Source organism: Salvia splendens, chromosome 3 (genome assembly GCF_004379255.2).
Source record: "Salvia splendens isolate huo1 chromosome 3, SspV2, whole genome shotgun sequence".
NCBI lineage: Eukaryota > Viridiplantae > Streptophyta > Magnoliopsida > Lamiales > Lamiaceae > Salvia > Salvia splendens.
Window position 1 is genome coordinate 11,357,766 of NC_056034.1, and position 68,793 is coordinate 11,426,558.

General features: G+C 39.3%; 6 protein-coding genes across 8 annotated transcripts in view; 3 read left to right on the top strand and 3 right to left on the bottom strand.

The window, feature by feature from the left end:
* The window catches only part of LOC121794937 (choline/ethanolaminephosphotransferase 1-like), a 5,196-nt gene extending 5,187 nt beyond the window's left edge, over positions 1-9 (top strand). For all 3 annotated transcript variants that reach the window (XM_042193350.1, XM_042193348.1, XM_042193349.1), the window contains exon 19: positions 1-9. This exon is cut by the window's left edge and continues 313 nt beyond it. The gene's annotated coding sequence lies outside the window, so the exon portion shown is untranslated.
* An 18,739-nt stretch (positions 10-18,748) lies between these two features.
* On the bottom strand, positions 18,749-21,359 carry LOC121797305. The gene is made up of 8 exons (XM_042196057.1): positions 20,914-21,359; positions 20,357-20,437; positions 20,200-20,259; positions 19,852-19,895; positions 19,585-19,627; positions 19,426-19,497; positions 19,239-19,340; positions 18,749-19,154 (listed from the first exon to the last, which is right to left on the bottom strand). Exons 1-8 carry the CDS (start codon positions 21,274-21,276, stop codon positions 19,035-19,037), a joined length of 885 nt encoding a protein of 294 aa, XP_042051991.1. The 5' UTR covers positions 21,277-21,359; the 3' UTR covers positions 18,749-19,034.
* A 969-nt stretch (positions 21,360-22,328) lies between these two features.
* LOC121794939 (THO complex subunit 5B-like) lies at positions 22,329-26,782 on the bottom strand. The gene is made up of 8 exons (XM_042193351.1): positions 26,517-26,782; positions 25,842-26,132; positions 24,853-25,189; positions 24,403-24,740; positions 24,059-24,318; positions 23,132-23,735; positions 22,916-23,050; positions 22,329-22,826 (listed from the first exon to the last, which is right to left on the bottom strand). The coding sequence occupies exons 1-8, from the start codon at positions 26,721-26,723 to the stop codon at positions 22,563-22,565; spliced, it is 2,436 nt and encodes an 811-aa protein (XP_042049285.1). The 5' UTR covers positions 26,724-26,782; the 3' UTR covers positions 22,329-22,562.
* A 4,452-nt stretch (positions 26,783-31,234) lies between these two features.
* LOC121796556 lies at positions 31,235-32,191 on the top strand. Its single transcript, XM_042195380.1, has one exon. The coding sequence runs from the start codon at positions 31,235-31,237 to the stop codon at positions 32,189-32,191; it is 957 nt and encodes a 318-aa protein (XP_042051314.1).
* Positions 32,192-32,864: 673 nt separating this feature from the next.
* On the bottom strand, positions 32,865-33,611 carry LOC121796558 (probable F-box protein At4g22030; the record flags this gene model as incomplete). Its single annotated transcript, XM_042195381.1, has 1 exon — positions 32,865-33,611. A coding segment is annotated over one exon (747 nt), but the record flags the coding sequence as incomplete, so codon positions are not given.
* Positions 33,612-39,568: 5,957 nt separating this feature from the next.
* On the top strand, positions 39,569-49,184 carry LOC121794940 (importin-9-like). Its single transcript, XM_042193352.1, has 33 exons — positions 39,569-39,800; positions 40,758-40,819; positions 40,963-41,055; positions 41,144-41,315; positions 41,389-41,504; positions 42,148-42,234; positions 42,330-42,446; positions 42,696-42,759; positions 42,872-43,014; positions 43,401-43,448; positions 43,561-43,629; positions 44,254-44,329; positions 44,501-44,631; positions 44,834-44,893; positions 44,989-45,049; positions 45,158-45,222; positions 45,318-45,379; positions 45,451-45,574; positions 45,651-45,708; positions 45,977-46,089; positions 46,249-46,326; positions 46,417-46,479; positions 46,572-46,667; positions 46,771-46,880; positions 46,999-47,188; positions 47,631-47,745; positions 47,854-47,966; positions 48,034-48,111; positions 48,261-48,323; positions 48,410-48,553; positions 48,631-48,690; positions 48,765-48,845; positions 48,936-49,184. Exons 1-33 carry the CDS (start codon positions 39,683-39,685, stop codon positions 48,993-48,995), a joined length of 3,090 nt encoding a protein of 1,029 aa, XP_042049286.1. The 5' UTR covers positions 39,569-39,682; the 3' UTR covers positions 48,996-49,184.
* The last annotated feature ends 19,609 nt before the right edge of the window (positions 49,185-68,793 follow it).

Here is a 68,793-nt window from a genome sequence, read left to right on the forward strand (position 1 = left end):
TTTGGTTTACTCTTCATGTTCTATTACGTTATTACATGATTTAACTACTCAGATAAAATATACAGAACTTAATCCAGAACATAGTTGCAACGATTCTGAGCCTCAACGTATGATAAATGAAGCGATCATTGACATGTGATGAAAGTTCATTTTCTCGATTCCACATCATCGATGAGCAAGAAGCTCTCTATCTGTGCCGTGTTAGGCCACCCGCAACGCGTTATGCGGGTAGCTCGAAGCCCGTTCCTCCGTGACGAGACGCGCGCGGGACGCGTTGCAGCGTCTCGTCGCGTCCCCAGCCCGCCGAGACACCCGTCATTATGAGACTGCCCGCGAGACGTCTCGCCATGCGCGCGCGACGTGGCGTGCTCCGGCGCCATGCGTGACGTCCACTTGCCGCCCCGCGAGTGAGTTTCGTCACGCTGACGCAATAAATCATTTTTTTTAAAAATTAGAATTTAATATATAAAAAAAATCAAAAAACGGTAATATTATCGTTTTTCGACCGTTTTCCTATTTTTTTTTATTTTTTTACTCTATAAATACTCCTATTTCATCCTCATTTCACACACATCTATTCTTCTCAAATCATCTCTCTTTCAACTCCAATTTTCATCTCAAATCAACTCTTTTATTCTTCCCCAAAAGTTAATCGATCTAATGGATCCATATGAGCAAATGCGTCGAATAATGGAAGAATCACTTGAAGAAGATCGACGCCGGAAGGCGGAGGAAGCTGCCCCGCCCCAAAGACGCTCCCGGACTTACATCCATCGTAACTGGGAGGAAGCCGCCGCAAGGTTAGTCCGCGGCTACTTCTGCGATAACCCGGTTTGGGGAGATACCTACTTCCGTCGACGTTTCCGCATGCGGAAACTGCTATTTCTCCACATCGCAAATACATTAGCAGCCCGGGAAGAGTTCTTCCAAGAAATGTTCGACGCCGTCGGCCGTCCCAGCCACACGACGCTGCAGAAATGTACTGCAGCAATCCGTCAACTTGCGACTGGACAAACGTCGGATGTGTTCGACGAATACCTCCACATTGGAGAAAGCACTGGGAGAATGTGCTTGATCCAATTCTGCAACGGCGTCCGGGCAGCCTTCACCGACGAATTTCTCCCGAGGCCAAGCACGACAGATTGTCAGTTTCTGCTCCACCTTCACGAAGAAGTGCACGGATTCCCCGGGATGCTTGTCAGCGTCGATTGCATGCACTGGCAATGGAAGAATTGCCCTGTGGCGTGGAGGGGGTCGTACACTAGCGGTCACAAAGGCACCCACCCCACCGTTATACTCGAGGCCGTTGTCGACTACCGGCTATCGATCTGGCATGCGTTCTTCGGGGTCCTCGGATCGAACAACGACATAAACGTGCTCCACCAATCCGACCTCTTCGTCGAAGTTTTGGATGGTAAAGCGTCGGCCATCAACTTCATCGCTAACAACCGGCGGTATAAAATGGGGTACTATCTTGCCGACGGCATCTACCCGAAGTGGCCAACCTTCGTAAAGACGTGCAACAGGCATGTGAACGCATGAAAGAGCAGGTTTCGGTCAGGTGTCGTTAAAGCGAAGGTATATCCTACTGATCAGTATGGAAACCCTGGCTAAGCCTGAACATGGTATCAATAAATCCTCAACCCTCTTCTACTGGGTAGCATAGTGAAGGTAGGGGTCGAATCCCACAGAGATGAATGCGCTTTGGAAATTGTGGTGATATTCTGGAAGGGTTTGGTTAGCTACCACGCTTTGGGTTGAGACTTTATCTAGGCTGGAAGTTAAGATGTTACTCTACTGATTAGGAGGTGTGAGAGATGCTTGATAAGCAGCTGTGTACGTGAGAGTAGGGGACATTATGTCTCTGAAAATATGTGTAAGGTACGGGATTACTATAAAAAGCTAAACGGAATATCAGGGGAAAAGAGGTAGTTAGGTAACTAGACTGACAGATCTGTATGGTAACAGCTGAAAGGTAGAAAAAGTAAAGGACAAAAGCAAAAAGTAACTAAAAAGTAAAAGTGGTCCCAAACTTGGATGTGGATGTTATCTTCTTCAACATGAATAAACTCAGATCAACAATCTCAGATTTCATGAACGAGAAACACAGATTAACAAACTTCACAGCTCAGATCCAAAATTAAAACTCCAAATCAAAAGATTAATCTAGCGAAACTGAAATCATGCTTACTGGGTGACAATGCAAGGTGGCAGAAACAACGTAAACTAAGCTTTCACATTTAACCATTTCAGATCTAAAATCTAACAGCTATCTAGACTTGCAAACTCAGGCAGATTAACTACAGAAATGAAATCATGCGATTCAACACTGGAAATTACCGTAACTACTGGATTTAAGCTACCTAGGCAGAATGAAACAGATTCAACAGAAAACGATGCTCAAAGACAACTTCATTGCATAAAAGGTGTTTGGATCTAAACGAAATTCTTCAAAAGCAAACGGAAATTGAAAGTGCAACAGGTCCAACGTAAGGAAACACGTAAAGATTAACTAAGAAAGTAATTAAAGATTGTTTGCCACTCCGGGCGATGAAACTGCTAACTCTACGAAACACGTTGGCTGGAACGAGATAATGCGGAACTCCGGCGAACTGATGAGCTTCAGGTGACCATGGCTGTCGGCGAGGAACGAAATATGAAGTATAATGCTGAAGGATTGATCTACCGAAGAAAGATTGCTAACTAAGCGTAGGAGTTCATGAACTAATTGATGATGGTGTCTAGATCGATCCTCCATTTATCTCTCCAAGTGGCTTCCTTTTATAGGGAGGCTTGCCCTTGATTTTAGGGTAAAACCTCATTGCGAAATGACTTCTCTGCCCTTAATTGCGGTTGACCAGTCCCAGCTATCCTTCTTCTCCATCTCGAACCTTTGTTTGCATGCATCCTGGCCAGTATTGCACCCTCCTGGCGCCCTTTTCACCTGAAGTATCCGAAGCTTTGCCTACTAGCTAGAACACTCAACCTGCACACTTAAGCAACTGTTTTGCAAATATAATTCAATCATGCACATCATACTGACCAATAACCAAGGCCTAGAATACGACTTATCAAACTGCTCACACTTACCGCATGCTTGTCCTCAAGCGTGAAGAACAAATAAAAAGAAATAAGTAGAATTCTAGCCTGGTTACTCCCCTGACCGACTCAATCCTAAACTAGACTCTAAGCTACGACGCAAGGAAGAAAAGGAAACAAAAACGATCACAAAAACACATAAACAAACACAAGAGAACTAAAACACAATGATCGGGCTATATTTTAACCATCCCTCCCCTCGGGATCAGGTGCAATCCGGCCTTAGACAGCCTTGAACTTCTGCCGCCCCCCTTTTCTCTCCCAGTCAGTATATCCGCTCGTCAAGATCGCCCAAACTTTCGGCCAAACACTAGGTTCACTCAGTCACTCGTACCTCTCCGGGAATGTTAGGATTGTTCTCTCTAAATGCTAGACCACAGATGCTTCGGACTTAGATCTCACGTGCAGCTACTGAAGGGCTTTAAGGTTTGTAACGGGGCTATTGGTTGTAGTGTTTGGGGTGGATGTTCCTAAGACTCTAAGGTTCAAAATTTTCCACTTTATTTGGTGCATGGGAACTGTGTGTACTCGGGCTCTTGGTTGTTGCTTCTTTCGGCCTGTGTTTCTGACATTAACCTCCAACTGGTCAGTAGCTCCTTGTGGATTCGCCACCCTTATTCCCTCTTTTTTGTGGTCAAGTATTTCTGACCATTTTTCTTCATATTCTTTCTTCTTTTTTTCTCTTTTGTGGCTTCGCCACCCTTATTCCTTCTTTGTTTGTGGTCAAGTATTTCTGACCATTTTTTTCTTCTCGAGCTTCCCAATCTTCCCTCCAGTTGAATTCTTCTTTCTTTCACACCTTTCTGGCCAGTTGCTTTCCATGCCTTGCATACACACAGTCCCAGTGGCTAGGGGTGTATATCTGGGTATATATGGTTAGGAAAAGGGGTTCTACTGGTAGTTTTTTTCTCTCTTTTTTTTATTTAAAGGGGGGGGGGGTTTCCTACTGCCTTCAGTGTTTGCCACACGCGGTCACTTCGCCCTAATCATTCTGTGGCAGCCACTCTTTTCGTTTCTGGATATTGTGGAAAGTGGTTCCACTTTAAGTTTATAACCCACATTTTAAGAGGGCTTTCGTGTTTGGCTCTAAGGATGGGCTTTTCTCTCATACTTGCATCGTCTATCCTCACTAGGAGGTAATAACGGAGGTGGTTTCTGTTTTCCAGCATGTAGTATCTCCCTCAATTCCCCTTACCGTCAGCTCAAGATAGTTGAGTTTTAAGCCCAATCAACACATCAAAGAAAAAAAACTAGACCTAACAAAACACTAACACAAACACAACCCACGCATGTACACATACGTCATACTGGCCATTGCGTCTCCCCTCCCACTTCACAAGTGTCTGCCCTCAGATAAGGCTGTGAAGTGGAAAAGGTAATGGCCAGTACGGTGGACACACAAACATGACAAACAAAACGACATGCTAAAAACTAAAACTTCTCACACTTAGACTATAAAATAGGCTAAGTGGAAGAGTTTAAAACCTAAGCAGAATCTAACAATTACAAAACACATATATACATAAACTTCTCACACTTAGACCACGTAGTGGGCTAAGTGTGAGTCAACATGCTTATGAAAACATAAAAACAACAGAACATGCGTCACAGTAGCAAACCCTTTACTTCTCACACTTAGACTATAGAATAGGCTAAGTGTTATGAATGGGGTTTGCGCACATACACAAATTATACTACCTAAACAAACACCAAAACACAAACAAAAATACGGAAAATTAAAAAAAACTTAAAATTAAAATGAAAACTAACTGGTCAGTAGGGGGTTCATCAGTGTCTCCTGCTCCTTCGCGGTGCAGGTGGTGCAGGTGGGTTCTCCGGTGGTTCCTCTACATCCTCGGACCGGTTCTCATCAGACTTCGCAGGCTCCTCGGCTTCCGTCGGCACCTCGGCACTCTTGTTCTCTGATTCTGTTTCCTCTTGCACATTTGGTTCAGTATACTAGCCTTTATGGCCCCTGGCTCCGGTTGCTCCTTCCTGTTTTCCCTTGGTTACTTCCCTTAGTATTTCCTCCATCACGGACGCTATCCTGGTCAACTCCGATCGCATCTATCGGTTTTCCTCTCCCATCTCTGCCACTGTCCTCTCCAAAGTCGCCTGCCTCTGAGCTTGCATTCTCTGTCCTGCAGAAGCTCTACCAGCTGGTATAGCCTCTTGTCCCATTGCGTAGAAATGCGGGACACCTTCCCTCATGTACACGACATTTGTGCGGACGAAGAATGGTATGTCAAACAACCCAGGGGGGCTTACCATAGTCAGATGGGATAAGTCCTCAGCCTTTGTGACGAGGATGTTGTTCCCGACAAATACTCCCAGAATATTGCATAGGGTGAGATTTCGGGTAGGATGGGTGGCGATCAAATGGCATTGGTACGCAGTCCAGAAACCTAGATGCAATCTCCGTCCATGCTTTGCACACCAAAGCAGATATAACTCCGTCATTGAGGTACGGACGACTGAGTTTGACTGGCCCAACAAGTTGAAATCTAGATGGAGTTGCACTAGATGTAAAATGGGGTCATTGAAATGGATTGAGCGAGAGATGGTTGAAACAAACTCCCCAGCACCTGGATGAGTTAACTCTGCCCAAGCCTCCTGTGGGTCTAAATCAACATGTCTACGGGGGATTCCCTGTTCCCGACTTCTCCAATCTGGCCCTATGGCCTCCTCAAGACTGCACATCCCCAGCCGAACCGTCCACTCAATCAGACTCATACTTATGTCTCCTCAAAACAACCTAAAACTTATAGAAACCACATCCAAATCCGTAGTCACCCTAAACCGAAATGTGGTAAAGAATTCCTTTGCGAGCCTAACACAGATATCTGGGTTTCCATTCGGCAACAACCATTCAAATCCTAATGCCTGCAAATAGGCTAGAAACTGCTCTCGGACACCCAACTTATCCAAAGAGGGATAATGCATTACCTTTCCGCATTTGACGTCCTTATTCCCATCATCCATGCTGTCGAAAACATCCTGCAGCTTCTTTGATTCAAAAAGCTTCATCTCCTCCGCTATCTCGTCAGTGAAGTCCACTGCCCACCTCCGGTACCTTAATCTCTCTACCGGTGGGTGGACTAACTCCGACTCATCCTGGGCAGTAGGACTTGACTCAGCTTCTTCGCCTTGGCCACCTTGTGCCTGAGGGGCTTCATCGATTTCCATATCAGCGTCCTCCAGGTCAGTAGCAGGTAGAAGCTCCTCCCCAGGTTTTGTGGGAGTGGGCCGTCCCCCTTCACTTTCAATTTCTACCGGAGTTTCCGCTGTGTTTGCCTCGGCTTTGCTAGCTGCCCATTTTCCCAGGCATCTCTGTGACACCCTTGTTGGTTTAGGCCGGTCTGCCTTTGGATCGCCTTTCAAAATCAACTGCCTCTTAACGGCCTTTGGTTTTACTACTGGAGGCGCTACTGGGACGGGTACTTCTATTTCCGGCTCTGCTTCATTTGCTTCCGTTTCCTGTTCTTCAATAGATGTATCACCCCTCTCTGCTTCTGGCTGGGGTGATTCCGGCATTAACTCTTCTTCCCTAGCTTGGCTTTCGTCTGCTCGGTCTCCAGGCTGGTAGGCTTGGCCTTCTGTTACACGTACTACCCCTGTCTCTTCACTCTCTCCTACTGCCCCCAATGCGAGGTCTAGACCCTCAGCCATCGAGGCCATGCCTTCTTCTCTTTGGTTCACCCTGTTCACAATCGAATCGAACTCCTCGTCAGTCATGAGGTTCCGCTTCTGGGCTGATTCGTTCAGATCTATCTCCCCTCTAGCCACTTCGTGATGGACGGTTTCTGCGACCGGCGTCTCCTCAGCTGCACTTCTTCCCTCTTGGCCTTGCTTCTCCTTCCTCAGCCTTTCTTTCCTTTCTTCTGGATCAGAATCGTAATAGGCCGCAATAGGGTTAACATCCATGTGGTCTGTCTCTTGGTGGCTCGGAGAGGGTTCCGAGGGTTCTGACTGTGCGGCTTCAGTGTGAGATTCCTCTTCTTGTGGAGTCGTTGGGGAAGTCGGCATGGTAGATGGAGGTTGTGCCGTGGGCTGCGCGCTTGTCTCTGATGCGGTTACTGCCGGGCTTGCTCCGGTCACGCTCCTCTGTCCTCCGATTCGACTGAAATTTGCCAACTCCGCCGCCCAATTTCTGGTCGGATCTTGCAGCCTAAGAAACTCCGCCATTGCGTCTAAAGAGATCATCGCTGGTGCTTGCGGAGCCGGCTCTGATGGTTGTGGGTTCGGCGGTGGTTGGGTGGACGGTGGTTCTTCTCGCGGCTGTTGTGTTTCTGGGACATCTTCCCGGCGGTTTGAAGGGGGTTTGATTTTTGTTGCGAATGCTTTCCTTCCCATGGTTGAAAACGGTGATTGGGTGGTGGAAAGTTGGGTTCGATTTCTGGTGGAGATGGAAAGAAAATTTGGAAGAGAGAAAAATGGAAATGAGGGTTTGTGAGGGAGAATGGGAGACGGTATGGTTATTTGGGAGAGAGAGTGCAGTTGTAGGTCACTTCAACCGGCATTTGGCGGTTCCAGGTCGCTCTTATCACGTGTCGGAGACGGTTGAGCGGGCTGCCTTCTGATTGGACAATGCCCGTCCTTTCGCTGCCTCACCTGCAAAGCTGCAAAAGCCATAATTCAAATTTCCCCTATTCTTACCTAATACGGAAAATAGTTAAAATAGGCACTTAAATAAAATTGGAGTTGCACCAGATAAGTAATCTTGTGGTCAATGCATACTCCAAAATAAATAAGGCCCGAAAATATTTTTTTTGGATTTTTAGAAATTATATTACATGCGAAAATTAACTACGTATTTACAATATTTACATATCTCTTAGGCAATTTGGAACTCTACTTGGCCAGTATATGGAGACTTTCAAAAGAATTGGCCCAGTGGAATTCCAAATTCCTATCCTACTGGTCAGTATGCAGCCAAAGTACGTGGTTGTAGTGGAATCTCATCCACTACACCCACCTCACTATTCTCCCTAAATATTTTCAGCCTATGTCCATTCACGATAAAAGGTTCAGAGTTAGGAAGACTCCCTGAAATTTCCACTGCTCCATTAGAACGGAGTGCAGTTATGATATAAGGCCTTGTCCATTTCGACTTGAGTTTCCCAGGCATAAGCTTCAGTCTCGACTGGAAGAGTAGTACTTTCTGCCCAACATGGAGATCCTTGGTCCTCAGATTCCTGTCGTGCCACAATTTGGTTCGCTCCTTGTACCACATGGCTGAGTCGAACGATTCCAATCTGAGTTCCTCCAACTCCTGCAACTGCAGCTTCCTTTCCTCTTCACAGGCTGCAGCATCCACATTTACTTGCTGTACTGCCCAGTATGCTAGGTGCTCAATCCCAACGGGTAAGTGGCACATCTTTCCGAAAACAATTCGGTACGGGGACATTCCTATGGGAGTCTTGTAGGCTGTACGATAGGCCCATAGAGCATCCTCTAACCTTGCACTCCAGTCCTTTCTCGAAGGGTTGACAGTCTTCTCCAAAATCTTCTTTATCTCGCGGTTAGAAATCTCCGCTTGACCGTTTGCTTGTGGATGGTAGGGGCTTGATAGTCTGTGGTGCACACCGTATTTATTCATTAAGGCTTCAATTGTGTGATTACAGAAGTGTGTACCTTGGTCCGATATGATCGCCCTAGGCACTCCGAACCGGCTGAAAATATGACTCTTCAGAAACTTGGCCACCTCCCTTGCTTCACACGTGCTTGTGGCCTTGGCTTCTACCCACTTGGAGACGTAATCCACTGCAACTAGGATATACAAATTGCCATTGGACGAAGGAAAAGGACCCATGAAGTCCATTCCACATATGTCGAATAACTCACAGACAATTACCGGAACTTGGGGCATCTCATCTTTTGCAGATATCCCACCGGTCAGTTGACAGCGCTCACAACTTCTGCAGAACTAGTACGCGTCCTTGTTGAGCGTTGGCCAATAAAAGCCGCTATCCAGAATCTTCCTTGCCGTCTTCTTAGGACCGAAGTGTTCTCCACATGCCAAGGAGTGGCAATGTATCAATACGTCCCTTTGTTCCCAGTCAGGAACGCATCTCCTTATCACTTGATCGGATCCCACTCTCCACAGATAGGGGTCGTCCCAAATGTAGTATTTTGCTTCACTCTTGATCTTCATTCTGTGGGCCTTGGTAATACTCGGTACTTCTGGCAGCTCTCCAGTCACTAGGTAGTTGGCTAGGTCTGCATACCATGGTTCTTGCCCTACATTTTCTTTTCCTTTTGCTGTATCGTACTGGCCAGTAAGCTTCATCACTTCTTCCCAGTCAATTTTCCTGACCTCAAAAATTACCTCACATAAATGCTCCTCTGGAAACTTGTCGTGCACCTCTTCGCTGTTTCCATCTTGCACTATTCTACTTAAATGGTCTGCCACCTTGTTCTCGACTCCTTTCTTATCTTCCACCTCCCAATCAAATTCTTGTAACAAGAGTACCCATCGGATCAAACGGGGTTTGGATTCTTTCTTGACAATCAGATACTTAATCGCTGCATGGTCAGTATATACGATGACCTTGGATCCCAACAAGTATGGCCGGAACTTCTCGAAAGAATACAGAGTCTCCTTTTCAGTGGTATCGTAATTCCGCTGGGCTTGATTCAGAGTCTTAGATGCATAAAAAATTACGTACCTCTTCCCATCGATCTTCTAACCCAGTACGGTTCCCACTGCATAGTCGCTGGCGTCAAACATTACTTCGAAAGGATAGTCCCAATCAGGAGCCCGTATGATAGGTGCGGATATCAGCTTTTCCTTGAGAAGGTTGAAAGTAGTCTTGCATTGCTCATCAAAAATGAACTCCACTTTATTCTGAAGAAGTCGGGTAAGGGGTTGGGCGATCTTGGAGAAATCCTTGACAAATCTTCGATAAAATCCGGAGTGCCCCAGAAAACCCCTTATCCCCTTCTGATCAGTAGGGAATGGCAATTTGGATATAACATCCACCTTGGCTCGATCCACCTGGATTCCTCTCTCTGAGACCACGTGTCCTAGAACAATCCCCTCGGTGACCATAAAATGACACTTCTCAAAATTCAAAACCAGACTTTTTGCTTGACACCGCTCTAGAACTATGTCCAAATGATGAAGGCATGAGTCGAAAGAGTCTCCGTAGACCGTGAAGTCATCCATGAATATCTCTATACAGTCCTTAATCAAATCGGAGAATATGCTCATCATACATCGTTGAAACGTACCTGGAGCGTTGCATAGGCCGAAAGGCATGAGTCTGTATGCATAGGTTCCGAATGGGCAAGTGAAGGTGGTCTTGTCCTGGTCCTCAGGATCCACGTAAATTTGGAAATATCCGCTGTACCCATCTAGAAAACAAAAGTACTTCTTTCCAGCTAGTCGCTCCAACATTTGGTCGATGAAAGGCAAAGGGAAATGGTCCTTTCTGGTTGCGTTGTTTAACTTGCGGTAGTCTATGCACATTCGTCAACCCGTGACTAGCCTCGTTGGTATCAGCTCATTCCTCTCATTTTGAACGACTTGGATCCCCGACTTCTTTGGGACCATGTGAATGGGGCTGACCCACTCGCTGTCCGGCACTGAATAGATAATCCCTAGCGACAACAACTTTAGGATTTCCTTCAATATTTCCTCCCGCATGTTAGGGTTTACTTTCCTCTGCGCGTCTCGGTGTGCCTTTGCTCCTTCCTCCAGCCTAATGTGGTGCATGCAGACGTCGGGCCTTATTTCCACTAAATCTGTAAGACTCCATCCAATTGCTCTCTTGTTCTTGCTCAGCACAGTCAGTAGCCTAACCTCTTGTTCCTTTGTAAGGCTGCTGCTGATGATCACTGGATATGAGTTCTCCTTTCCGAGGAAGGCATACTTCAGATTCGATGGCAGTTTCTTCAGCTCAACTTGGGGTGGAAGTGTGTCTTCGGGTAGAGGGTTTCTTTCAGTTTCACCTTCTTTTTCTAATTCTCCCCCTAAGGATTCCTCTATACTGGCCGGTAGCTGAGCCCCTGCGGCTCCTATAAACTCCGATTTCTGGCAAAATTCCTTGATCGCTCCTTCTATTTCTTCATCAGTCAACCCTTGGCTACTGATCAGATCCCACCATGCAGCAGCTTTTACGTCAGCCTGCTCATACACATCTAAAGCTTGGAGTGTCTCCTGCAATAATTCGGTCTCAAGAAAATCTTGGACTAGGGGGCCAATCACATCAACATAGCATAAGTTTTCAGAGTCGATAGGCTTCTTCATGGCCTCATTGATATCAAAAGTAAATTTCTTCCCATGGAAATCAATGCAAATTGTCCCATCAGCCATGTCTACTATTGTTTTGGCTGTTCTCAAAAATGGTCTCCCCAACAAGATACCACTAGATTCCCTAGCCTCAGACTCACTCATTTTGATCACATAAAAGTCAGCGGGATAGGTAAATCATGCACTCTAACCAACACATTCTCTAAAACACCCTCATGACTTATGCATGATCTATCAGCCAGTTGGATCAACGCCCTAGTACTTGTCAACTTCACTCCTTTCAACCGGTTATAGATTGACAATGGCATGACATTTATAGACGCTCTCAGATCACACATTGCATGCTCAACCTTTACATCTCCTATAATTATAGGTAGAGTGAACATACCTGGATCGGCCCTCTTGGGCGGTAGCTTCTCCTGCACTATTGCTGACGCTATCCCTTCCACCATGATTTTTCCATTCTCCTGGTCCTTCCCAGCTATGAACTCTTTGATGAACTTCCCAAGAGGGGGTAACTTCACGGCTTAGAGGAATGGTATGGTGACATCCAGCTTCCCAAAAATTGACATGTAGTCCACTGGGTTTTCTTTCTTTCTCTTGGTAACAAAACGGAAAGGGAATGGCCTCTCCCCTTTAGTTCATTTCGTTGGTCCCTTAACAGCCTTCCCGGAGTCTTTCTCGGGCGCATTCTGGGCTGGAGTTTCCTTTGTCAGTTCCTTCTCCTTAGATGAGTCCACCTTGGGCTGCATGCCTCCGGTTTCACTGTTCCTCGACGGTTCTTCATCCAAGAAAAACGGATCCTGCATCCGAGGCATGGGTTTCTTTAGCTCTTCCAACGAAATGGTATCGCCCATTTTTTTCATCCCACTCGGTTCTCCATTGGCTTTTTTCGGTTGGGGTCCTTCATAGGTGGTGCCGGACCTCAGTGTCACCTTACTAACATTCTCTTTTTCGGGTATATGGACTGTAGAAAGGAGTTTCCCTGAATTTTCTCTCAAATCACCCACCAAACTGGCCAGCTGGGCCAACTGCCTGTTCATTATATCCATGTTCGCTTTATGTTCATTCTGGGCATTTTGCATCCCCTGCACTACTTCGTTGTGGGATTTCAACTCACCCTTGATACCTTGCTGCGACGCGAGCAATTCTCCCATCATGTCCTCCATGGATCATCTTGTCCTGTTGGGATATTGTGACTGATTGGGCCTTGGTGCTGGTTATACTGGGAACTTTGGTTGATTCTGGTTAGGTGGGTATTGGTTATACTGGCCAGGAGGGTTGTACTGGTCATGGTGATATTGGTTCTGGTTCTGGTTTTGGAACTGGTTTTGGTTTTGCTGATGTTGCGGACCCTGGTTAGGCTGATTCTGGTAATTTTGAAAGTTTCTCTGGTGGGGTGGTACATAAACAGGGTTTTGGTTCTGGTTTTGTGGGTGTTGGTTTTGAGGTTGTTGACTATGGGATTGTTGGTTCCTTCCTGACCAGTTGAACTGGTTGTTTGGATTTTCTGAGCTCCGGTTGAAATTCTGGTTCGGGTGAGAGTGGTATTGGTTCTGACTTAGACCTTGGTTTTGATTTTGGCCCCCATCTCCCCATCGAAAGTTCGGATGGTCCCTCCATGGTGCATCTCGTTGTCTCCCCTGGATCCAATGCCCACTAGAATTGTAATACCCAGCAGTGTTGACTTGCTCCATATTCACGAAGTCATTAGGCTGATCATAGCTCGGTCCTTGGTTTCCCTGTTCTGCACCCTTGTAGTTCCCAGCTGGGGTAGTCGGTGGTGCATTCTTCTCGATTGCGCTCAGGAGTGTCTTCTTCAATTCTTCCATCTTCAAATCCATCTTCTGCTCTATCTTCTGCTCCTGGTCAGTAGACAAGGCGCTGGCAATCCTTTCTCTGCTGTAACCATCTCTTGAATTTTCGTACTCCTTCTTCGCGCTCAAAAGTTTCCCTAGGACCCTCTTAGCTTCGCTGACCCTCAACTGCGTGAAGCTTCCTCCTGACGAGGAGTTTGCTAGGTCCTTTGTTGCCTTGTTCATTCCCTCATAAAAGGTATGATGTACCTCTATATCCGCCATGCGATGGTCGGGACACGCATCCAAGAGGCTCATGTACTTCGCCCAATAATCACTCAAGGACTCATCGTACCCTTGCTTCACACTAGTGATCTCTCTCTTCAGCGCGCTCGTCTTCGATGACGGGAAAAATTCTCCTAGGAAAGCTGACTTGAAGTCGGCCCAACTCTCGATGGAATTAGGAGGCAGTCGCATGAACCAGGTGTTTGCCTCCCCTTTCAAAACGAACGGCAAAGCCTTCAATCTGTAGTCATCCTCGGTTGCCCCTGCTGGTTTCCTCTGCGCCCTACAAATCTTACAAAACTCATAAAGGAACTCGTAAGGGCCTTCATAGCTCTTCCCGCAGTACATAGGCAGAATTGCAATAACATGGGGCTTCACATCACAGGCAGTCTGCCCCAGGGTGACTACTATGGCTTGCGGTGGTTCTCCCTCGGTATGCGCGTTCAGCGTTCCGATCTCTGGATCATCATCTACGTTGGCAGCCATCTCCCTTGGGTTGCCTTCCAACAGTGGTATCTCTTCTGGTATTGACCCTTCTATGGTGTATTGCTCCTCGTCACTACTAGAACCTAAGTCAGACAAAGCCGTCGACAGGCCGGATCGAGTGGTTACGAGTATAGATCCTCGCTGAAGTATCTTCGGTCTCCACTGGTCAGGAGTCGAACTGCTTCTCATAAACTGAAATAAAAAGAAAGAGAAAAATTATCCACAACATATACGCCAAAGTATCACACACAATAACAATAAATAACGCCATTCATCCCTGGCAACGGCGCCATTTGAAAGAGCATGTTTCGGTCAGGTGTCGTTAAAGCGAAGGTATATCCTACTGATCAGTATGGAAACCCTGGCTAAGCCTGAACCTGGTATCAATAAATCCTCAACCCTCTTCTACTGGGTAGTATAGTGAAGGTGGGGGTCGAATCCCACAGAGATGAATGCGCTTTGGAAATTGTGGTGATATTCTGGAAGGGTTTGGTTAGCTACCACGCTTTGGGTTGAGACTTTATCTAGGCTGGAAGTTAAGATGTTACTCTACTGATTATGAGGTGTGAGAGACGTTTGATAAGCAGCTGTGTACGTGAGAGTAGGGGACATTATGTCTCTGAAAATATGTGTAAGGTACGGGATTACTATAAAAAGCTAAACGGAATATCAGAGGAAAAGAGGTAGTTAGGTAACTAGACTGACAGATCTGTAGGGTAGCAGCTGAAAAGGTAGAAAAAATAAAGGACAAAAGCAAAAAGTAACTAAAAAGTAAAAGTGGTCCCAAACTTGGATGTGGATGTTATCTTCTTCAACATGAATAAACTCAGATCAACAATCTCAGATTTCATGAACGAGAAACACAGATTAACAAACTTCACGGCTCAGATCCAAAATTAAAAACTCCAAATCAAAAGATTAATCTAGCGAAACTGAAATCATGCTTACTGGGTGACAATGCAAGATGGCAGAAACTACGTAAACTAAGCTTTCACATTTAACCATTTCAGATCTAAAATCTAACAGCTATCTAGACTTGCAAACTCAGGCAGATTAACTACATAAATGAAATCATGCGATTCAACACTGGAAATTACCGTAACTACTGGATTTAAGCTACCTAGGCAGAATGAAACAAATTTAACAGAAAACGATGCTCAAAGACAACTTCATTGCATAAAAGGTGTTTGGATCTAAACGAAATTCTTCAAGAGCAAACGGAAATTGAAAGTGCAACAGGTCCAACGTAAGGAAACACGTAAAGATTAACTAAGAAAGCAATTAAAGATTGTTTGCCACTCCGGGCGATGAAACTGCTAACTCTACGAAACACGCTGGCAAGAACGAGATAATGCGGAACTCCGGCGAACTGATGAGCTTCAGGTGACCACGGCTGTCGGCGAGGAACGAGAATATGAAGTATAATGCTGAAGGATTGATCTACCGAAGAAAGATTGCTAACTAAGCGTAGGAGTTCATGAACTAATTGATGATGGTGTCTAGATCGATCCCCCATTTATCTCTCCAAGTGGCTTCCTTTTATAGGGAGGCTTGCCCTTGATTTTAGGGTAAAACCTCATTGCGAAATGACTTCTCTGCCCTTAATTGCGGTTGACCAGTCCCAGATATTCTTCTTCTCCATCTCGAACCTTTATTTGCATGCATCCTGGCCAGTATTGCACCCTCCTAGCGCCCTTTTCGCCTGAAGTATTCGAAGCTTTGCCTACTGGCTAGAACACTCAACATGCACACTTAAGCAACTGTTTTGCAGATATAATTCAATTATGCACATCATACTGACCAGTAATCAAGGCCTTGAATACGACTTATCAACGCAAAGCAGACTCTTTTTTGCGCAGAGCCAGGAGGCTGCTCGCAAGGATGTGGAGAGGGCGTTCGGGGTTCTCCAAGCGCGCTTCAACATAATCAAAGCCCCGGCTCGTACGTGGTTCATGGAGAATATGGTCGACATCATGTATACGTGCATAATCTTGCACAACATGATTGTCCAAGATGAAGGACCTGAGGCGGGAAATTGGTTCGACCCTGAAGCCCCCGGAAGCTCTACCGCAAGTAGTCCATTTCGCAGTGGAGTGCATCCGTCTATACAAGAACGGTTGTCTATTCGGGCAAGGACACGTGACTCTACCGCCCACGCCCAACTCCAAGATGATCTAATGGAGCACATTTGAGCAAAATTTGGCGGATGAAATTATTAAATTATGCATAATTTTTTTAGGATTTTATGAATTTTATGTTGTAATTTTATTTTATTTAATGAAGTGTGTTTTTATTAATTGAATTTGTTGGAAATAAAAATAAAAAATGAAATTGAAAGAATAGTAATTTAAGAGACGGTTAAGGGACGGATAAAAGATGGAGGGTTGCAGGTTCTGTCCCTTAGAGCATCTCCAATGGCGGCGAGCGGACAGGCTAGCCGATTCCCGGCGCTGGCCGGTCCGCTCGCCGAACCATTGGAACCGGCGAGAGCCATTTCGGTGAAAAAATCGGCGACCCAATGCCGATTTTCGGGCGCTTGCCGATCCGCTCGCCGGTCGGCTGGCTGCCATTGCAAGCTCTCGATCGGCGAGCGATCGGCCAGCTCAAATTTTTTTTAATTTTTTGAAACACTATATATACGCGATTTGCACGTCATTTTCATTCGCACCGCTTGTTTTAACGAGTTTTCTCACTCACTTAATTTATGTACAAGAGCAATAAAGTAAAATGGAGAACAACAACGAGTCTACTCCAGTGACGAGCAGGTCTCAAACTCCCACGGTACCCGTGGGAGGTGGATGGGGTCCGATGGCCGGGTACTACAACATGTACCCTTGGCAGCAGATGATGCCCGGGATGGCAGCCGGGGGTAGTATACCGGGATGGCAGGGGATGCAGGGCGGGCAGGGGGTAACGGGGATACAGATGATGCCGGGGTGGGCAGTCGGGATGCAGATGATGCCGGGGTGGTAGCCGGAGATGCAGGGGACGCCGGGGGGGCAATGTCTATCGCCCCAGTCTTGATTTTTTTACTGCTTCTTCGCACACATCGACCCCATCGGAGACGCAGTTCACTGGGTTTGATACTTTCTCCTTAGAGGAATTGGGGATAGATCTCGAGGATGCGGACACTCCCATTCAAACGGGGGAGTAGGGTGGGGTCGGGGCTCACCAAAGAAGAAGAAGGGCAAGGGGAAGGGCAAATGGGTGGTCGGCGAGTCATCGCAGCCGGCTGATGACGACAGCCAGGCACGGAGGAAGTGGACGAATGCGGAGAACGTCGTGCTGTCCAAGGCTTGGATGAGTGTTTGCGATGATCCCTTCCATTCGAACAATCAGAGGATCGTCAACTTGTGGGCTAAAATATCATCAGCCTACAAGGCATTTTGCCCGGAGGGGAGGCCACACAACGGGGAAAAGTGCCGGAAGGGGTGGGACCGAATCAGGGTTGCGGTCTCCCGATTTTCGGGCTTGTACACCAACGCCCTCCGCATGCAGACCAGTGGCCAAACTGACGAGGACTGCAGGAGGATAGCGAAGAAAGCCTTCCCCGTGCCCGGGTTTTATAAGGAGTTCACCTACTGGAACTGCTATGAGGTGCTGATGGACTCCGAGAAGTTTCGGGCAGGTGTCGATGCTGGCTGGCCGAAGAAGCAGCGACTGAACTATGCCGGTGATTACAGCGGCAGCAGCGGCGGTTCCCACGACCTCCCCGAGGATGTTCAGGAGTTCTTGTCCCCTCCATCGTTTACTCGCCGCACTCGCCCGGTTGGTTAAAGGCGGGCGCAACGGGTAGCGAGGGGGGTTGACCAGGGGTCCCAGGAGGTCCAGTCGGCATCCCCCCTGTTGGCAAGTCGCCAACCGAGCTCGTCTTCTTCGCGCGTCAACAAACGCGGGCTCAGATGCACAAGAACTTAGCGGAATGGAAGGCGGCAACTGACCCCGTGGAGAAGAGGTCTCTTCACTCAATGCTCGAGAGTATGCGGGTCGATTTGGATGCTGCCTCGACACAATTGGAGGGCTCAGATGTCGCAGATTTGGGGGTCCCGGATAGCGGCGGCGACGTCGGCGGCAGCCACGAGGATTGAGGCGGAGGCGTGGGCTCGTGTATGGAAGAGGGGTTTTTTTTAAATTAATGTAATTTTTTTAATTAATGTACTTTTTTTAATTTAAATATTATTATTGAATTTTCCCGTATCTGTGTCGTAAATTAAATTCCGTATTTTGTGTGATTGTTAAATATTTGTTTTTTATAATTTTGTTTATTATGGCTAGCCTATTGCTTGTCCAGTTGCTTGTCCTGATGACGTGGCAGAATGAGTTTTTAGTGCTGATGAAGTGACAGGAGGAGTTTGTGGCTAGCCTATGACTGACTGGCCTATGGCTAGCCTAAAACCATTGGAGATGCTCTTAGTTAAGAGATGAAGTAAAAAAGTACAGTGTGGTCCATAAATAGTAATTTAAGAGACGATTAAGGGATGGATAAGAGACATCGTTGTAGATGGCCTTATAAGGTATAAACAGCTGTATGCAAGATGTCTCCTTGCAGCCGGGAATCGTGCCAATGACATATTCTCTAGCATTCGAAGTTTATTCATGTGCTAGTGGATGTTTGCACAGAATATCTGGACTCGGCCAATTTTCATCTTTGATGCATCTAGCAAATGAAAACAATAATAATTATTAATGAATCGAATTTAAAAGAATCTTGAATTGGAAGTCTTTTATTTCAGATTTTTTATTCTACAGTACTACATTAAAGCACAATTCGGTGGTTTGATGGTACGCGTGAAGGTAATATGGAAAAGAACAATTTTAAAACTATTCATTAGTCAATACATTTCAATCATGAGATAATCACTTAACCCTGCAGTGCGATTATTATTTACATATGATCATTGTTACTCGGTATACATAACAGTATTATATCACTGTTCCGACTCCATTTCAATTAAATTATTACAGATGTTATTAAAAAAAATCTTACATAGCTTCAAGCTTCCAAACACTTTTAATTTCACTGAAATTCAATGAATTTTGGAGCATGAGCTAAGAATATTGTATAGGGGCTACATTGTACAACAATTGTCATCTGCGAAGGCACAAAACATCCATTATATTGCAGCCTCCAGCCATTTTGGCAGTTCAAGTGAAGCCTTCAAACCAAGCCTTGTGAAGAATATGGAATACAAAAGATGCAGCAAGAACACAAAGAAACCGCAGTTCAGCAAAAGCTGCCAAGAGATTACGTGAGTGTGAGTAGGATAATCGAGCTTAAAGTTTGTGCGCGGGGAAAGAAAGTGGTAGATCGCACGTACCAGAAACCCAAAGATGCAGTATATGAGATTCATCGAAGGAACTGCAATGATGCCTATGGATGAGAGGACGTACGTGACAAGGGCATGGACATTTATCGTAATCTACAAACCATAAAAGAGGTAGTGAGCCAGGTATGTTTCTTTTAGTGATAGGAATATACTAGTACGGACTATGTAAATAGTTTACCAATGCTAGTATATTCTCTCCGATTAAATATGAGGCGATGACAACATTAGCCAGAGCTCCTATAGCTCGAACCTGCAAACAAATAAAAGCCACATTTTTGTGCCACTATCACATATACATGTAGAGAGATGGGAAAGGAATTTAGGGGTGAAGCTATACACTTGCGCACAAGGAAATTGAGGTACGCCAATTTGCCTTTGACCTGACAAGAATAGACAGAATGTCAGTTTTGGTCTCACTAAAACCACATACATATGAGTTTTTGTGACTACGGGGAGAAGGAAGAAGATGCTAGTAACCAAAAGAGATATCAGCTCAAACCATGAGAGATCCAAATGCTTTAGACTTTTAGTCAGAAACCAGTCTTACAGAGATATAGCATGCCAGTTAGTCTATCAGATAAGCTTGCGCATACATGATGCCTACCTCCACAAGGTGCCCATGGTGAAGCCCAGAAAACCATGCAATAACTGCCCGAAAAATATAAGCTCAAGTTAGAATGTCCCTAAAACCTCATTGAGATTTGAGACGATAAAAATCTGTGGCCATAAAAAAAATCTTTTGAAAGTCTAGAGATGTGAATTTCCCCAGGTATTTATTAGTACAACATAAGATAAGTAAGTGCCTGTTATTCAGAACTTATCACTTATCCAAGCCCCGTTTAGAAACCTTAAGCATGTTCAGATGCAATCATGCAAATGAAACGAGTATCAAGGGAATTGGTAGCAATAAGCAAGGCTGAGTGCACTTCTTGTAAGACATTACGGAACTCACCAAATATGTAATTGCTTTCACCGGACCAGATAGGACAAATAATAATACAGTTGTTGCGACCTAATAAAATCATGAGACAACACGATCATTGCATAATCCACATAAAACTCTCTAGAGTGACGATATGATTAGCAAAAAACCTCAGAGCACGACATACCATGGTTTTGCGGCCAGCTGCAACACCCCATCTCATAGTGGACAGTACGATTGGCAAAGCAAAGAAACAGGCAAAATATTTCTGTAGAAATCAATGGAACATGAAAGTGTGTCATTTAGAACAGGAGGCCAGTGCATTTAGTCACAACAGCAATTTTTTATCATTCATTAACTGACTTTGTGCATCAAGATAGTACTCCTAGTATTTAAGGGAAACAACATCCTAGTACATGGTCCAGTAATGATCAAGTGATTAGTGAATTGAGAATTACCTCAATCATTGCAATGCAAAGACTAATCTGGCTTTAGCAATGTTGCCTCATGGTGTTAACTTTTTGACACAAGTATTGAATTCAATTTGCAACCAAATATCCAAAGTTAACATTTTTAACATACTGAACACAACTTTTCCCTTTCCCAGAATCAATAAATTCGCTTAAGAATCAGTTAGCAATGGCACAATCTAACAAAATCCAAATTGCATAAGGCTACGTTAAATTGTAATAATCGGCAGCCTGAATTGGAAATTAAACGAAGAATGAGAGGAAAAATGAATACCTCAATGGCGAGAGAGTTACTCAATAGAAAAGCTAAAGCGGAAACAGCGGCAAACATTGCGCACTCCACCAATCTTAAAGTCTTCTGATAGACTTCGCCGTCTACCGCTAGGTATTCCTCAAAATCTTCAATTTCTTCTTCATCTTTATCCTTTTTTATCGAAAACGAAGCCGCCGCATTGAACCTGGGATACCTGACATGCTTGGTGGATGATGAGTAGTGAAGTCTGACAACGGGAGGTGAAGGCTTAACGCACTGTTGACCGGATGTGAGGAAAAGGAAATGGGACTTCGGCGGCCGGAGGGTGAGCTGGTGGCGGCGGTGGTGGGGATGAAGGTGGAGGTTGATTTTGAGGACACTCATTTTATCTTTTCATGGAAGGATTGAATTGAAATTGAATCGTCTGTTTTAGATAGAAGATGAAGTATTGGTTTATCTGAGCTTAACCCGTTTTCTTCGTTTATTATTTTCTTTCAATAATTATACTACTACACTACTACTACTACTTAGGGCTGGCAATTTTTGACACGACACGATAACACGACACGAACCGGCACGAAAATAATGGGTTTGGGTCAGAGCTTATTGGGTTTGTGTCCTTATCGGGTCGACCCGTTAAGGACACGAAAATTTCGTGTCGTGTTCGTGTCGTGTTCGTGTCGGGTTCGTGTTATCCGTTAACAATACGTGTTCGTGTCGTGTTCGTGTCGTGTTCGTGTTATCCGTTAACAAATAATATTTTAATATTATTAATTCTTATTATTTTCATTTTTAATAGGTTTAACCGTTATTAGGTCGTGTTGTTATCGAGTCGTTATCGTGTCATCTCGTGTACGTGTTGTTATCGTGTCGTGTTGACCCGAATTGGTTCGTGTCGTTAATGGGTTCGCGTCGTGTTCGTGTCATGTTCGTGTCTGAGGGTTTCGTGTCGTGTTCGTGTTCGTGTTTGAGGTTTTCTTAACGGGTCGTGTTCGTGTTTGTTGTTATCGTGTTCGTGTCGTTATCGTGTCGACACGATAACGACCCGACACGCACGATTTGCCACCCCTACTACTACTACTACTAATTTATGTGATATATACAGAATATATATTTGAAACCAATTTATCATAATCATGATATTATTATACTATAAATCCGTAACATATGGAGTGAGTAGCTAGTATTTAAAAAGAATTTCACTTCTTAATTGGGAGAAATTGGTGTCCCCTGTTTTCAATTTCATTATCGATTTAAAGGTCAAGAGCAATCTGGTAATTTTGTGATACCCAAAGCTACTGGATTGTTTTTATAATTTGAAATAATTCACTTGAGACTGTTCCTATTCATGTAAAGATGAAGGTTTGTCGGCTGCTGAAATATGATTTAGACTCTCAATGCACAGTTGTTTTGTTTCGAATATGAGAGGCTGGACATTTGGATCCTTAAATGTTGCATTCTACTACTATAAATGACATTAAACAAAACAGTGACATACAAATACAATTTGAAAATTTAACAGCACAACCTTGATCACCGGTAACACAATCACCAGTTCCGGCAAGCGATGTCAAATGCAGTGATACGAAACTGGGATTCCATCATCTGTAAATTGCCAAAAATCTTCGTGAAGATGGAGCTAGTCGTTTCTTGAGCAGGATTCCCAGCACTCAGTAAGGGTAGCCAGAAGTGCAGCTTCTCTCCTTCCAAGAAATCATCTTCCTACGATCCCTACCTCTAAAGGATCGAGAGACGAGCTCACCATTTACTGGCTTGCACAAACCAACATCCAGAACTGTATTATACCTCCGCTTACAAGACAGGTTCCCATCATTGAAGAAGAAATCGAATAACATTGCAAGGCAAAGAACCTGGTGACCTAGGACAATATTTTCTTCATCCAAAGGTATCATTCTCATAAGGTGAATGTTGACCTGCAATATTGAAAATACTAGTATTAGGAAACTGAACCATCTTTTATACAAGTTCACAATTACTACTCGGTAAAAAGCTTGATTCTCACCTCTGCCTCCATTGCAGAAAGTTCATTGGAAAACTCGGAGCGTATGGTTTCAGATTTATTCTTCCCTTGAAATGAATTATACAGACTCAGCTCAAACTGAGGTGGCCTCAGAGGATATTCCTTACTAATCTTTATCTGAGCAAAAAAAAAAAGAATTTCGGAGTAAGTTGGCAGCAATTTAGTAATGATAAAATGTAAGCATGTAACAGGTCTGACCTTAGCTTTGAGTATCATGATCCTATCATCATTATCCAACTTCTGGACTAGCACAAGAGTATATCCTTTGACCCCATAATCAGCCCATGCATTGTCTACAACTACTGGTCCCTCCTGCCGTGATAAATCAGACAGATCCTCTAACTGGACTGGCTCATCCTCGTTTTCAGATTCCAGCATGAGATCAATGTCATCCTCTTGCCTTTTAAAACTTGGCGACTTCCCCTTGTTTTTTAGTGGAGATATGATACTTGCTGAAATCAAACTCAGCCTTCCAGAATGCTCAAATTCAGATCCTTTGGAAGGTGTTAGTTTAGCATCATCATTAACAGCAGTAGCAACTGGAAGCAAAGATGGGAGCTCTCCATCCTCTTTTAGAGTCTCCATATCCTCTTTGGAGACCCCAGTTTTATTATGTGCATCAGTATTTTTTAAATCCTGACCTTGTTCAGCATCAGCAACAGAAAAAGATCCAGAATCATTGCTTGCAGTAGTTATGAACGACCAGCCATGCAATTTGCAGCGTGGTGTGTGTGTGGCCCATGGGATACTCTCACAGGTCAAAGTTGGCCATTTAAGGTTCCCTAGTGAGTCGAGTAATTCCCTGAAAATCAGCCAACATGGTTTAAAATGAAAGCATAGTTCATGTTTAAAATGAAGCACATGAGTCTCTTGGGTATACAAAACACAAATCACCATTTCAATTCAACACTCTAATCAGAAGCGCATCAAAGAAAAGAAACCACATTTCTGGAAAACATAACTTCAAGCGAGTAAAAGAGAGTTAGGATTCACAAGAACCACTACAATTAAGTACTGTATTTCTTATAAATTCAAACTGCTCGTACAGAACAAACGAAGAAGAGCTAGTTCAACAAGATCTTCAGGATGCGTACAACATCCATTTGTTCCAGGGTAGTGACTCACGCAAGAGCCAGCTGAGCCTTTCTCCTGGCACGAATTCTTTGTACGACAGTCTGCACCCTGCTTTGCTGACGATAAACTGACAGACCCGATGAAACAGAAGGATGCTTAGTTGTTTCACGATTTGATTCTTCAGAGACTGAAAGCAGAGGTGACACCTCTGGCAAAAAATCAATGCCAGCCAAATGCTGCGCCCATTTGTACGGCCTTGAAGCTCTACTTTCATCAAATGAAAGAGAACTACCAAAAGAGAGCTTAGCCGACTGCAACATTTAAAGCCTTTTATTATGATTGGAACAGAGGATGCATGAAGTTCATTAGTGGCTTATTTAATCTGAAAAGCAAACCTGCTGAGGGAGCTCCAAGCCAGTGTCATCTGGAAATAAGTTGCACAAGATATTATTTTCAGGGGGTTCTTCAGAACCCTCAACCCCTACACATACAACATCCAATTTTATTAAAAACTCAAACTCCAAGGTGATGAGTTTAGTCGAGTTCGAGTCTGAAGCATCGTCGTCATTTATGTGGAGGATAACTTTAAGTGGATGATTCTGATATATTCCAGATTGTTCAAGATTCTCCTTGCTAGAAACCTTCTTTGGCCGCTTTCTCCTCCTTTGACCATCATCTTCCTCATCTGGAACATCATCCTCTAGCTTGGAGTTCTCTGAATTTGCTGAGGCAGCTGGAAACAATAGATCAGATCAGAGAGGAAAAACAGTACATAACAAGGATTGTTTTTGCAGTATGAATCTTAATCAAGAAAAATCCAGTGAGTGATCTGCATAGTAGATTACCAGAGTCCTTGTTAGCTAGCTGACGAGCAAACGCGTGTGCGTCCTTTATACTTCCTGTTATCTCTAGTTCAATATTCTCTTCAAAGGCTTCCTTCTGAGCGAGAAGCTGAGAGTATATAACATAAAGAGGAGGTGGAAGTAACTCTGCTAACTGAAGCTGTTTTAGCTTCTTGGTGTGCAGAACCCCTAACTGATTCTGCACAGGCAATGATGCTTTCTTGAGGGCCTTAAGGTGAGAAGGGAGACTCAACAAGAACTTTTTCCTGTTAGTAATTGTCTCTTCGAGAGCTTTCTTTTGTAGTTCCAATTTCTCACGCAGCCTGCATAGCTCTTTGCGCTGGAAACAGAAACCAGTAGCGAAAGTGATGGAGAGCTAAAGAGTATAAAAGCATTACCATTGAAGTATTGAAAATTTCCAAAATCTTAACAATAAGTCGGAATTCTAGAAATATTCATGCATAACACTTCCAATCAATAAAAATAACAACGATTATCTTGAATATCAAGGTTTAAGGGCATACGATCAACGATTGATACTTAGTCATCCAATCTAAACCCAGATATGGCATATCTGTCTGTCCACCTTTATCATGAAGGATTATCATGAATATCAAGGTTTAAGGGCATCCGATCAACAATCAATACTTAGTCATCCAATCTAAACCTAGGCTTATCTGTCTGTCCACCTTTATCACTGGTTCAGATTTCTACAATCTATTGATCATTATACTTATTAATCATAGTTGACATTCTTTGTTTCTTGCCTACCTCTTGCAAATTCAGATATAGATGAACTGTTTTCTAGCTTACTTAAAACTAGCATTCTTAGTGTAAGAAAGCCTTGAGCAACTACTGATTCCAGAAACTATCAATAATGTGATCGTATTCTTCATAGTACATCACTAACATTCAATAATGGACTCATAAAAGATCATGCAGGTCATGCAAAAGAAACTGCTTAAACATAATTATTCATTAGTGACACTTGCCTGGCTGAGCTCGTAGTTGAGCCTTTTGAGCATCAAATTATGAGCACTATCAGTTGATAATACAGGGCTTTTAATTTCTTCCGGTGCATCTCTAAAGAATTCTTCCTCAGGTACAAGTTCAATGTCAGGATACTTCGTCTTAAAATCCTTGCATGCCTTTATTGCTTTGACATAGTGATTTTTCTCGTACATTAAGTTGTGAAGCTGCAAGGTTGTCATGTCTACAGGTGCCTTAGCACGCTCAGATTCCGCTTTAATACAATCTTCTTCAATCAAGATGGACCTATTAGCCTGTTAAAGACCATTCACAGCTGATGAAGTTTATTCACAAGGTACTATTTTGAACATTGAAATGTAATATTAACGCAGACGCATAGGCATTGAGAAGTAGTAGGCACATGTGAGCTGAGGGCATTAACAAACTTGCACAACTTCCCATCGAAAAATTACTGTCTACCAAATTCACAAGATTTATCAATTTCAATCTGTTAATAATACCAATCCTAAAGCAGTGCTCGCTTAATCCAGATGGATATGAAGTGAATACCAAAGCGCCTAAATCTATTAAACCCTAAACAATTTCAAGTCTCCGGCAACGAAATTGAACCCGATGATAAAAAAAATAGTATAAGAGCATTAATTTTAGATGAATCGGAAACCGAATAGAATCCAGACCTGACGCAGAGTAACAAAATTAAGGAGAGTCTGAGTAATAAGTTCTCGGAGCTGGGATTTCGGTTGAGCTTCTTTTTTAACAGCCAACATTTTGGCGACGATCTCCTCCGTAGAACCCTTGCTCTGACGCAGCATATCATACAGCGCCTCCATGTCGACGTTTCGCTCCGGCAGTATTTCGCCGGGCTCCGCCATTGTCACTTCCATTTTCCTCTCACTTCGCCGCCTTCGCTGCACCTCAGTAATAAGGGAAAAATTAAAAAAAAACTTGCTTCTATTATTAATCTTTTTTATGGGTTTTATTTAATTTTTTATTAAGTGTTTGGATTTGGGCTTCGGATTTAGACTTTGAGCTAAGTTCTTTTTTTAACCTTACATTACACTAACAAATACTACTACTATTAAGGGCATCAGCAGTAGCGCACCACGTCATCAGTTTTATCCCCCTTCCCCCCACCAGTAATGGGGCACCCTAAGGCGCGCCCTATGGCGCGCCACATCATCATTTTATTATTTTGTTTAATTAATTTAAATGTTTTCAAATAACAAGTAACGAGTAAATAAAAAACGTCTAAATGCATTAATAAAAAAAAGTTACACCATTCAACTTACAAAAAAAAACAACAAAGTCGGTGCAATTCCCAACTTCCGACGCAGCTCATCGATTAACGCTCGGAGATATTCGGCTTCGTCGGGGTCGGTACACTTCTTGAGGGCCTTGTGCGTCTGCAATAACGTCCTCGTCATCGACGCTGTTGCCAATGACTCAAACGCGGTGGCCGTCTGGGTCGGGAGCGTTTCCGGGAACGGAGATGGGTTTGCAGCGGTCGAGGATGAGGTCGCGGCCGCCTTCCCCTTGGCCTTCGCAGCCTTGACGCCGGGAGGACACCGGTGTGCTGGAACTCCCTTCATCCACGTACGTCCGGTTGAGGTCAACTGGGTGATTGCCGTTGCCGCTGCTCGTGTAATCACCAGCTTTGGTGGTCTTCGTCCTCTTCGGCGCACCAGTGTGCAGAATTCCACCTTGGAACTTCTGTTTGTCCCTCAAGAGCGCCCAGATTGCCTCGTGTTTGAAGTCGCCGTACATCGACCGGTACGACAACAGCGCTTTAGCGCGCACGTCGCTCAAGCTCTCGCCGCTCCCCTGTGCCCGCGTGGACTTCTCGAACTCCGCCGCGTACAAGTTCACTTGCTTCTTCACTTGATCCCAGTGCTTGCGGAGTTGCTCACGTTTGTGCTTGTACGCGGTCGGCGGCTTGGCCTCATTGTAGAGGCCGGCGATGCGCTCCTAGTACGCGCCCTGCCTCTGGTTGTTCGCGAAAATCGGGTCTTCCGATATATCTACCCAACACCGGGCCAAAATGAGGGTTTCATCGTCGGTGTAGTTCGTACGGCCGGGGGCGTACTCATCGCAATTTCCGGGAGGCGGCAACTTCTGCGCCCGCTGCCGGTTCTGCTTCTTTTTGGCTGGGGCGGAAGCGGTTGCGGCGGGTTCGGGATCGGGATCGGAAGACGGCTCCATGTCAGACAGCCCGTACGATTCCGTACTGAAATCGGGATCGTACTGGGTGTCGGCGTCGAACGAACGATATTCGCTGGGTTCTGTATCAGGCTAACGCGCCTCTCCGCTAAACATAGGACTATTGGGACTTGAATCCATTTCGTAGTAATAATAAGTTTCGAAACTGAAATCGTGAAATGAAATTACAAATGAACTCTATTTATAAAAAAACGAAACTGCGTGTCATCGTCCGCGTCGATCGTCCGCGTAGCCCACAGTGGGCCGGACGATGGTGCGGACGATGGCCTATCGTCCGCTGCCATCGTCCGCGTAGGCCGCAATGGGGCGGACGATCGACATCGTCCGCCCTATACTCCGCCCCCTTAGTATAGGGCGCGACGATCGTCCGCGGCCTATGTCACGCACCCGCAATGGGGCGGACGATGGCGGGCACGGACGATGCGCGCCATCGGGCGTGCCATCGTCCGCCCCATTGCGGATGGCCTAATTCTCTTCTTCCCACTTCATTCATCACATCACATCACATTTTATTATTCTGATTTCTTTCAAACTTTTCTCTTGTATTTCAATCATGTTCTCTTTCAATTTCATCTCGTCTATGTTGATCAATTTGGCGATGGCAGTAATTTATCTAACAAAGATAATTCAAATGACGAATACAACAAAAATTTGTCTAGATGGATCATAACGAAGGGTTGTTTCAATGCGGTGTATGGCTGCAATGAACCCCAGTCATGGTCGGCTCGGATGTGCTGATGTGCACTAGGAGGAATGAGAATTGGCGACGGGGACAAGTGTATTTAATTTCATATATGAAACCCATAAATAGTGTAACTGAATTGTTTCATAGTACCTACAAGTTTATAAATTTATATAAATATAGTAAAGTGTACCTTAATTTGTACCTAAAGTGGACATCGATTTCCTTCATTATTAGAGATTTTTTCTTTCCTCTTAATTACAAGGTATTGTAAACCATCCTTTTAGTCATTATTCTTAATGGTTCAAAATTATATTCCATCAACTTGTTACCATACCTTAAATATATCCCTGTAATTAAAACCATTTTTTGTACTGCTAATCATCGAAAAAATTTAATTAGTTATTCAATGACAGATACTATATACCAAATTTGATATTGATCATTATTATTCTAGCTTGACATGTAAAATACATAACACATGCAAGTTTTGTACGGCTGTTATGGTGGAACAGTTAATCAAAGTGTTGGTAACATGTTCCACTAGTTGGAATCATCAAACAGAGCTTTAAGCGATGAATGTTTTGTAATAATTGCAACTAGCTATGGACATTCAAATTGTTGCCCTACTGTCAAATTTGGGCATAAACCAACATTATCATCAAACATAATCATTGTTACAACGAGTAAACTAGACTTAATTGTTTATTTTACATTTGGAAAATAAACCAATTATTTATGTGAGATCGAGCGTGCCTGCGGCGTGTGTGACCGACAATCATGTCCTAATTTCTATTGTGCACGCGCTCATGCCCACTAAATTTATCAAAATACTCATTAATGTTTTTATTTGTATTTTTTGTAAAGTTGCTTTTTATATACTCCCTCGTTTGTGATTTGAAAATTTAAAATTCGAGAATTCAAGAAAGCCTAGATGTTGATTGGGAAAGGACTTAGGCAGAAAAGAAAAAGGATCCCAGGACCCAAATATTAAAAGACTCGACTTGTAGAAGAAAAAGAAAACTCAACATTTCTTATAAAACATAAAAACTATATTTGAATAATTAATGTGCACAAAGCTTCACTAATCATATTGTTTATTATGGTCACATTCTTGTTTGTGGACTGTTATGGTGATTTTAATTTTATGTTGGTAATGTAATCAATAATCGGAAAAAGAAAAGTAAAGTATCGATCAAATTTACTTGTTGGAGAATATGGCACTAAATTAGGAAAGAGAGACTATTAGGAAAGGTAAAGCGTTACATAATTATTGTAACGGCTATATTTATATTTAATCCAATAGTGTATTACTATTTGTAAACCGTAAAGGGCAATTGATGTTTTGAAAAAGAAAAAAATGGAAAGCGATAATACTAAGAGAATTTTCCTCTATCACATCGATATGTCGCACCATATTGTAAAACATTGTGTACACGTTAAAAAAATTAGGCACGGCAATGCTACTTTGGAATATCAACCTATATATTGCATTAAGCAAATATACATATGTTAGTTAAGTGATATGGAGTAGTATTTTATATAGTACTATTATATGCGAAAATAATATCGCATGCATACTCTTTGACCCTACATATATAGCACACTTATTTCGATCTATGCATACATACCATCAATTTATCCACACTAATTAAAATAAAAAGTTTGTGCTCTTGTATAAAATCATTCATGCTACTTTTAGCTGAAATGAATAATATCACCGACTAGTAGAAACATAAAACATGCAAAATATATATGAACAATATTATCCACATAAGAGATTAATTTAGATCACTTTGTCCTAATACAACTTGTACCAAACATGACACTTGCTATTATTCAATAAGAAATGTATAGGATGCACACCTTATATTGAAAAAAAGTGCGGATGACAAGATCTGGAGTCAACCAACCTCATCCTCGACCATGAGAATCGAAAAAGTTATCATAAATTCAGTCTCTTGAGTTTATCCATGTCGAACAGCTTTGAACCTTTTTGGGATTAAGGTTCACTTCAATTCGATGAGCTAGTATATCTATTGCTAGCGACTATTGTATAATCTTTGGTTATATCCAAACCGATAACTTAAAAAAAACCTGCGAAATTATTTATACGGAGTTGAGAGACAAGAGGGGATTGATTGATGCGTCCCCCACTGGCCACTACACCAAATCAGAGCCAATTTATAGGACAACCTCGATTCATTTTTCAACTCAACTCAGAGAGAGAGAGAGAGAGAGAGTGTGTCCCTCAATTTTCAATCATACCGGCGTTGAGAGAGAGAAAGGGACAGTTCTGTTCTGTGCATTCCCCATCACTCTTGCATCTTTGCAATAATCAACACTGTTTTCTCGGAAAGAAAAACGTAAAGCTCACGCCAAACAGCCCCCTCTCCCCTATCCCTTAATAAAACTCTTCCCGCCTGCTCGCTATATCATTCTATCTATCCCTTCTTTCGCGATCATAATCCTACCCTATCCTATCCCACCCCAAACATGAGAGAGAGAGGCAAAGCTGCGGTTGAGGCTTTCACCGCCGACGATCCCGAATTCAACTACTCCGCCGCGTCGGAGCTGCCGTGCAGGAAGCATCCGAGTTCTTCATCGGTGGGGATATGCGCTCACTGCCTCAAAGACAGGCTGGTGAAGCTGGTCTGCTCGGAATGCGGCGAGCAGCGCCTCTCGTCCTGCTCCTGCTCCGACGTCTCCTCCTCGCACCGCAACTCCTGCAGCACCATGGAGGTCGGGCGAGTTTCGTTTCTAATCGAGAACGACAAGACCGATCAGCCTCCCAAGCCTGCGAGGGAGGAGAGATCGGAGCAGGTCATATTCCTGCGGCGGAGCGCCAGCAGCTGCGTCGAAGTGAAGAAGACCAACGGATTTTGGCGGATCAAGCGCCTGTTCCGAAAGAGGAGGAAGGGGCGCGGGAGAAGCGGCGAATTTTCTGACGAGATTTGGGCGTCCGACGCCATGGGGGTTTCTCGGTCGAGATCGCTCTGCAGTTTCAGAGGCGGCGGAGGCGCCGATGAGATGATGAGCGATTGCGCGCTGTCGAGCGCTAAAATCTCCGACGTCACGAGCGGGATCTTCCTCGATCTCGACAAGCAATTCGGATTCTTCAACGATTCGGAGGCGCCGCCGCGGCGGAGCGGCTTCAGGGGTGTGGAACAGTTTGATCGGACGTTTAGCTTGCCGAACAGGAGCGTTTTTCCGGCGAAGGAGAGCGATTTCAGCGCCATGGACGAGTCGGCGTTTATAGATTTGAAGGTGGATTTGTCAGCGCCGGAGATGACGGAGGGCTGCGGCAGGGGCGGTTTTGCAAATACTAAAAGTTGTGGGGGGGTTAGCGGGATTACGATGAGTGATAGGGGGCTGAAGCGAGGGGGTGTGTCCCACAAAGTTTGGAAATGGATATTCAAGTATCCTCCTGCAAATAAGAAGGAAAGAAAATGATGATGATGATGATATGCTCATGTGTTATGCAGTTATATTTGAAGATTTGTTAGTGGAAACAAAGTTCATCTTCAGTTGCTCAGTAAATACCAGATACAGTAATTTCTAATTTTCATGCATGGTTTGTTTAACTTACCGGCAAATTGAGATATGAAGTTAAGAGATGAGACAGTTTGATTATGTTAATTAGTTGAAAGACAGCGAGAAACAATTCCATTTGAGTTGTTCCAGTACTGATTGTTGTTGTCTCAATACTCTTGCTATGATTAGCATATATATGTATGTATGATTATTATAACTCATCTTCGAGGTTAGTTTGTGAATCATCTTTTTATTTTATTAGCTATATATACAATTTATTGAATTAGAAAAAATGTCATCTTCAGGAATTGAATCCAAATAAAGTTCATTCTCTGAATTTAAGAAATTATATACTCCAAATCAAATTCAACAATTTTAAAAAGACTAAAGTCCCAAAATGATCCTTAACATATTGCGTTTTTTTTTTATTTTGGTCCAAAACATTATCTTTTGAATTATTCGGTCTCTCACATTTGAAATCGGATCACATTTGGTCCATTTTAGACGGTTCCGTCAAATTTTTGACGGTTTTAATTACCAGGTCACAAATCCGTCACTAACTAGGAGAAACTGATCCGTCACTAATCTGTCACTAATAGGCGCGAGAACAAGGTGCGGCCGTTGTGGTTGAGGGAATTCCACAGTAGGGTTTCGTGGCTAACCAACGGCGAACCACACCCGTCAAAACAGGACCGCTCATCGCCAATATCTTATTGAATTTGAGTGCCTTTTCACCCATATTCAAGTACTCTTCTTCGTCTTTTCTCTTTATCACATTTACTATTTCTCTCATTTCCTCTTCCAATTTCCCATTCCAACCGTTGTAGCCTTTGCTCGTTTTAGGCTGCTTTCTTCCGTTGTGAGGCCACCACACCGCGGGCTCCACGGTGGCCGGGAATTTATCGAGCATGGCGCCGAGGAGAGGCAGCGGAAAGGCCCTGTCGAGCGCCAACACTTTGTCCATGAATTCCTTCACAAGAATTAGATTTGGATTTCCAATTGAGAGAATGGTTTGGATTTGATTGTGAAGCTGTTTGAACAGTCTCGTTGCGTTGCACTGCTCTTCGGCTAGCTGAGACGGTTGGATTTTGTTGACGATGGAAAGCATCCTGGTCACTGCCACGTACATCGCTGTCGATGACAACGCCACTGCGATGGCGTCTCCCTCGCTCATGGAGGTGATGCCGGCCATGGTGGCGGCGACGAGAGTGAGAGCGTTGATCGAATTGCGAAGGAGAGAGTTCCATTTGTTTCTCTGATCTCCAATGTTTTTGTGCATTTCAATTCTATCTGCAACCGCTTCCATAATGGCGTAGAGCTTCGCAACGACCGACGGATTTGTGACAGATCAGCTTCTCCCAGTTAGTGACGGATTTGTGACCCGGTAATTAAAACCGTCAAAAATTTGACGGAACCGTCCTAAATGGACCAAATGTGATCCGATTTCAAATGTGAGGGACCGAATAATTCAAAAGATAATGTTTTGGACCAAAATCAAAAGAACGCAATATGTTAAAGACTATTTTGGGACTTTATTCTTTTAAAAATAAAAAAAAGACGGCTGACAGTAAGAAACTGACTCATTTGATCCTTTAATTTCCATGGCTATATTCATGTGAGTATTTTGTTGTTTCAATTACAATCCTGAAACTTTTCGTAATTTCGATTGCTCGCATTAAATTAATATGCACAAAATCGAAGTTGATGTGACATAAAAGAAAATGATGTACGAGTATCTACACATATATAAAATACGAGTTTTGGCCTTATTTTATATATTTGTGAATTTTGAGCAAAATTTTGAATATTTATAAATTTTGGCTTCTTATTGTAATTTTGTATTTAATTTGTGTATCATTGAACGTTGAATTTAGTCATGATATTGTAACTGCCAATAACTCATAATTATATTAATCATAATTCAATTTAAAAGTTTGACGGTAGAAATTTATACAAATTAAATTTCTACGGAATTTATACATTAAAACGTATAAATTGATTAACCCAATTGTATATATACGAGATAATTCCACAATTATTTCATACTAATAAACTTTTGATATACACACACTTATTATTTCATACTAATAAACTTTTGATATACACACACTTTTCTAGAATGCGACATGTGTATATGCATACACTAATAATATAAAGCAGTATTTATACAGTATTATTTGTGTCTGACAGTACTATAATAATATATTGATAAATTTTATACATATGTCTTCAGTTACCTAGCTAGGAGAGACATAATATCATTAAATTGGGAAATTGGTGCATTACTCGTTCATTTGAAGTAACGGAAATTGTTGCCCATTCCATTTTCTAAAAGTTATTATACATACAATTGTTTATATTATTGCATTCTTAACTATATTTAACATTTAACACCTAAAACTCCTAATTTTGTTTCCATTTTCACTACCAAAATTGTTGTTTTAAAATTTATTTTGAACAATTTGTAGGGATTAATATTGTGAAAGTTGAAAAGTTTTTAAATTTCTTTATATTAAATGCAGGAAATTGATAGGTTTTAGAATAGCCCCCCAATTTATTTGTTTGGACGATAAATACATGACAATTGATAGTTTATAATTCACTCGACCTGCTATTTTCTACATAAATTTTACTTGATTATAGGTATTTTTCTGAATCTTCTACACATTGTTTTTACTTTTAATATATATTTATACATTATTATTATGGCATAAGTTCATGTTTCCATCAAATAATTTTCTAAATTAGCGTCAAATTTAAATATGTGTGTTTATATTGTTATTATTTTTTGCTTAAAGTTCTTATATAGATGGAGGCAATCTGACGCGATGGAGAAAATGCCACCAGCACGGGGCGACGAAAGTGCTGGAGATTGTGACCGAAAAAGGTGAGGCTATTGGAGATAGAGACAAGAGTTTATGTTTAGGAGAGAGTAGATGACAATTGATAGTTTATAATTCACTCACTATTTTGCTTGATTTTATGTATTCTTCTGAATCTTCTACATATTGTTTTTGCTTTTAATATATATTTATACATTGTTTTATGGCATAAGTTCACGTTCCCATCAAATAATTTTCTTAATTAGCATCAAACTTAAATATATGTGTTTATAACATATTGTTAATATGTATATTATTACTTTTGGCTTAAAGTTCTTATATAGATGGAGACAATCTGACATGATGAAAAAGATGACACCGGCGCGGGGGCGATGAAAGTGCTGGAGATTATGATTGGAAAATGTGAGACTATTAGAGATAGAGACAAGCGGATAAAAAAGGTTGGGAGTAGAAGTAAGATGGAAGCGTATTAGAATCGAAGAGAAGATGGAGGCGGGTTAATTCTTAATTAGAACTCCATTGAACTTTTTTATTAATTCTCATTAGTTGGTCATTTGTTTTATTGAGAAATTTTTGCTGAATTTACTAAGCAATATATTTCTACAAATTTATTGATTTTGAATGTTATTTGATTTTATATATTTGTTTAATAAATCTTTATTATATATTTTAAGCTTTTAGATTTCATATGGTGATATTTTTTTTATCATTTTATAAAATTATTTCACGGTGTAAAAAAAAGTTGGGAAAAATATAATGGATCGTGCAACACACGAGTGTGATACTAGTTAGTAATAAACGACGTCATTTCGATAAAAACCATTTAATTTGACATTCCAATAAAAATAAATTTCAAATCATCCCAACTAGATGCAATTGTTGCCAAATTCGGTAAAAAGAAGAAGTTCAATGCTAGCAAAATCGTCTCTTTCCAACATCAAATTGGCAACTACTCAGAGATCTTCATCCCTCCTGCCGCAACTGGAATCGCAACAGTCTACCACCTCGCCCCCTATACGAACCATTGCCCCCCCGAGGTCGATAGTGCACCTGAGAGGCAACGCTTTTGGTGCATGTACCGTCACAGAGTAAAGTAGGTGGTTCGGACCATATGATCTTCAACTCGGTGCTAGTGGTCCTTGGAAAAGTTGTAGCAAAGCAATTAGGTTGTTCGACATGGAGGATTTGGAGCAAGCCTTTTTTGCAAATTGCGATTGTTGACGACAACGAATATAGTGATAAAAATGAGCTTATTATAGCAAATTAGAGAAGATAGAAATGTTGTGTATTTGCGTTTGAGACGATTTTGAAAAATGTTTATATTTTATGATCAACGACGTTATAGATTAATCAAAATTATGTTGTTTTTATCCAAACGACGTTATATTGTCACATATCGTGTGATCGGGGAAAATTGATTTCATGGGAGATGGCTAAATAAAAAATTCACAATGTCATTTTAATATTCAAAATTATACAGTATATGACAAACTAAATTTGACTAAATTAAAGTTCTTAATTTTTTAAGAGTAAAGGTAAAAAATGGTCCTAAACATATGGCCAAAATACAAATTTGGTCCAAAACATTCACTTTTTGAAAAACAGGTCCATAACAAATGAAACCGTCGTCGATTCGGTCCTTTTTTTTATGATTCCGTTAAAAACTAATGGTCAACGACCGATTAATGATATTTTGACCTAATTAAAAAAAAATAAAAAAAGGAATTGCAAAATAGACTCTCTTTTTCTAATCTTCTCTCGCATCTCTCTCCTCTCCCTCATTTCTCCAAATCGGTACTCTATTTTCCTGAGCTCCGGCAGCACGGTGGTGGAGTGAGATCTGGGCGGCGGTTCCTTCTCGGAGTACCCGCAGCTGCTGCCGGCGTTCTCGGAGTACTCGATCGATCTGGTGGAGTGCGGGGTGTTAGGTTTGGTATACTGAAAAGCATGTTTCGAGCACGAATAGAATCTTGCTTGTATACGTAAAACTCTACAATTCATTTTTAACCCGATTCAGTATTATTCGAGCAGTCTGCACGAATAGAATCAATATATTATTACATTGTGTTTGCTTGTGCATTTATAAGATGTTTTATAAACATTCAAATGTATAAGAAGCAAATAAAGTCTAAGTCTTTGGCTTAGTAGATTGGTTGTGAGTGTCGTCCACTTTAAGGTAACACATTCGGTTCTATGCAATGCTTTGCAAAAGAGAAAGAAGAATTTCACAACCCAGATAGACTTAGACTACCTATCGTGAAAGGTTGCAATGTCAGTCTGATTATTTCTAAGTCTTTCTGAAATAAGATGACGTTGGTGTGGTATAACACTGAATGGATCTAACAGCAAGACGTGTCTTTATGCTATCTACTGAAAGACTAGGTCTTGATAAATAACTAATCCCTCTGTCCCAAGGAAGATGACCCCTTCCTTGGGTTGCACTTGATTTTATGCAACTTTATTTCGTCACCCTCTCTAATTAGAAGATGACGATTTTTCTTCAGCTCTCCTCCGTGAGATTTTTCTGTCTTCTTTTATTCGAGTACTAGTATTTTGATAAGATCAGGCCACCCTGATATCGAGATACAGTTCAGGAACAAGCCAGAAAATCGTGATCTAGTATTGAAGATCATCGTGGAGAAGGCGCGAGCAATTGACGATTTTTTGGAGAATCAAATTGGTAACTCTAACCGTAGTATTTATGTTTAGGATTTACTTTCTTTAAGTATGAATTATTTGCGTTCTAGCATGCAATTATTTGTTTAACATGTGAATTGATTAATCGCATAATCGGTCAAATAGATCCTTATCTGATTTATTTGTTTTGTACAAGTCTTCCGCTGTGGGTGGCTCTGAAGTCAGAATTTCTAGAATTTGCGTTCTAGCATGCAATTATTTCCCCGCACCAAACCCCATCTCGGGGAAAGATGTGGGTGGCTCTGAAGTCAGAATTTCTAGAGACGGCGAGCCTGTGGGAGTGGCGCCTGGGGGTGGGATGAAGCGGGGCGGTGCTGGAAACAGGCGGACGTGAACGGGGTGGTGCTGGAAGCAGACGGACGTGAACGGGGTGGTGCTGGAAGCAGGCGGACGTGAACTGCACGGGGGCAGCGAGAAGGTGTTGGCAGTGGTGGATATAGGAATTTTACGGTGGGGTTCCAAACAACATAAACTAAGAAAAATGAGTAATAAAAAGAAATTAAACAAGGAAAACTGGAAAAAAATTTTACACTGATTCGAATTCAGGCCATAACAGGAACTCAAGATTTATAGCCCAACTACAAACCACTTGAACTATTATTACAATTGAGATTTTCGCATGTACTAATATATATACATAATATGAAATTTAGTGGGGGTTCCAGTGGCCCCCCACCCTAACATGTAGGTCCGCCTCTGGGTGTTGGTGTGTTTGAGTTTTGGAGAGATTTGTAGGTATGTGATGTGTGATAGCGGTGAGAATGTGTGGACGGAGCTTTGAGAGCAGTAGGTGACGCGATGGGGTGTCCAACGTTGTCCCAGCGTCTGAAATTGAACGAAGAGAGCAGAGGAAGGATGCATTGGCCCCGTGACGAGCCGACAGAAATTTGGGGACAGAGATGGTTTCATCGCAGAGAGAGGGACTCGACGGTGACTCTATCCGCGACAGAGCTGTTCGCTCTCGGCGGCGAACACCGAACATCAGGGGCCGACGATGGTGGAAGCACCCGTCTGGGGGAGCCGCTCGACGGTGAGCTGCGAAGGCGGATAGTGGAGAGGACTGAGTGCTTGATAGGGCGAAGTGGTGAGCCCATCGTCGTGAATTCGACGGGCTGGAAACAGGTGGCGTTGCCGAGGATAGAAATTGGAGATAGAGAGATGCTGGCAACGTGCTATCAAAGGAAAGGGAGTAGATGAAAAAGAATTACAAAAGAAATAAAGAAAAATTTAATTAGCTAAATATTTAGAAAATAATTAAGTGTTCAATAATCCCAGATTAAGTCTAAAAATCACTAATTGACGTTGACCGTAAGAAATTGACGGAATCGTAAAAAAAAGGACTGAATCGACAAGAATTTCATTTGTTATGGACCTATTTTTCAAAAAGTAAATGTTTTGGATTTAATTCGTATTTTGACTATATGCTTATGACCAAAATTGACGTTTACTCTTTTTTTTAATAATAATTTTATGTATAGAAGATATGAATTGAAAAGTACTGCACGAGATGAAACACAATATACATTCCACGATATGTCTTATCTCATCTCAATAATAACAAAAAATGAATATCTTACAAATTAAGTAGTAGTAATTTATGAACTTTATTGTATTAGAGAGAAATCTAATACAAATGGATGGGGTTTATTAGCTATGAGAGTTTTATTTATTTTAAAATTAAAATAGGAAAGTTATTTTGACTAGAACTGGATGAGGTAGGACAAAAAGTAAGGGAAAGCTATTTTGACCAAAGCAGTCTTCTTGCAAAAACCCTAACTCCTATAAAAGACCCGCAATTACAAAACCCCCAAAGTGAATTCTCCCTCCCTTTTTGCCAAACACACACAACTCAGTGTAACCTCACACACATATGCAAATGGATCAAGATCAGCAATGGCTGATCAATTGCTTGAACGCCTCACTCGATCCCAACCATCAAGTTCGAAATTTCGCCGAAACTTCTCTCAACCAAGCATCGCTTCAGCCTGGTGATTTAAACACTTCTTTTCACAATTCAGCATTCGATTTGTTGGGTATCGGTGGTGCACACCCGAACTCCACATTAGTATGATATTGTCCGCTTTGGGCGAAGCCCTCACGGTTTTGCTATTGGGGGTACTCCCCAAAAGGCCTCATACTAATGGAGTTGGGGTAGCCTATTTATATGCTTGCAACTCTTGTTCATTCTCCGATGTGGGATATGGTTTGCTTCACCACAATCCTCCCCTCAAACCAAGACCACCAGACCAAGACCACATGTCTGTGCCCCATGTTACAGGTCACCAGGTCACCACAAGTCTTGGTCGAGCTCACGCAGAGACATCAGAGAACTTGCAAGCGCAACCCATCGAACCCCGAGCCACACAGGCCCAGCCCCTGAACCAGAGCACTGATACCACTGTTGGGTATCGGTGGTGCACACCCGAACTCCACATTAGTATGAAATTGTCCGCTTTGGGCAAAGCCCTCACGGTTTTGCTCTTGGGTACTCCCCAAAAGGCCTCATACTAGTGGAGTTGGGGTAGCCCATTTATATGCTTACAACTCTTGTCTATTCTCCGATGTGGGATATGGTTTGCTTCACCACACGATTGATTATACTGTTTCCTGACTTGGATGACTTTATCATGTTTTTTCCATCACGCACAATTTAGGCTTGATTACTAATCTAGTTATGGTGTTTGAGGGATTGACCCATGAAGTATGTGTGTTGTTTGTTCATACGCTAAGAGCAGATATGTCAACTTCACTTATAAAACTATTTCCCGTAGGATTATTATTTTCAGGATATCTTAAACATAGAAATGATATCACTTTATGCTGAAATCGAGTCAATGGTTCCACGCTTGGTGAACTGGCATATTTTTGCTATCTCGTTTAGCTATTTTTTAATTCACCTTGAGTATAGAGTGATGGAATTGATTCTACATGTTTGTCTATTGAAGGTTACGGTGTTGCTTTGGCTAGAGTTGCTGCAAACCGGGAACTCCCCTTTGGGCTAAGGCAGATATCCTTCATGTTGGAATATACTGTATTTTTTATGGCATTTTCTTATTTTTTGTTTCATAAATGAACACACTTGTGTGTTACGTTCTGGTCCACTTCCACTTCCTTTTACTATATGCGTTTGTGGGATTAACACGCCATTACCTAGCAGCAGTACTGCTGAAGCAATATATTAAGAAACACTGGGATGAGGACGAAGATGACTTTGAAAATCCTGCTGTTGCAAGCAATGAGAAGGTTCTCACTATGTCCAAAATTTAATTTTTGAATGTATTCAAGCTATTGTTGATTCGAAGGTATATCCCTAACTCTTTTATTTTATCAGGCGTCTATACGAGGGCTACTTTTATCATCACTAGATGATCCAAATAAGAAGATCTGTACTGCAGTAAGTGTGGCTGTATCAACAATTGCACAGTATGACTGGCCCGATGACTGGCCTGAACTAGTACCCTTCCTTTTAAGTTTGATCAGTGACCAGACTAAACTTAATGCTGGTAAGTCCTTTCTATCCTTGTAACGTCCCTGGATTTTCTTGAGAGGGAATAAGCTTAATACTAGCTAATGCAGTGCATGGGGCTTTAAGATGCTTGGCTCTTCTTACGTCGGACATGGATGATAAGATGGTTCCAAAAATTATCCCAGTTTTGTTCCCATGCTTGCACACCATTGTATCATCTCCGCAGGTCAATCCCTCTTGTTATCTCACATGCTAGGTTCATATTACAATATTCCTGTTGCAATATAAAAAAGGTAAGGTTGTTTGATGTTTTCAGTAAACCATAGATGTAAGTGTTGTACTAGAATTTGACACCGCTTGCCTCAAATGTGTAAATGACATTTTGCTTATTGTAGTTTAAATTAAGTTTTGCTTAGATCAGCTTCTACTGAAGTTAAGCTAAAAAAGCTTTAACTTAGTTTGATGGTAGGGTTTTTCAATTTCAAGTGACCTTTTTACCATCTCCAAGTGTAGCTTGCCTCCTTTCGACACAGTTGTTGTTTTTCTGAGAATTCTAGTGAAGATATATAACATAGAGTGATGAATACATTTCACTCTCTAGTCTCTAGCTGTAACGTGTAGCTTGTTGCATTTCTTTATGATATTCTGTTTGCTTGCCTCCTTTTGACACAACTGTTGTTTTTCTCAGAATTCTAGTGAAGATATATAAAAGAGTGTTGAATACATTTAACTCTCTAGTCTCTAGCTATAACATGTAGTTTTCTGTATTTCTTTATGGTATTCTGTTTTCTTAACTGAATAACCATAAATTCTTTGTGTACTAGTTAATTTAGATTATTTTCTAATTTAGCTGTGGTTTATATATGCAGATATATGACAAATTTCTGAGGTCTAAAGCTATTACAATAGCTTATAATTGTATCTCCATTGTGGGGGTTATGAGTGGAGTCTATAAGGTATTCAGCTATAGGTTGTTAATATCAAGATGATTAAATACACCTAAAATACTAGTCACTAGACTAATCATTTTCATGAGACTTCTGGTAACTAGACAGAAACTACTGCCTTCATGTTACCAATGCTCCAGCCTTGGATGGAGCAATTCTCATTAATATTGCAACATCCAGTTCCTTCTGAAGATCCTGATGATTGGAGCACTCGAATGGAGGTTGCTGTTATTTTGTTTTGTGTTTCTTGATGCCATATGCACCCTCTGTCCCCTAAAAATAGGAACTTTAGAAACGGCACATGTTTTAATGCAAAATTGGTAAAGTAAGAGATAGTGTTAGTCGAAAATGGGTCCCACCTCATTAAAGAGAAAGCCTTGAATAGAAAGTTTCTATTTTTAGGGGATGGAGGGAGTATATGCCTAATTGTTGCTTTCTAAGCTTAGAAACACCTTGGCACCTTCTTTCAGGTATTGAAGTGCTTGAATCAGTTTATTCAAAACTTCCCATCCATACTGGAAACTCATTTCGTAGGTATTGGATTAAATTCCGTATTAGAACTTATTTATTGGTTATGCTGATGTATTGTTATGCTTACCTTAATTATTCACAGTTTCTGATATTATGTTGATTGATGATGTTTCAGTAATTATAGGGCCATTATGGCAAACATTTGTGTCATCCTTGAATGTGTACGAGCGATCATCTATTGAAGGTGTTGAAGATTCCTATGATGGAAGATACGATTCTGATGGCACTGAAAAGAGTCTCGAGTCTTTTGTTATCCAGGTTAGTATGTTTTTTCAAGTTCTAGTGAAGTTTCAGCATTAAGAAATAGGATGAAATAGAAAACAACAGTTAGTCACTGGCTGTTGGAATGTTATCATGTATCATATCACACTATTGCTTCCCTGATAATATTAACATCTTTGCCTACTTTGCTGATCAGTGGTCACCTTTTGTTTCTTTAACTATGGAAAAATGTCATTTCTGTTGCAATTACAAAATCTTTCTAAGAACTTCAAAGAGAAAATATTATTTTATCTTTAGATGACAATTTTGAAGAATTGCTAGCGTATGTAATATCTGAATATGTTTTGTTACCTCATCTCACTCGGTGGGCCTGAAATAAATGTATTTATTACCACACATTTCCTTTGTCTTTGGTCTCGCAGCTATTTGAATTTTTTCTGACTGTTGTTGGAAGCTCAAAATTTGTAAAGGTATGGTTCAAACCATCTTTTAGGAGTAAAAAGTAAAATAATATCTTTCTGGCATTCTGTCCATTCAATATCCAATAATGATGATTTATTTATCTTACTTTTTCTGAACTAGATAATCATGATCAATGTGAAAGAGTTGGTATATTATACCATCGGTTTCCTACAAATGACAGAACAACAGGTACTCTCTATCTCATAGATTCTACAGTTCCATGTTTTCATATGACATTTTGTTTATTTTGTAGAATGTTTTATGTCATTAGACCCTTGACATGTAATTAATGCTGACTTCTCCTAAGCATTGCACTATGTTTATTGTTGTTTGTGGTGGGAGAATGAAGATAAAAGACATGTACCTAAACTTTATACCCAAAACATCGAAGCAAGTGGTGTTATAATAATGTAGCTGAGTTTCAGGCTATTGACTCGCTTAACTGATTAGTTTCCTTTTCCTTTTTGGCATAGTTCATTTTTTCACTTTACAATAATTGATACAGCATATGTTTAGTTTAGAGACTTAAATACCGTACTGATAATTTGAGATTCTGGAATATTCTTATATAATGTGGGGAATATGTGATAGAGATGAAATCACTTAGATTCAATTCAATTTGAGTTAACAATTTTGATTCTGCAATTTGTTATCACTTGGTTTTCTAGGTAAAGCAAGTCACATGAGCTAATGTTGCACATAATCTGTTTTTTACTTTGATTTTGATTTGCTTTTCAATGATCAACTTATTAAGTCGTTTATTTTCCCTTTTTTTACTTCTCATAATCCTTTCCATGTGTGGTTTGGATGTAGGTTCATATTTGGTCGGTGGATGCTAACATGTATGTTGCTGATGAGGATGAAAATACTTATAGTTGTCGTGTATCAGGTAAATGGTTTCTGGGACTAGAGGCAGCCAGATCACTACTTTCTCTGTAGCTCACAGCCTTTCAACCTACTGAATCTACTGAGCCCTTCTATTCATTTAGATAGCAAAATCTGATCTCTTCTTTGTCCAAGTGTATTGATTGTGTGTTTTAAAAAAAATGTTTTCTTACAGGTGCTCTATTACTAGAAGAGATAATAACTTCTTGTGGAATGGATGGAGTAGATGCTGTAGTTGACTCCATAAAAAGACGAATAAGCGAGTCCCAACATCAGAAAGATAATGGAATTACTGGCTGGTGGAGAGTAAGTTGAACAGTTGCATCAGTTGAATATAGTGCGTACCTTGACTAGGGGAAGCATCATATCATTAACTAAGACAGGAGCTTCTTTTTTCAATTTTCTTTGTTTCTATTTTTTATGCACTCTATCACCTTGCAAAAATCAACATTTGACTTAAGTGTTTGTGTGGTCTTCGTTATAAACTCAACTTTTTATGTGATGATAGTTAAGGGAGGCTACTCTATTTGCTTTAGCTTCTGTGTCCGAGGAATTGCTTCAAGTGGAGGTCTGTCCTTTATATTCCTATAATGAAGAGATGAACATTATTTCATGGTATGTATTGTATACGTGCATTCTATAATGATTTAAGGTCTATGTTAGGTTACTTCTCCTGAAGTTGGAAGCTTGCTAGAGAAGATTCTAACTGATGACATGGCAACAGGTGAGACAATTTCTGCTAGAAACATATGCAATATTACTTCTGGATTTCAAAATTGATGTTGTAAGACCATATATGCTTGTGACTGAAATTTGCTGGATACTTACACAGGCGTGCATGATTACCCCTTTCTTCATGCCCGGTTATTCTCATCTGTTGCAAAACTATCATCTGTGGTATTACTATGTAACCCTCTTCTGGCTTTCATCCTCTCAGCAATGCACTTTCATGTTCTCATTAAAGATCTTATTTGGTTTCATTATTTGTGCAGATGAACAACCAAGTAACAGAGCATTTCTTATATGCTGCTATCAAGACAGTTGGCATGGATGTGTATGGATATGATTTAGTATATATCATTATGTAAAATTTCTATAGTATGTTACTCATACTCCCTGGTACAGTCCCCCCGCTGTGAAAGTTGGTGCATGTCGAGCTCTATCCCAACTTCTTCCTGATTCTTCCAAAGGAATTTTTCAAAGCCATGCGCTGGATTTATTGTCATCACTTGTAGATCTTCTTAAAAATGTGCGGCGACACCTTACATTTCAGGCAGATGGTTCTCTTATTGTTCGTAGTTTGATATTAGTATCCTATTTTGTAGGCAACTGATGAGACTATGCACCTAGTATTGGAAACTTTACAAGCAGCAATTAAAGCTGGTAAGTTATACTCCCTCTGTCCCAATAAAAATGAAACGTTTCCTAAAATGGAAACATCTCTATCTCTACATTTTCATCTCTCTTCATTAACTTACAAAACAGCACTTCGTAAAATCTTGTGCCGATTCCCAAATGTTGCATATTTAATGGGACGGAGGGAGTAGATAACTTCATATTTATGATGAGCTAGTTTTTAGCATGTGTGCCTAGGATATCTTCTAAGTTTGTTCTCATTCATTAAGAACTGAGGTCTGGTCTGGTCTTGTAGGTCATGAAATTTCTGCCTCAATAGAGCCAGTTATCTCTCCTATTATCCTTAACATGTGGGCTTCTTACGTTTCTGACCCTTTTATCGGAATTGACGCTCTTGAGGTTTTGGAGGTAAACATTTCAATTATGTTTGTGGTTTTACTATTTTAGTGAATCCAATATATTATACATACTAAATCAATATGTTTTATGATTAATAGATAAAAAATTATGTCCAATATGCCTTCTGAATTTTGTTTAAATCTTCCTTCCTTTTTCCTGTCCTTTCAGGCTATTAAAAATTCCCCTGGATGTATTCATCCTCTGGTTTCTCGAATTTTACCATATGTTGGGCCAATCCTCAGTAACGTATGCATCTTTTAATCATATGTAACAGAAGTGAATTATATAGTGCTCAGTTGGCCTTATTTTTCGTAATATATTGTTTTCATTTCTCAGCCGCAACAACAACCGGAAGGTTTAGTTGCTGGTTCTTTGGATCTTGTTACAATGTTAGTGAAGGTAACTCTACTGTAAATGAAGTCAAATATATTTAAATAGGTGGCCACATGTGATGGCAAGAATAGTTCTGATATTTGGTTCTTTTTGTTCAGAATGCTCCTATTGACGTGGTAAAAGCAGCATATCTGGTTTCCTTCGAATCTGTTGTTAGCATAGTCCTACAAAGTAATGACCACAGTGAGATGCAGGTTACCAGTCCTTTCATTTGATTAAAGTTCCTACAACTGATCATGTTATCTGGCACTCTTGACAGCTTGAATAGTAAAATAATAGCAGTAATGTTTGTATCAGAATGCAACCCAGTGCTTGGCTGCTCTTGTGGCTGGTGGGAAACAAGATATGCTTGCTTGGTGTGGAGATCCTGGATTTATTATGAAAAGTTTACTTGATGTAGTCTCAAGGTGATAAATTCATCTAGATCTTAGTTATTTTTAATTTTGTTTTTAGTATATTATTAGCCGTATTTGTGGATCATGGTATAGAACTAATCTACTGCCAGCATCATGGTTTTTTATGCAGGCTTCTAGACCCTGATTTGGAAAGCTCAGGATCACTTTTTGTTGGTAGCTATATCTTACAACTCATTTTACATCTGCCTACGCAAATGGCTCATCATATTCGAGAACTCGTGATCGCACTTGTCAGACGCATGCAATCTTCTCAACTTGCAGGACTGAAAAGCTCATTGCTTCTCATATTTGCTAGATTGGTAAGCTTCAAATTTGTATTTCACAGATTTCTCTGGGAATGATCTGGCAAGCTTAAATCTGTGCCATTTACTTACAAGTTACATGGCTTTCAATAATTATTTTAAGACAGAAAAACTTGATTTTTGCACTTAATCAAGAGCAATTGAATCATTACGAAGATGGATCTAGAAACATGAAATTTAAGTTGTAATATTTGCTTCTGTTGATACTCTTGTCTTGACTGTACTTTCCTGGACACGTTTTTTAAAAGTTCATACTTGGGCCATTCTATTGTTGAGGCTTCCAACCATAATAAACTTCAACTATTTGTTTGCTTTAATACAATTGATAAGACATTAAACATTGTGGTCAATTATTACTGTTTAATTGTGCAGTGGCTTCTTATTTCTGACTTGTTTGATAAAACTTATTTAACAGTTTAGGATTAATTTTCTGATGCAGGTTCACATGAGTGCACCTCATGTAGAACAATTCATTGACTTGCTGGTTTCAGTCCCAGCGGAAGGTCATCGAAATTCCTTTGTGTATCTTATGTGTGAATGGACCAAGCAGCAAGGTAAATAGTGTTAGTTCTGATTCTTAAGTGTGGTCTTATTGTTGGTGGTTAGCTATATGAAACAACTGGCTATGATGTATCCTGTCGAATGTCGATTATCTAATCCAGGGGAAGTTCAAGGATCCTACCAAATTAAAGTAACAACCACTGCTTTGGCTTTGTTACTCTTGACAAGGCATACTGAATTGGGGAATGTCAATGTTCATGGCTATCTGATCAAGGTTGAATTTCTTCCATCAACACATATATCAATCACCTTTCATTTACCTAATCTTTATGAAAATATAGGCTCAGGCAGGAATAACCACCCGGTCACGATCTAAGGTTGTGCCAGATCAATGGACCGTGATGCCACTACCTGCTAAGGTATAGTATTTGATAAATGCCTCATTTTAAAAATTGCTCCCTGATTCCTGAATAGTAGCTCCTCATAACTTTTCTATGGATGGATGTTTGTCGTGAACAAAGTTTTTTTTTTTTGTATTACGTTCTCATACTATTTCCTGGCATGATAGATTCTGGCTTTATTGGCGGATGCTTTATTGGAAGTCCAAGAACAAGTAGATGGAGATGATGAGGTACCTAGAGTCCTTTTAAACATCGCTATCATAAACTCCATGACTACAGGCTGGAGTCATAAAACTTGTGCCAATTCATTTCACAGGATAGTGATTGGGAAGAAGCTCAGAATGGAGATGAGAGTGGTGATATTAATGACAAGGAGAATTTCTTATATTCAGCTGCTGCTACATCACATAGCAGACCTAGTTATGAATATTTAGATGCCATGGCGAAAGTTTTCAATAAGGTTTTCTCCTGCTGACCTTTCACAGTTTTTCCAAACCATGACACTTATTGAAAATCCACGGTTTCTGCTTGGTTTAGGACGAAGAAGATGATGACGATGAAGATGAACTTCTTTGTAGTGCTGATCCCCTAAATGAGGTACCTCATAGATGCAGTAAACCATCTTCTGCAAAATGCATCACACTTACTTAATCTTCTACATGTTCTCACAGATTAATTTGGTTAACTATCTCGTTGAATCCTTAGTGAAGTTGGGTGAGAGTGATAAACCATATTTCCAGCATCTTTTTCAGGTCCACTTGAATCTATCAACTCTGTTAAACTTTTTCTTTTTTTCTTTTCATTGTTCCTGTAGCTTATTACAGTTTCAATTTGGTATGCAGAGTTTAAACAAGCCTCAACAAAATGGTGTTGAGTTAGTTTTGAGGCAACGAGGAATATGATTATTGTTCAAGGCTTCAAGCTACATGTACGCCAGTGTGAATGAGTGCTTCTTTTTTATCCGAAATTTTGAGTGCTGTATGAAAATAGGCAAACCTTTTTTGCCTGTAAATTGTGGACAACAATTTTGTGTACTTTTATTTTACATTTTCTTTTTTAAATCTTATTAGATTACGTATATCCTTTTCTGATACCGTGATTCAATATTTTTTTACTTTGTCTTGTTTTTCTTTTTTATTTGATTAGAAATACATTATTTAGTCTAATTAATAGATTGACGCTTTAAAGATACAAATTAAATACTCCCTCCGTCCCACTGCAAGTGATACTCCTTCGTCCACAAAAAATAGATAAGTTTTGTCATTTTGGACCGTCCACAAAAAATAGACAAGTCTAATTAAAAATAATTTATTGATATTTAAAATCTTTATGTTAAATTCAATTTTATAAAATTAAATTTAATATTGAAATAAAGAAACAAAGTGAAGGATGACAAAGAGAATAAGAAGATAATTTTGAAATAATATCAGATTTAGTATATCATTGAAATAATATCAGATTGAGAAAGTTAAAAATGTGAAAAGATAAAATTGCCCAGCAATCCAAAAGGGCATTTTCGGGTGGAAAAATGCCAAAAGGACCGATTTTGGAATAAACCCTTAGTTCAGGAACTACTGTAGACATTTTTCAAGTCCATGGACTATTGGTGAGATAAACCTATAAATCATGGACCATTTTTGTAGTTTACTCTATTAGGAGTATAAATGTATAATGACATAATCTTTTCGCAATTAAATTTGATGGTGATAGATTATTACTGTCTCTATTTCACGTCGAATGTGTATATGCATTTTGAATATCTTTTGTCATATTTTCTGACATGGAATGCAATACCAATTAATGGACGTGTAAAATTCGGTGTACTCTGTAAATGTTAATTTACTTTTGATTAGAAAAAAAAATGTTATTTGAATTACATCTACAGAATTTTTTTAATTACATAGTACTATCACTATTAGAAATGGGCCACTCACCTTTAAAAGGCCTCATAAGGGGGAGGATTATCCACACTTATATAGATTAGATGAGATCTTCACCAAGTCGATGTGGGACAAAATTTAAAGGATTTAACAATCACATTTGAAAATTTATCTGTGATATGGACTTGACATCAACATATGGCAATGATTTTGGGAAGGCCCACCATTTCATACTACGTAATATATACACATTTATCAGCAAGAAATTCCGTTGCACGGCCAGGACCAATTAATTGAATATGTCTATTGTATATTGCCAAATCAATGTTTTAACCTAATTTCTTAGCTTTAACCTACCACCACGTAGCTTCATATTAACAATTACCATAATCCAAAAAGTATTAATGATAATTTTGAAAAGATAAATTAAAACAAATAGAAAAGGGTTTTTATACCTTCATGAAAGATAAAGGTAGCTAATCTTGCTGAAAGATGCATGAACTAAATTATACATGAGCTTTAGTTAATTGATATTGGACCATTAATTAATTAAAGGAATTCTTGCTCATAGGATTAATGGATTATAACATGTATACGTCTAGCAACATATGTATATTATCGATGTTGGAACTGGAAAATAATGGTAGAGAAATAAATACTTACAAATAGATCCCCCTTATGAAGATAATATGCATAATTCTATAGAGATTTTCTATTTTTTTTCTATCAAATTATTTACTGAGGGATGTTAAGTCTAGGCTGAGAGTTAACCAAATCAGCGCTTAGTCATAATAAATGTATCTTGTGCCTTTTTTTGGAGGAAAAAAAACATAAATTAAATGTCACTTATTGCGAAGTTGAAAATTTGAAATTTATAAATAAATAAACAAATAAACCCGCCGTTTTTATACTAATGCTCGTATCAATAGTATCACGTAGCTAGACCCCTAAAACTTATCCAATTCAAAATATATTTCTTCTAATTAAAATCTTAACAATAACAATTCCATCAAATTTAAACTTAATTTTGTTTTTGGCGACGATTCATCAACTTCATTAATATCATCATTATATATATTTTTTTTTATGTTTAGAAGAAGCATACTAGCTAGTAAAGAATGCATGAAAAATTTGACAAGATGTATCACTTGTATGAAATGCCCTAATTAATAAGTAGAGGTTTCTCCCCTAAATAATAAATCTCCCGCTTTCTTAAATTTTAAATGATAAAAATGGGATAAGAGTGACAATTTTCTTCTACTTATATAAATTGGTTTCGATGCTACATTTAGTGTAGGTTTGAATATGTTCGTCCTTTAGAAAATAGAGAAACCCGGCTATTCGGCTTTAGAGTAGCAAAATTTAAACTCTAAAATGAACTTCTATGAGTATACATAATTGCAAATATTTAATGAAGGATGCATCTCTCCTCTCTCTCAAACTCCATAATTCAAAATATTCAAAGAGCAACAACACATAAAATGATCATCATATATATATATATATATAGAGAGAGCGTGTTTGATTTTGAAGTAATGACGAGTTAGGGTCAAATGACTAATTGGCCTTGTGTCCCTCCAATTTGTTTGTGTTCTTTGCCCACAAATGGAAGTATAATTGTTGTATCATTAACTTTGATGGTTATGAAATTAGTGTGTATTTAGCTTGCTTAGCCTTAGACGATGTATGATTTGTGTGGGTTTTAATTTTACGGAATCAATGCATATTTTTCTTGCGGCTGCGCTCTTAATGATGTTGCTCTTTAAATGTACGGATTATGAACTTTGAAGATGATGGCCATGAATTCAATCCTTTCCACAAATAGGCAATATTACATATACACAAATTAGGTGTTTGATTGCTTATGATTAAATTGTCTTGAGGTTGAATTGCTCCGTGATTATCTTATCTTGTTAAAAGGAGAAAACCTAATGACTAAAATATTATATTGTGCCATATCTACCCAACTAAAAAACATTTATAACACACAAACTGCCCTAATTCATCGAACTGGACTTCGTTAGAATATTGGTATCATACTGTACACGTCACTAAAATACTAGTACAACACAACACGAGAAATACAAGAGAATTGTGATGTAATCAAGAAAATTACATCACAATTTATTAATTATAATTAACCACCATCAGCCGCCTCACCGCAGCCACCACCGGTCCCGGTCACCATACCCGGAATCGCAGAAGTCGATGAACACCACCTCACGGTGGTGCTCCTCCGCCGCGAGCGGCGCTTTCAGTTTATTCCGACACACCGGGCACGAAAAGTGGCCGTACCCCAACCACCTATCCAAACAGCCTCTATGAAAAAAATGGTCGCATCTCAGCTCCCGAACCTCGTCGTCTCCATCGATCCGACACAAACAAATCGCACACTCACCCGATTCGTCGCAGCTCCCAACGATCTCTTTGTAGCATGCAACGTTAAAATCATCGAAATATTCGGGCAATAATATGGCATTTGAATGCTGGAAAAAGGATAGGCGAAGAAGACAATCCAACACCCATTGCATATGCATGCTGAATTGAACGACATAGTTTAGTAGGGGAGATTTTGGAACAATTCGAATCATTGTGGCTAATGATTCAATTTTTTGTATTTAGGTGTGTGAGAGTGTCCGATTATTAGCTTTAGGAATTGTGGTATATATAGGCACTGAAATATTGAAAATTAGCTAGGAATGCTATTGTTAATGAATTAATTGATTAATTAATGAATTTGTTTATGTGGCCGCCTTATGTAATGATTTTTGTGCAAAACAGTCAAACATATGGACTAAATAAGTGTATATATAGTTGTGAGGCTTTCTATTCAACAATGCTCACCTGAGATGCATTACTTACTCTTCTTGAAATTAATCTTTTACTAGTAGTATTATTTTAGGCAATATGTATTTTTAGACTGAACTCTGAAAGTTGAATTTTCGATTCTTAGCGTGCTTATTTAAGTCCGTAACTTTTGAATTTCTGTATCACTAAAATTCTTATATTTATCTTGTCGCATCATACATTAGTAAGTGACAAATAACATAAAGAATACTACTATTTACGTAATGATGATATTTTCTATTAATTCCTATATTTCCGCCAATAAACGTTTTATTATACTCCTTATAGGAGCATATCGGTATTATCATATTTCCTTATATAAAATCTATATACTATAATTTAGTAATAAGCAGTATTTATTAATTTTAGTAATTATTCTTTTTTATTCTAGCAGTATGTTATTTCATTCACAACGATAATTGCGTCACAATAATTTCTAATTTGCATTGCAAATAAGCTTATTTTGCATTAAATATTTTTCCCTTATTTGAAAAAACTTCAGGCATGGATTATATTTTTGGTCTCTAAATCCTTTTATTTTCTCATTAAATGTATTAATATTATAAATATTTTATTTCATTTACTTCATAACGAAAAATTAGTCTTTGTTATTAACTACTCATAAGAAATGAAGAGAGTGAAAAATAAAATATTATGTGCATGATTTAAGTAACACAACCTTGGGAAATGAGGAGGTGAGTAAAGTATACCATTCATATCATAATTTGTTATGTATATCATGTCTTGTAAAAGTATTAGGAGTAATTTTTATCTCCTAGTAAAGTTATAACACATTTTCCAACTCTTAGTTTTCCCCATCTTTTTATTTAATAATACGTTACATATATTTTTCTTAGTTCTGTTGTGGAAAAAAATGCCTTAATTATTATAGAATTGAGGAAATACAAAATTTCAATTCACTTTTGATTAGCTTTTGAAATTATTATACTCCTCCGTATTCTAGAAGTCATAAATGATGATGGTGTTTGCACATGACTCCTTGTCAGAAGTCAGAACCAGACAAGCACGTGTTTCTGAATAAACGAATGATAAAATGAAACTTCATTTTAAGGGCCCGTCTGCCACTTTGGGTGCGCGGATGATGGACGATGCGTCGGCCTTGCCCTAAGCTTAGTCCGCGGACGAAGCGCGAACGATAGGGCATCGGCCGCCCACCGTGGGCGACGTGGACGATGGCGCGGACGATACAACACGTTTTTGATTTTTTTTTAAATTCGAAAATTGTGTTTATATAAATACCCCTACCCAACATTTCATTTGTAACCTTTCGATTCAGTTTTCCACACTCAACTTACGCTATAAAATGGATTCGGGTGAATACTCAAGTCCCAATAGCCCGATGTTTGGAGACGGTGCACGTTGGCCGGGTACACAACCTGACGAATATCGGTCGTTCGACCCCAACATGCAGTACGATCTTGATTTCAGTACGAATTCGTACTGTCTCTCTGACATGGAGCCGTCTCCAACTCGCCCTGCCGCCCCTTCCCGTCGCGCCGCCGCCCGCGCCAGAAAGAAGCGGACCAAGCACAGGGCGTACAAGTTGCCACCGCCGGCAACGAATGAAGAGTACGCCCCCGGACGTACGAACTACCAACCGGATGAAACCCTCGTCTTGGCGAGGTGTTGGGTGGATACATCGGAGGATCCGATATTCGCGAACAACCAAAAGCAGCTCGCGTACTGGGAGCGCATCGCCGAGCGCTACAATGAGGCGAAGCCGCCGACAGAGTATAAGCGCCATAAGAGCAGCTCCGCAAGCACTGGGATCAGGTGAAGAAGCAAGTCAACCTGTTCGCGGCGGAGTACGAGAAGTGCTCGAGGGAGCAGGGAAACGGCGAGAGCTTGAGCGATGTGCGCGATAGAGCGCTGTTGTCGTACCAGTCCCTGTACGGCGACTTCAAGCATTTCAGCATCTGAGCTCTCTTGAGGAACAAGCAAAAGTTCCAAGGCGGGATTCTGCACACCGGTGCGACGAAGAGGACGAAGACCACCGACGCTGGTGGTTACACGAGCAGCGAAAGTGAAACTCTTCCGGTGGACCTCAACCGGACGTACATGGAGGAAGAGAGTTCTGGCACACCGATGTCCTCCTGGCGTCCCATAGGCGTCAAGGCTGCGAAGAACAAGGGGAAGGCGAAGGCGACATCCACCTCGCAAGCCGCCTCCCCATCGCCGATCCCGACCCCGACCCCTACCCCAACCCTGGCGGCACTTTCCTACTCGGAGTTGGCAACGACCTCGATGGCGCGGACGTTGTTGGACACGCACAACGCCCTCATGAAGTGTACGGATCCGGTCAGAGCCGAATACCTCCAGGGATTGATCGATGAGCTGCGAAGGAAGTTGGGAATTTTGTAGAGTATAACTTTTTTTTTATTTCTAACCCATGTAACTTTTTTTTAATCAATGTAGTATTTGCCGTTTTTCATTTAATCGTTGTATTTTTTAATTAGTTTGCATTTATATATTTGAAAACATTTAACTTAATTAACAAAACAATAGCAAAACCTATAGGGCGCGCCTTAGGGCGCCCCACTGCAGGTGGAAGGGTAGGAGGATAAAATGCTAACGTGGCGGTGCATAGGGCGAGCTTTAGGGCGCCCCACTGCTGATGCCCTAATGTGGAATTCATTTTTTGCATTTGCACGAACCTACTACTCCTTGATATATGAATACGGGTTTTGGTTTCAAATTCTAAGAGATAATAGTGTTCTACTCCCTCCATCCATCAAATGTTATCTATATTTAACTCATTACGAATTTTAAGAAATATGTAGAAAATAAAAATAAAAGGTTAGTGGAATGTGAGTCTCAATTTTATGAAGTACTCTCTCCGTCCCATGTTACTTGAGGCGTTTCTTTTCGGCACGAGATTTAAAAAAATTGTGTTTAGTGAGTTAAATAAAGTAGAGGAGAGAATAAAGTATGAGAAAGAAGATAAAAGTTGTGTTTAGTGAGTTAAATAAAGTAGAGGAATAAAGTAAGACAAGGAAGAGAGAGTAAAGTAAGAGAAAGAATGAAGTAAGTGATATTAGATGTTTTGTTTTTAGCCAAAAAGAGAAATGACTCAAGTAACTTGAGACAACTCAAAAAGAAATATGACTCAAGTAACTTGGGACATAGGGAGTACTATATTAGAGGAAGAGAATAATAGGGATGAAATAACCGATTACATTGTGGCTTCCCAAAATGACATTTTCAAATATTTTAATTAAATACATGTGACACCTATATCGGCCGTTAGGTGGACCAAATCAACTGACTAAATTTGGTTTTGTGTTTTGAGAATATTTAGCATATGGACATGAATACACCCCATATATATGTACATTATAGTTGTGATTAATGTCGAACTAATTTTAAAGACCAAACTAGAGACCAAATCTGGTCCATACGTTTTTATAATCTGGTGGTATTAGGAAAGTATTCAATTTCTTCATATGCTCTCACCAGCAGCAGCAAGAACGTCTCCAGCCCTCTCATCGCGCTGCACGCCGGCGACCAGCTCCGCGGTGGCGGCGGACGACGAGCGATGGAGGGATGCTCGAGCGGCGGCAGTGAAGAATGGCTTGGCGGACAGCAGAGGCGGCTGCAGGATGGAGGCGAACAACTACGCTGCAGTACGGCGAGCTGCGTCCAGCAGTGCTATGACGCTGCAACTGGCGGTGACGTTGGAGAGTGTAACAGTGATACTGACTGTCCATTGGAGGCGCAGGAGTCGCGACGGCGGCTGGACCGGAAGGGGCAGCAGCAGGCGACTGAAACGGTGGAGACGCTCTAAACGCGCAGAGGGGTAGTAATGAACTATATTAACTAAATAATGAACTAAATGAACATATGTTATGAAGTAATTTTGACATGTTATTGAAATACATTAATGATACAACAAATTAACTGTGTTAAACGTTAAGCGGTAGTATTGAATTATATTCAATAAATAATGAACTAAATGAACGCTGGTAATGAAGTAAATATGACATTTATTGAAATACAATGTTAACTGTGTTAAACTTCAAACGGTAGTATTGAACTTATTACTTCATTTATTCATGTTATTACTTCATTCTATTAGTTTATTACTTCATAATTCTTAGTTGAAGTAAATTCGGTATGTAATGAATGCGAAAAATAACACAACATCAGCTCATCTAATCCATCAAAAACAAGATTTAATGGTCCTAATTTAGTCTCTAGTTCGGCATTAAGAGGTGGATTTGTGAATAATGGGAATATATATATATATATATATATATAGGGATGTATTCATTTCCTTTTCCTATATTTCCTCTTTTTTCCTTCTTAATATCAACCATTAGATTAGAGAAATGGACGGTCAAGATCAACATTGGGTAATTAATCCCGTGTTGCATTATTTGTCCTATTTTGTGCATTATGAGGGTACAATAGTAATCTAATAATGGCTGAAAACCGCTACGAATAATGCACCACATGGTCACGAGTAATGCATATAATTGACTATATAATGCACAATATGTGAACTGCAATGCATACGAAGAAGATGTACCATGTTATGATGTTTGGACACACGTTTCTTGTTTCCCCTAAGAGTTTAATAAGTTTAGGGGCTAGGGTATAGTACGTAGACACGTATGTAATCTTCACATGGTAACGAGTAATGGATATAATTGACTATATAATGCACAATTTGTGAACTGCAATGCATACGAACAAGATGTGTTGTGTTATGATGTTTGACACACGTTTCTTGTTTCCCCTAAGGGTTTAATAAGCTTAGGGGCTAGGGTATAGTACGTACGCATTAATAACAAATTATAAAACGATACGAATAATTCACCAAATTGTCACGAGTAATGGATGTTATTAACTATATAATGCACAATATGTGAACTGCAATGCATACGAATAAGATGTACCATGTTATGATGTTTGACACACGTTTCTTGTTTCCCCTAAGGGTTTAATAAGCTTAGGGGCTAGGGTATAGTACGTAGACGTTACTAAATGCACGTATGTAATCTTCAATCCGTTGATTAACCCATATACACAATACCTCTAATAATGCATAATATACTGAGATAATGACAATTAACAGCTACATAATGCACTACCTAAACCAAATAATGCACATACGTATATTCCAATAACAACAATTTGTTAGTAATGTCTACGTACTATACCCTAGCCCCTAAGCTTATTAAACCCTCAGGGGAAACAAGAAACGTGTGTCAAACATCATAACATGGTACATCTTATTCGTATGCATTGCAGTTCACATATTGTGCATTATATAGTTAATAACATCCATTACTCGTGACAATTTGGTGAATTATTCGTATCGTTTTATAATTTGTTATTAATGCGTACGTACTATACCCTAGCCCCTAAGCTTATTAAACCCTTAGGGGAAACAAGAAACGTGTGTCAAACATCATAACACAGCACATCTTGTTCGTATGCATTGCAGTTCACAAATTGTGCATTATATAGTCAATTATATCCATTACTCGTTACCATGTGAAGATTACATACGTGTCTACGTAGTATACCCTAGCCCCTAAGCTTATTAAACCCTTAGGGGAATCAAGAAACGTGTGTCCAAACATCATAACATGGTACATCTTATTCGTATGCATTGCAGTTCACATATTGTGCATTATATAGTCAATTATATGCATTACTCGTGACCATGTGGTCCATTATTCGCAGATACCAAAATGTGGCAGTTACTTTTCCGTCAAATGTCAATAATAACCCTGTAATGCATACAACCACCTTCTATAATGCAACACGGAACCAGTTTTATAGAATCAATCTGATCCGTTGATGCCTTAGATCTAACGCGTAATATTAAGAAGGAAAAAGGATCTAAGATGTGAAAAGGAGAATAACGATCCCCTATATATATATATATATATATATATATATATATATAGGAAAGTGATCAATACAAAACTTGATCTCAATACAAAATCCAGACCAAATCCTGACCATGAGATTTGACAATCCAATGGTCAATAATTAAACAAAAACACGGAGGGTCATTGTAAAGCAGTTTTAGGTCATATTATAAACTTTGGATTTGAGGTCATGTTAAGATCATTTCATGTCATCCTTACTATAATGACGTAAAAATAAGCTTACAATGACCTAAAAATGACTTTTGTATGCTTGGTTTTGCATTTTTGTATTAAGAATGCTTTTGCATGGATCAAAACCCTATATATATATATATAGGGTCGTAATCTATCAAAATACGCCCTTAAGTACAAAAATACAGACCAAATCTGGAACGAAGGATCTGATTATGAACGGCCACGATTTAGTCTTGTCAACTATTTTGTTAGGTCATAATAATAACGAATTGAGGCATAAAAGGGTAATATGGGAACTAAAAAAATATAAACTGACGTTCCGTTTTTTCTTCGCGGAAATCATGGGATCATTACTCAAAAATATAAACTGACGTTCCGTTTTTACTCATGGCATAACCATACTAAAAACGCCTTTACAATTCAAGCACAGCAAAAAAAATTACCCAAAAATATAGACATATCTTTGGGTCATACTAATTTATGTTATGTGTCATAATAAAAAATATGGTAAAATAGGGTCAAAATATAATTACATTCAAGTCATAACACAGAGATTATATGGCATAACCATACTAAAAACGCATTTACAATTCAAGCACGACAAAAAAAAATTACCCAAAAATATAGACATATCTTTGGGTCATACTAATTAATGTTATGTGTCATAATAAAAAAATATGGTAAAATAGGGTCAAAATATAATTACATTCAAGTCATAACAAAGGGCTTATATGGCATAACCATACTAAAAACGTCTTTACAATTCAAGCACGACAAAAAAAATTACCCAAAAATATAGACATATATTTGGGTCATACTAATTAATGTTATGTGTCATAATAAAAGACATGGTAAAATAGGGTCAAAATATAATTACATTCAAGTCATAACACAGGGATTATGTTTTATACCACAAAAATTTAATTTATTCTAACATGTCATAATAGATTAAAATATAGGTCATGATTATATAAAAGGAACATTAGATGACGGAGCAAAATTATAGGAAATACTATAACTAACGACATAATGCAATTTACATAATTAACCTTTTAAGATTATAATTAATTAGAATATTAATATCTACCCAATAAATCTAGCCGTTAATTAATGTAATCTTAAGATTAGATTGGCTAATCCAATGGACAGAAAACCGTCTGCATTTCTTGGTTTAAGCCAATACTTGTTTTGATCAAATACCTATATATATATATATATATATATATATATATATATATATATATATATATATATATATATATATATATATATATAGGGTTTTGATCTATGCAAAACTGGATTTAAATACAGAAACGCAGAACAATATCATAATTAGGGCACTTTTAGGTCATAATTAGGTAATTTGTAGGTCATGCTAACAAAGCATGACCTAAAACGATCTTAGTATGACATTAAATCCAAATATTATAATATGACCTAAAATTGCTTAATTATGACCTTCCGTGTTTTTGATTAATTATTGACCATTAGATCATCTAATCCTAGGGCTGAGATTTGGTCTGCATTTCTGGATTTAAACACATACTTATTTTGATCATCTCCCTATATATATATATATATATATATACACGTGAGATTGTGATCAATACCAAACCACTTTTAAACCTTAAACGCCGAACAACATCATTTTATGATAACCTGGAGTTCATTATAATGAACTAATAACAAACTTATAATGAACTTCAGATTTCTAAATTATGCATGATGATGTCATTGTTTTTAAATCTCATAATTCCCTATAATGAACTACAAATAAAGTTGTAATGAACCTCGTGTAATTATATAATGATGTGTTTGGCGTTTAGTGTTTTAAACTAGTTTGGTATATAATACAACCCTATACACGTGTGTGTATATTTTGCCTGATTATATCATACTACTATTATAATTTTCCAAAAGCCTTATCGTTATCGGTCTATCTAGTTGTTCTGAAAATGTAATGTACTAGTCTTGCGTTGAACGGATACTTGTAAACATTGTGTTAATGAATTGGTTGGGAATATGAATAATTCCAAATGAAAAATAAGGAAAAGTGACCCATGCGGCATGCCAAAAGTAATGAAATGACAAATAGTGGATGGGTGAGCGATAGAAAATAAAACAAAATATTTATTCTGATACTGATTATATGTTGGAGCAATGTTATGAGGTAGATGAACTAGCTAGCTAGACAGATTTAAACTAATTTCTTGATAATTAATTGTGTTATGGATGTTTTTTGCTCTATTTTGGAATTGACGATCACCATTTATTGGTTGTTTAGCGCATTTTACCTTAATAAAAAATTATGATCCTTATCTAAGATTAAATAGTTAACCGGAATTTCAATAACATTTTTAGTCGATTTTCCAAACTATAAACTACTACACTTATGTATGTATATAGACTTATAGTCTTGCTTACTAATTAATAATTTCAAAATTTTCAATAAAGTACATTTACTTTCGTAAAAAGAATAATTTAGACCATCTCGATCCAATTATTTATTATTTTAAAAGAGAAAGAGAAGATATATAGTACTCCCTCCGTCCCGGGCTACTCTCCCCTTTCCTTTTCGGCACGGAGATTAAGGAATGAGTGTATAAGAAAGTCAAAAATTATGGCTGTGGGTGAAAATTTTTACTAAAAATGGAAAGAATGCAAGTAACTGGGGACGCCCAAAAAGGAAATAAGTGCAAGTAGTGCGGGACGGAGGGAGTAGTAAAGTAGCAATCAAAGTCGAAAAAATCGATAAATATTAAATGGAGTAAATATGAGGAAGCGACGAAGTTAATGAATTGCCAGATTCGGTAATGAACTTAATTAACCAAAAATAGATAAGGCTGTAGCATGCAATTTGCCTTTTACACGTTCAACAACTCTCTCTAAGGGTATCTGGCGGCGCAGCCATTTTCCGGTGGATCGCCGCCGCGCTCTCAATATTCACCAGTCTAAACAAGCTCCTCGATATAAAATAGATTGAGCTTCAATCACGGATTATATTGGGCCCACATTAACTGATTAATGCAAGTGATAATTACGAAACCTTTTTTTTATAAATTACTGTAAATAGTCTGTAATACTCATTCCGTGGTCCTTATCATTTAAATTTTAAAATGGTTACCTTATCTTTTCGATTTATCTCAACCAAAACGGTCATTTTCTATTCCTTTCTCTCATTTTATTAAAATATTTAATTATTTTTTGTCCTTATTTTACTAAACTCAATAATTACACCTAATACCATGTAGTAGCATTCAATAAAGTGATGCAACCATCTTAGGACAAATGGACTAATAAATTTTTAAGTCAGCTAATGATCGGCTTGGGCAAATTAAATTAACAATGTAATACTCCATAGGGTGTGGTAAAGTGACATGAGTCTGTCCATCTTTAATCAAATGGTTAGATGATCGATTGTTGTCTTTGAGTATGAAACAATATTAAATCATTGGACCAACTATCTCACCCTTCAAGATGTCTACAAATTAGTACGAGGAAAAATCACTGAGTCCGATAATAAATATGTCTAATAATCCAACGGAAAAAAACAATAATAATAATAATAATAATAACACCAATAATAATAATAATATAAATAATGGCGTCACATGTAGCTACTCCCTCCGTCCCACAATAGGAGTCACTCTTATTGTGAGCACGAGTTTTAAGAAATGTAAACAATAGTATGTTGAAAAAGTTAGTGGAAGATGAAACCCATTTTTTTATATTAATTTTATAATAAAAAGTGAGTGAAATGAGTTACTTGGATGTGAGACCTATTGATTATTTATGGTGAAAATAAAGTATGACTTTTATTATGAGACGAATCACATTAGTAAAGTACTATGATTCTTATTGTGGGACGGAGGAGTATCATTTAAGCAAAAACATTATGGATTATGGCAAAGGTGAGTAGCATCTATAAAATCAAAAAAGGCGGCGGTTTTTAATTTATTCATTTTATCTGAATATCTAGAACTCTTAAGACAGTAGTAAACTTAAACTATGTTATAGTATCAGTGTTTCCCTAAAGCTAAATTCCAAAAGTGCAAATGGAGGTGCTTTAATTGACTCACCATCGTGATAATGACATCAATAAACTTTGTTAAATATATATTTTTGTCACCAAATTTAAGTGCTATGATTGACAATCATCAAGAAAAAAGTTGTAGATTTGGGATACTTTTAATCAGGACAAGGAAAATTTACCCTTGTACGTAAGTGTGTATTGAATTATTGAGTACTACTACATTCGACTCCGTTGTGCAACATTTTGGCTCTTTTGCCTCAAATGCACTTTTATATAAATAAAATGAAGATGTTATATTGTTCTTAATGATGAAACTATTTTGTCGTTGTCTTCTCACTATTATTTTCAAATATTTTTAACCTATGTCGGAAATTCAACAAATCTTCGCACTCCCCCAACTCAATCCACCCAATTTGAGTAAGTATATTTGCACGTGATAAAAGAAAAAAAAAAGGTCTTTTTTTCTTTGGGAATATTTATTGAATCCAATATATGAGTCGTGGGAGTACTTTTCTTTTTGTTATCAAGTCCAATATTCATCTCTCCTGCCATACACCCCTGTCAAATAAATAAATGAGGTTATATTTTTCAATATTGTTCTGATACTAGTCCAATTGATTTATCCGCTTTCGATTTGATGTAATATACTTATTTTGTTAATATAATATAAATAAACCTTATCATAAAAAGAAAATTTACCAAAAATAAAAGTAGAGTAATTTCCAACTGACTCCATCTTAAATAAGTTAATGTGATTCGTCCGCCCTATTTTGGAGCTAGCAGTATATACATTTGTGCTAATTAATGTCACAATAAAAAAAGGAAATTAAAAAAATCATACTTAATTAGTATACGTATGGAAACTATCAATTTCAAATCGATGGAAAATTTTTTCTTATTTTGAATATTTAATGGATTAGAAAATTAATTGAAAGATAGATTACTTTATAATATGGTAAAGTCATGGTCTAAAAATGTTGCATGTTTCGAAGTCTACATTAATTAAGACTTAGGAGTATGACGTCATTTGGTCATTACTTGGAATTTAATTTAGACTGGTTGAAAAAAACAGTCGACATAGAATCTATTTCCAAGAATTACAACTATACTAGTAATAATTTTCGAGGATAAGTTGTATACTTGTATAAGCAAATTCGTCGAAGTTTCTTTGTTATTTAATAATGTGGAAATACTGAGAAAACTACAATGTGATTAGGGATGTCAATCGGGCCAACCCGTTCGGGCCAACCTGTTCGGGTTGTCGGGCCATTCGGGTACGGGCTATTCGGGTTATGATTTTTTCGGGTTATAAAAGTTCGACCCTAACCCTAACCCTTCGGGTTTCGGGCTAACCCACCGGGTTATTCGGGCCAATGCGTATTTTTAATTCTTTTAATATTTTCAAAAAATAATACGTATTTTAAATTTTCTTTAATTATATACATATTTTTAATTAATCATTCAACAATGAAATACATATTTTTTATTTTCTTTAATATTTTTAAAAAAGATTAAGTTATTTAAATTTAAATAACTTATTCATTACATAATTATTTACAAAATATCTATCAATAGTATGTTTATGTTTATGTATTTAAAACATAAATCAACACTTTGTTTCAAAATTCAAACATAAATCAATTCGTAGAAAATTAAATAAAATTTTCATAACGTGAGAGGTGCATCGTAGATGTAACAAAAATATTTTGAATTGTTAAAGAGTGAATTATCAAGATGCTAGCTAATTGGAGTAACTCTAAGTTTTCTTGAATTATTATTGGTCAAATTTAATTTATTCCAGCTGTAAATAAGTCAAATAATAATTTATCTATGTTTTAAGAATCATCAAAGTACGCATAATTCATTGACGAAGCGGCGTCAAAACACTTTGCACTATTATATTGGAAATATACTAAAAGAAAGCTTTTATATACGAGTATTTATGAATCCATGAACCACATGGTGATTTTTTTCGTGATCTTATATAGTCTGTTGACGTATTTGGATTTTGCATGGTTTTAGAGGGTTTTCTTGGATGATTTTGATTATATTTCTATATTTTGGTATGTTTACATGTTTGTTGAGAAATGATAGAAAATTGATTAGAAAATGTACACAAAATATGTGGATGTGCAGCAGCCTTGTTTGAGTTAATGTTTCTCGCGATTTTGAAGTCTGATAAACCTCTAATACATATCATTCTCTTCGTCTTCGAAAGAGCTTCGCGTGGATATATTGCACGCCTCAATCGGAGCTTTGTAGAGAAAGTTATGACCGTTACAAAAACTGCTCGATGTGCAGAAGCCTTCAACCCGACGGGCCGACCCGTAACCCGAACGGGTCAGCCCGCCTAACCCGACAACCCGAACGGGTCAGCCGGAATAGCCCGATTTTAAATTCGGGCTGCGAAATTACAACCCTAACCCTGTATTTTTATCGGGTTATTCGGGCCGGCCCGCGGGTTCGGGTTACATTGACATCCCTAAATGTGATCAATAAGTTTGGCGCGAAAATAAATAAAACGTTTTTACTTAGTTGTTATTGAATAAGAATTATATATCGACATAGAAACTAATGCAGAAGATTTTGGTTCTTCTTTTTACTTAACTTTGGAAAATATTCTTAGCCAGCGTTTTGTAAAATATTTTACAAGTCAGAACGATGCTTTTGATGTAAAATACATGCCAATTTTAGCAAAAGAAATCAAATTATAACCTATAACACCTTTTCCCCTATAATGAAATTAGAGGGCAGTTTGATCACTAAATAAAACTGATGATATAATAAGGGGTTTAAAATATTAAAATGAATTGGGCAAGTACAAGATTAAACATCTGTAATGTACGTAAACTTATTTATTTTCTAAAAAAACATTAATATTTATTAGAACATAATATATAGAAGCAAAAATTTATTTATACTAGTAAACAAAAACTAGCCGCAAAACTCGATCACTTTTATTTTATTGACGGGACATATACTAAATTCTATTCTTGGGAGCGTATTAGAATTTAGATTCATAAAATTCAATTCAAATTTATGAATTTTATAAGCGTACAACTCATAAAAAAATTACCGATAGGAATTACATGATGAATACGTACATCGATTAAAACTTATTAGTCATTTCTCTTTTGCGTATCTATTGCAAATTTGTAGAATAGTAATATTTTAATTCAATTCAACCTACGGTTCTTAAATAAATGTGTATGTTCAATGTTTCTTCTCTTGTAGAATAGTAAAAAATTTAAAATGTCAGTAACGTATATAGGTTATATATAAAAATATTCATTTTAAAAATATTTATCATTACACTTTGCGTTTCTTGATTTGCTACCCAAATTGCTCGCATTTTGAATAGAGAATTCGATTCCTATTCCACCCTTGTTCATGTTCTTTTATTTTATAACTTGGTTTCAAGTCTCTGCTTACGGCTTTAGTTTTTCCAATTAATTATAGTCTATAGATATATGGATTTATTTGACTACTACTATTAATTTGATGAGATTTAACAATGACTACTTCTTGACTGTAACTTGAGATTTGATAAATCTAGGATAGTGTGACCACCTAATATATGTTGGCCCAGACCCACTTGTATTCATTTTTTACTCTTTGCTCTTCCGCAAGAGCACAACACCCACATCGATGCTGTTCCACAAGAGCATGCTCAAGGTCCCACCATTCTATTATTTAATTTAAATACTTCAATTATTAAAAACATTTTCGCAATATCAAAATGCATTAAAAATACTCGAAATACTATTACAAATTACTAAAAAATTAAAAATTACAGAATTAAAATCCTAAAAATTAAAAATTACATAATTAAAATCCTAAAAATTGAGGTTGAGAGAGTTGTTTGGTATATTGTGATTTTTTGTGTTGAAATGAAGATATTTATAGATAAAAGTATGAATTTTGGGATAAAAATAATGAAAAAATAAATTAAACGTGTGGAAAAATGGATATATTTTATTGGGAAGTGGGAAAATAATTTTTTTATTAAATCTGAAATTTTCAGATTTTTTGAATTAAAAAAAATGATAAGCCAACGGCCAATCAGAGCATGCCACGCCGGCTGCTCATGCTCTTGCCTTCGGCATGGTGGTGCTCTTAGCTAAGAGCAGGGCCGTGCCGTCGGCAAGAGCACACTGGTGAGCACGGCGGGTGCTCTTGCATAAGAGCACCGCTGCGGATGCGTTGAGTTTCTTCAATATCGTACGGAGTATAACTCTTCCACTTTTATTACTCCATAAAAGATAATGTAAGACAAGCACCTTTTATTTTTAATTTAACTAAATTTCAATGGATTACAAATAAATACAACCCAAATTAATGCAATTACAAAATAATAAAAATAGCGAAAAGGAATTCTCCCAGGTGGTTGGGAAAATAATGTGTTAAAAAGGCGCACGAAGTATATGGGTAAAAGAAGAGTTGTTGAGGGGTATTTCGGTCCATTTACGAACAAAAGTTATTTGGAGCACTAACCTCCAGTGAACTTTAATATTTCACTAATCACTCTATTCGAGCTTTAATCACCCTCTAATCTTCCTAATATATCCATTATAAAAGGTATTGCTCACCTATTTTAAAACATATTTTTAAAAAATTATCATACACGATAAATCCACCTAAAATTTCACGTCATTAGATGAAGAGGTCATTTTAAACGTAAATGAGATAATACGCAGTAGTACTAATTTATTTCTTCTTCGGTAGCATTTGATGTCTCCATATTTAAGTTTAAGCTTTAAATTGTTGGCCATTAATTAACTAGTAGTAGTAATTGTGTTCGTCACTTTCATCTCGTGGATTTCTTTCTTTTGTTTTAATTTTCTTTTCTTGGGTGTTCACTTATGTTATGCCAACTTGCAGTTGCAGAAATTAAATATAACTAGAGCCGACCATACATCCAATATTAATTTTTGTCTGCGGAAAAAAAATATTTTTTCTAGAGAATGGTCAAGAAAAAGATAAATTATTTCAAAATGTGGGTGTTTTACTTGCAATTTATTCCTTGTCACCAGGCATTTTGTCATAGATTTTTATTCTAGGTTAATAATAGCAATTCAAGTTGAGCTTAGTTGGATTGAGACAATTAGAGCATCTCCAATGGTTGCGAGTGGACAGGCTAGCTGATTTCCAGTGCTGGCCGGTCCGCTCGCCGAACCATTGGAACCGGCGAGCGCCATTTCGGTGAAAAAATCGGCCACCCGACGCCGATTTTCGGGCGCTGGCCGATCCGCTCGCCGGTCGGCTGGCCGCCATTGCAGGCTCCCGATCGGCGAGCGATCGACAAACTCAATTTTTTTTAAATTTTTCGAAACACTATATATGCACGATTTGCACGTCATTTTCATTCGCACCACTTGTTTTAACGAGTTTTCTCTCCATCTTAATTTCTGTAAAAGAGCAACAACGTGAAATGAGTAACGCGGGTGATAGTAGTGGTGGTAGTGGTGGTGATGCTGAGGAGTACGAACGGCAAATGAACGAAGAGTTGGAGGCCTATACGTCCCACGAGATAAACCGGTTGATACAAAGGGCCTTGCAGCCGGCGGTACCTCGACCTCCACCCGTTGTCCACCGACGAGCAGTGATTGATCGGGATCACGTAGCTACACATCAGCAGCTATATGAAGACTACTTTGCGGAGGAGCCGCGGTTTGGGGCGCCTCTTTTCAGGCGGCGTTTTAGGATGCGTAGGACAGTATTTATGCGTATCGTTGATGCTTTGGAGCGTCGATATTTGTGTTTCCGGTTCAGGTACGATGCGGCTGGCAGACCCGACCACACACCTATACAAAAGTGCACTGCGGCAATCAGGCAGTTGGTC

Coding starts and splice junctions, on each gene's coding strand:
- LOC121797305 (XM_042196057.1), bottom strand. CDS start 21,276: ATGAGTGTCCTCAAAATCAACCTCCACCTTCATCCCCACCACCGCCGC. Junction 20,438..20,913: donor GTAACTCTCTCGCCATTGAG/GTATTCATTTTT, acceptor TGATTTCTACAG/AAATATTTTGCCTGTTTCTT. Junction 19,896..20,199: donor TGAAAGCAATTACATATTTG/GTGAGTTCCGTA, acceptor TTTTTCGGGCAG/TTATTGCATGGTTTTCTGGG.
- LOC121794939 (XM_042193351.1), bottom strand. CDS start 26,723: ATGGAAGTGACAATGGCGGAGCCCGGCGAAATACTGCCGGAGCGAAAC. Junction 24,741..24,852: donor GCTAGCTAACAAGGACTCTG/GTAATCTACTAT, acceptor TATTGTTTCCAG/CTGCCTCAGCAAATTCAGAG. Junction 22,827..22,915: donor TTTCTGCAATGGAGGCAGAG/GTGAGAATCAAG, acceptor TCAATATTGCAG/GTCAACATTCACCTTATGAG.
- LOC121796556 (XM_042195380.1), top strand. CDS start 31,235: ATGAGAGAGAGAGGCAAAGCTGCGGTTGAGGCTTTCACCGCCGACGAT.
- LOC121794940 (XM_042193352.1), top strand. CDS start 39,683: ATGCAAATGGATCAAGATCAGCAATGGCTGATCAATTGCTTGAACGCC. Junction 42,235..42,329: donor TTATGAGTGGAGTCTATAAG/GTATTCAGCTAT, acceptor TCTGGTAACTAG/ACAGAAACTACTGCCTTCAT. Junction 46,480..46,571: donor TTGTTACAATGTTAGTGAAG/GTAACTCTACTG, acceptor CTTTTTGTTCAG/AATGCTCCTATTGACGTGGT.